This window comes from Manacus vitellinus, unplaced genomic scaffold (genome assembly GCF_001715985.3).
Source record: "Manacus vitellinus isolate BGI_N305 unplaced genomic scaffold, ASM171598v3 scaffold_83_pilon, whole genome shotgun sequence".
Classification (NCBI taxonomy): domain Eukaryota; kingdom Metazoa; phylum Chordata; class Aves; order Passeriformes; family Pipridae; genus Manacus; species Manacus vitellinus.
Window position 1 is genome coordinate 1,183,918 of NW_021940836.1, and position 55,452 is coordinate 1,239,369.

Genomic DNA, 55,452 nt, shown 5'->3' on the forward strand with positions numbered 1-55,452 from the left:
TGTTTTAGCTTATGAAATACCTTACATCACTCATTTCTAGATAGAACAAGGAGTGGAGACTGGAACAAACAGCATTGCCAGTTAGAATATTTTATTACAAAGCACAGTAAAATATGAGATGGGAATATGAAGAAAACATTTCTTTCTAAATAGAGACAAAAACTACATAAAAGTTGTCCTTTGACTAGAATTCTGACATCTGTAAATTTTTCAGTTCAATTGCTGAAAAAGGTGAAGATCAATGTAATTTCTTTAGGATTTTCCTTCTGGATAATGTAAAGACCAAAACAAAATCTACAGAAGCAGCAACAGCTGATTATTCTCTGAGATTGGGATTTCTTAAGAGGATTCTATGGCTAAGAACACACATTTCAGGTGTTTACCTTTACATAAAGCTCCCACTGGAATATATCATGAGTTTCAAAGAAGATGGATGGTCAGGGTTAACAACTGCACAGTATCTCCCTTGTTAGGAAGAACACTTTATCTGCAGTTTTTAATCCACACTGACCCCAAGTTCTTTTTGAAGTGATCTACTGCAATATGGGATTTGTTTATTCCTTATTATTCTACTGCTTTTCATTGCACTCCCAGAAACAACAAAATCTCTTATCCACTTCTTCCTCTGTAAATGCTTGCCTGATACTTTTTGAATCATTACATCTTCTGGCACATATCTGATTTCAGTTGGAAGGCAGGGAGCACGGTGTGTTGTATTCTGAAAGGGCATATTCATCTGGAAAGAAGAAAGGATGAAGACATTTGCATGAGAGTGAGAAATCATTCTAACTGCACTCTATGTACACCTGTGATTAACACATTACGAACCAGAAAATATGATAAATTTTGTGGTAGTCTTCCAGTTGCCAAGGCACCCAGTTGCAGAAGTGCATAGTTAGAGACCAATGCTCTCCTCTGACTGTACAAATCATTGCTGTGACCATGCCAGATGTGGATCAGCTGGCAGAAAATGCACTCCAGGGTCAATTCTCTGATTGCTGCTCCTGCTAATCCACTAGGATGCAGTACTCAAAGGTTGTTCAAAGCTTGAGAAAAGCTTCGGGAAACCTGAGCTACAGCTTTAATAACATAAATTCCACAACTGAGTAATGTCTAATGCAACCATACGTCCTTGAGATCACTTCAAAAGAGGTGGTCAGGCACTGAATTTTCTATTTTTAGTTACTTAAACTCCTTTTTAGTTCAGGGGGACTGTCATTCCTGCTTAAGTATTTAAATTCTTCTAAGGAAAATCTTTTTGATTGCAGCCTACTATGGCAATGTTAAGCAAAAAAAAAATTAGATAATCCAGATCAGAGAAGTTAGCAACATTGCTGTTTTTCAATTATTGATTTTAAGCATCGGGTTCAAACTGTGGAACCACACTTCCTTTTGGTTTGTAAGAAAGCTACTCCTGATGTATCGCTTTCTAATCTGCTTTATGTTGAAAGGAAGCAAGAAAGGAGGGGGAAACTGTCTATGCTCTGCAAACCCTTTGCGGTTTAGCAATCAAAAAGCAGCAGAATTGCTAAGTGGGTTTCCATTTGTCTCTCCTTTGGTTTCAAAGGCCTTTTACTGAGGCCTACTCAGGTCACCTACCTGTTTCATAGTAATCATACATATGTACAGGCACTGGTTTGATATCTGATACAGGCAGGCTTTGCTCCACACTGAAGGAGAAGTTGATTTCTTTCTGGGAAACCTGGAAATGGCAAGACAAGAAAATGCATCAAAACTTATCTTTTCATAACTATCCCTGAGGCCAAGGTTGAACAGATGCATTTCTCTATCAGACTGTGTGACAAAATATGTCATTGTGCAGTTCTCTCCAGTTTGTAAATTTGATGTCAAATCAAGTAATTGTTTAAAAGCTGCTACTAAATGTATTTTGTTGCTGCTAAAATTGTGTGCTCTTTTCTTTCTTTCTCTTCATATTTCCATTGCAAATTAGCTCAACCATTCCCTGTTTTTCAGCACATCAGCATTCATCCTGTAATTGAAAGTTGCTGTTTGTTTCTTTCCTTGCGTTTCCCAACTAAAATCACCTTCAATACCCCTAATACTTTTCTCCATACTTTCCTCTCTTTAATAACTTTGAACTCAATATCTTCATTTTCCTTGTGGTTCTGTTCCTCATTCCACACTCTTGTAGCCAAATGTCCCAAACTTTCCTCCTTGTTCCTCTTTCTCTGCTTTTCAAGCTTTCTCTTGCATGCCTGGGATGGTGTCACTGTTCTCTTCTCCATTTTTCTGTGATTTTATCTTGCTGACCTTTTTAAAGGAATGGAGCAATGGACAGGGGTTCCGGATAACTGTCTCCATCACTGGTGCCCTTCTTGGTAAATTTTTCATATCTCAACATCTCAGCTTTTCTGTGAATACAGAATACTAACTACAGTCTTCCTTAGTAGATCCTTGGAGACCAACTTATAAAAATTGCCATTTGAGACGTCTATATGATTACTATTCCTTTTTGCTTCACCTCTCTTTCCCTTCTTGTATTTTAAGATCCCTTCTGGTTTGAAGTATATTTTTCTCCTTTCTCATTCCTTTTATTAATGTCATTGATGCAGCAAGACTATTATTTTCTCTAGAAGCACTTTACAAGGAGGGCTACAAGCTTTTCAGAAGAGATAGGCTGTGAAGGACAGGCAGGTGTGTTGCCCTCTATATTGAGGAATGGATGGATTGTGAAGAGCTGCCTCTGAGAAACAGCCACAAACGGGCTGAGAGCTTGTGGATAAAAATCAAGAACCAGACCAACAAAGGACACTTGGCTGTTGGGGTCTACCACAGGCCACCTGACTATGAGGAGGCTGTTGACAAGGCCAGGAAGCATCAGCATCGGCTCCAGGAAGCATCATGCTCACAAGCTGTCATCCTACTGGGGGATTTCAGCTTCAGGGACATCTGCTGGGAAAGCAACACAGCTGGCTGTAGGCAATCCAGGAGACTACTGGAATACACTGAGGAACAATTCTGATCCAAGTACTGGACAAACCAACATGAGGAGAAGCATTACTGGACCTGGTGCTTCCCTGTGCAGATGACCTCATTAAGGAGGTTAAGAGCAGAGGAAGCCTGGGCTGTGACAGTTCTCAGGGTGAGTTTATTATCTCAAGGAACTGGTGAGGAGCAAAATTCAGACTCTGAGCTTTGAAAAAGAAAATTTCCAGCTCTTTAAGAAGTTGGTGAATGAGATCCCCTGGAAACTGCTCTTAGGGACAGAGTTTTAGACCAGAGCTGGCAACTCTTTAAGATTGCTTTTCGTAGAGTCCATGTGTAGGAAATCAGACAAGGCAGAGCTGGACTCCAGCATGGCTGAGCAAGGACGTGCTCTTCACACTGAGGGGTAAGAAGGAAATGCACAACCAGTGGAAGCAAGGACAAGTGACTGAGGGAGCGTACAGAGGTATGGTTTGGATGCTTAAGTATGAGATCAGGAAAGCCAAACCACAGATGGATTGTTATTTGGCAAGGGATGCAAAGAATAACAAGAAGGGTTTCTATAAGTACATGGGAAAGAAAAGAAAGGCCAAGGAGAGTGTACCACCTCTATAAAAGAGAAGGGAGAACTGGTGGCGACTGGTATGGAGAAGGCGGAGGTACTCAATGAGTACTTCACCTCAGTCTTCACTGGCAGTCAGGCTTCCCATGTCTCTCGAGTCCCTGAAGCTGCAGGAGGGGTTGAGAGAGCAAAGTTCCTCCAACAGTAAGTGAAGAGCAGGTTTGAGACCATTTGATGAAGATGAATAGGTACAAGTTTATGGGACTGGATGACAGGGTTCTCAGGGTCCTGAGAACTGGCTGATGTTGTTGCCAAGGCACTCTTCATCATATTTGAACAGTTGACAAGGGAAGACCGACCGATGTCATCTACCTAGATTTCTGTAAGGCCTTGAAACGGTCCCACATGACATCCTTGTCTTCCAATTGGAGACACATGGATTTGAAGGAAGACTATTTGGTGGATAATTTCTATAATTCTATGATTCTTTTCATACAGAAACCTCCCTAAAAGGAAGGAAGATGATACTGACTCCTTGTGAAGCACTCCCAGATGAACTGGTAAGAAGCATCACATGGAGGCTGAGGAATATTATGTAGACTAGGAACTTTTGCAATATGGAATGCAACTTAGCTACATTTGTGAAATGCTATTTAACCATACAACATGCTTCACAAAAAAGTAATAAATGTATATCTCTTCACTGTAGACTACAATACTGAGTATATATATATGTATATATATATATAAATATACACATACACACACATACACACACACACACACGCACACAACTATATATATATATTTGATGTTGGACTGAGTGAAGTACGTTTACATCTTTAAGGTAAGTGTAGTGTTAATCTGCTATTAATGAGATTTTTCTTCTGTCTGTGAGTCTGTTTTAAACTTCCAATTTAATAAAACTGAAAGAAAACCTCCCAAACTTACCTTCTGAAGATAGAAGAATATGTGGTTGTTCTTGATGTCTACACGATCCACAACAGAATTCTCATCCTGAAGCTTTAAACAAGGCAAGAGATAGCAATATTAATGCAGAGATTTGCTGAGGAGATTCACAGATTCCACGACAAAATGCATTTAAAGTGGCTGCTACTCTCCTTTTATGCCACCCTGCCATCTAGTCGCCAAAAAAAGAAATGCAAGTTGAATGTGTTCATAACCGATGTGTGCAAGCCAGTCACAGTGGTGAACAGTTTTACTAGGCAGCTTTGATGCTTATGACTTTTATCGGTAACTGAAGACTGCTTTCATTTCAACAAAAATTTACAATTAATTTCTGCGGCCCAACCTGACTCAATAAAAATTATCACAGCATGTTTAGGGGAAGAACCAGAAGGAACAAAGAGAAGGATAAAGTCCAATTGGAATGAAAAAGAGTGGAAAATTATATAAAAGGGGCCAGTTGCACCTGGTCACCACAGTCTCTCCTGCCTTCTTATTTGTCTCTGTTCCTGACTATTTTGCTGGGTGAAGGGCTCTCTGTTCTGTGTGGATGTGTGTGTAGGCAGTGCCCATCACTGAAGAAGGGACCACAGATAACAGAAACTGTGTGTTTGGGGTGCCAGATACCCCAGAGTTCAGGCTTGTTGTATGTGGGTGTGTATGTCGGTGTGTGGTAGCCAGTGAATACCAAACTGGACTAGCTGGTGAGTTAGTAAAGGGACTTGGCAGCCAGCTACTGAAGCAGGTGTAATTCTGTCTCAAATACTGATGACACCAGAGGATCTGAGTTAGCCACCAGAGGGACCAAGATGTCCAAACCTATTTCTGGAGACACCATACGGTCTTGGAGGGAGACACTGATCAGGTTATTGGGCTGAACCACCTACCGAAGAGTCGTTTGTATGTGTCTGTGTGAGGCCACTAGGAGACCAGGGGACCCCATCCCATCTGCTGCATGTCTAAGACTGCTTATAGAGGCATTCACCATGGATATATGTGGTGATGGAACCCTCAGTTCCAGGTGCTGAATTGGGGCTGAGGTCTTGAGGAGGCATATGCCCAGGGGCCAGCAACTGTACAGAACAAGGATCCCGGGGCAGCTACTGAGCAGACTGAGTGTCCTAGGTCAGTTATCTGAAGGAGCCACATTGTGTATTTGTATTTGCTTGTGTGTCCATGTGTATATTTATTTATTTATCTTTTCCACAATGAGCTTTTAGTCTGATCAGCCAGAAAAGGGAACAGGATAAGGCCATTTGTGTTATCTGTTTTGTGGAAGTGCTGTCTTTACTGATCTGTGTGACCATCATGTATTTATGTATATATGTATATATGTATATATGTATATATGTATATATGTATATATGTATATATGTATATATGTATGTATATATGTATATATGTGTATATGTATATATGTATATATGTATATATGTATATATCATGTATAGTATACATGCCTGCCTATTGTGAATATACACTGAACATTGCCGTTGGTTGGATTTGAATGCGGATATGAAGCTGCAGCAGTCTCACCTCTTTTGGGCTACTGGATTTGGCAACTCCTAGCAGATTTGTCTCCAACAGATGAACAGCTACAAGTCTGAGACACAGAGTATGTGACAGAAGGCCTTTCCCAGGGACTTTACAATACTCCCACGGGGCTCCAATTTGCTAATCAGAGACTATTTTTATCAACTTCTTATGTTTTCAGGGTTTATAATTTACACTGGTTCCATTTTTTACCTTTTTCAGGGATGATTCTACAGGAACAAAACCTGAGAGCATCTTCACATCAACAATAGCCATATTGGAGACTTTACGCTTTCCTGTGTAACTAAAATGAGAAAAGGTCTGTTAGTCTGGTCCGCAAATGGAAAGGAGATCAGTGAATAACATTTTCAGCTTCCAACAATCCTGTTTTTCTTCCTATAGCTGCACAGCAGCAAATTACTTGTATTTAAATCCTTTCTTGCATGCTTTACAAAACTGTGAATGCAAGAGGGTAGATCAATGAAAGAAAGTTACCTGGCAAAGAGGACAAGGTCAAACTTTGGTGGGTAGTTGCTTGTGCAAGATACATTCGCTGTCCTTATGGAGAGAGAAAATCCTGCAACTTTTTTTGGCAAATGGATGTTGTATCTCAGAGTGGTCTAAAAGAGATGGAAAGTGTGAGATGGTAATGGACTTAAAGGGTTTTGTGTCTTTGGCATGACATATGCAGAGGAAAAAAGTATGGAGAACCCCACGCTTATATCTTAGAGAGGTTGTGCTGATTTTCCAGCTTGCTTACCTGCAGATAAACACAGCCAGTGCCATTCACTTCCACACTGTAATTCCCCGGAATAGTAGGCAAGGAAGCCTGCTGCAGTAAGAAGCGGTTCTTGTCATTCACCTGGAAAATCCTACTGGGGGACTCCATAGAGTGGACTTTGACCGTGTTAAGATTTGTTTTTGAGAAAGTGAGGTATCCGTACTGGGCTAAAGCTTGGAGAGCAACAACAGTGTCCTGAAAAGAGAACAATCCCTAATTAGATACCCAAGTGTAAGATGGTACGTGAGATTAGCACAGCTCCTATTTCCTTGATGCTTTATCAGTGCTTATAAATGGAGAGGGGCTTTGCAAGGAGCTAAGGAGACAAGATACAAGTTCCTTGTAGAACTTGTCCTGGTGGACAAAAAGCTGACCTTAAGTCAGCAGTGTGCCCTGATGACCAAGAAGGCCACCTGGGGCACATTAGGAAGAGCTTCTCAGCTCTAGTGAGGCACATTGGGACTGCTGTGTCCAGTTCTGGGCTTCTCAATAAAGAGAGACATGCAGCTCCTGCAGCAGGTCCAAAGGAGGGTGACAAAGATTATTAAAGGAATAAAGCATCTCATAAAGAAAGGCTGAAGGAGCTGGGCCTGTTCAGCCTCAAAAAGAGGTGAATGAGAGGAGACCTCATCAATGTCTATAAGTATCTGAAGGGAGGGTGTCAAGAAGATGCAAAGAGGCTCTTCTCAGTGCTGCCAAGCAATAGCACATGAGGCAATGGGTAGAAAGTGATGCACAGGAAGTTCCACCTGAACACTTCTTTACTGTGCAGGTGACTGTGCACTGGAACAGGCTGCCTAGAGAGGTTGTGAAGTCTCCCTTACTGGAGATATTAAAGAACCATCTGCATGCAATCATGTGCAGTGTGCTCTAGGATAACCCTGCTTGAGCAGTGAGGTTGCACCAGATGACCCACTGTAGTCCCTTCCAATCTGACCCATTCTGTGATTCTGGGGCAACAGATTTCAATTAACCCAAAAGACCTGGTATAATGCTGTGGCAACAGTGACTGCTGTCTACTTCTAACTTGGAACTCAGGTAAATTGTCATTACCTAAAACTAAATTATGTATGAAGCTGCCTACAAAGAGCATGATGTGTCCTGACAAGATAACCTGTGTGAGCACCAATTATCAAATATTATTCAAATCAATATGCAGTCAGGAAGCATTGTCTCAGTATTGAGATTCAGCTTGCAGACTGGACTGCTCCCAGAAGTTTTCTTTTTACCACACCCAGTTGTTACCTGGCTGGAGGAAAAACCACCATATGGGTTCTGTTGCTTGATAAGCCAGAACACAATGCGGGAAATATGGGACAAGTCTTCTGGAGCAAATTTTGTTCTGTTGAGCAAAGCCAGGAGCACATAGCTGGTAACTTCAATCTCAGCAGAAGGGGCACGGGAATAGAAGTCAGGGAAATGTTCTGCTGGTGGCTTATTTTCTCTCTGCCAATAAACTGAACCACCTGAAAACAGAAAAGTGGGGTGTAAAAAGTATGGAAAAATTACTTGCTGTTTTATTCATTGCAGTATCATTGCAGGAAATAGATATACAATTCTGTCTCTCCCTCTATTCAGGAAATTTTTTAAGCTGTGGGTGTCCTGAACTGGGTAAGTTTTATTGATTTATGGAAAAGAAAACAGAAAGTGATGGAAAGAGAATTAATAAAAGGAGGCTGTATAAGTTAGAGAGAGACTGAAGTGAAGGCAGGGCAGCAGAAGGATGCTAAGGCAGTCACAGACAGAAGCACATATAGTGAAGGGAACTGGGTTTGTTCAGCATGTAGAAGAGGAACCTAATCATGAAATTAGATACAATCTTCCAGTACCTTGGACTGAGACTTGTGGAGGACTCTCTCTCCACCTAAATTGTCTCATAATTCTTGGAAGATCAGGCCACAGCTCAAACTTTTGTGAAGCCCAACCAGACAGACAGAAAAACTCCTAGAGATAAATTCAGTAGCATAGCAGGCATGAAATGGGAAGGGAACAGCATGCATGTGGAAACTGTGCATCAGAATAGCTTACATCACACAACATGCCATTCTGTCAGCTGTATTGTTTGTACCATGTCCATACTGCCCTTACCATCTCTGACAGCTGTCTTGTCCAGCTTCTCCAGGAAGAACTGGTGTCTTTTCTCTTTGCCAGCTAAGCCATAAGCATAGGCAAAGAGGGCCTGGTTATACAGGTTGTGGACCCCATTGGCAAATGCAGTCTCCAAACAGTTCATGCCGCTCTGAATGACAGGATGCTGATAATGCAAAACACAGTAGGCTTGTCAGGTGCTTGGGTTTGTGTCTCTGCTTCTCTTTAAATACTTCCGTCACTGTTTAAGCTGCAATCACTGATCCTTCATGCTAGAAATATACATTATCCATGGCATGTTTAAGGGCCTACAGTGTGTATCAAACCTTTCAGCCTTACAGACTATCTCTGCGAGATCTACTTCACCTCAGACATTACCAGCACACTACTTACCATGTCTTATCTACGCAGCTTCACTTAAACATATGGTACCAGGTTCTTGCAAAGATACTGGAAACTAAATTAATGTTGCTGAAGAACTATTTGATTCTGCACAATGTTTTCATCCTGGTCTCAGATACTTAAATGATGGCCCATACCAAAGGAACTGAGAAATGTGCAAAAAATCAGCACATCTAGAACATATTTGTCAGCTTGGGAGTAATTCTCCTCTTCCCCATTATAAAAGAACAAAGTCAGCATAAAAACAGGGTGACAAGGAAATGCAGGAAGTATACTATGCAGAACAGAACTTGGATGTCATTGCCCTATGTCTAGTATTCCCACCAGCAACTCATCATTTCCTCCCATTACTAACAATTCCACAGAGAAATGGAAACACAGCTTGGATCCAAATGTACAGGGTGATTTTGCAGGACTGAAGGTTTGAATAGCCTGAACTTTGGACTGGGCAAATTCAGAGAAAATTCCAAAGTGGACTCTGAATGGGGTGGGCAAATTCAGTCTGGATTTTGCACCTACTTAGACTACTATTACTTAAAACTGGATTCCATAGAGGTTTTTTAAGTTAATCCATAGTTACTAGATACATAACTGATTTGTTACACTCATCAAACACTTATGGCTACTTCAGGGTTCTGGAAACTACTGTCTACAGACTGCTACTGTCCTACAATCATTATTCAAGTTCCACATTGTTAAATAATACAGATGTGAGGACTATGACTTGTGCACTCTTTGACAAATGGCTGACTGTACTAACAGAGCACCAAATACCTACTGCAGCAGAGTGTCCAGCCTCCAGCAATGCTGCCACCACATAGGCTGTGAGTGAATATTCAACCTCTTCTCCACCCTGATGAAAAACAAGCAAAGAATTGGTTAGTACAAATATCCTAGAAAGAAACAACATAATTAATTCATAGCTCATATATCAGTTAGATTTGAGATCTGAAGTAATTTCTGTCTCCCTGTGTGCACAGGAACAAGAAAGATCAAGTTCACTTAATATAAAGTTAAAATTATTTAATGCATTTTCTTGACTTTTGCATATACATGATAAAGCACATTATAACCTATGGCTAAGCACATAATACAGTAATGGAAAATAAAGCCTGAGATTTGTAACTCGGAAAGTTCGAATTGTTTTTATTTCATCATCAATTGCAGACATAAGAATCATGCTCTGCTTGTATATGAGAGACACAAGAGAACAGTACTAGGGAGAGTAAGGGTGTGGTGGCAAGCTTGTGTCTGTCAGAAATTGTCCAAATCAATCCTAACAGCGGGACTGGAAATTTGGGACTATACTCAGTTACCTTCAAAGCATTGTTGAAATGCGACCCAGCATTTTCAAAGCAGCCATCTGACTTCTGCTTGCTTGCCAGCCAGATCAAAGTTTGAGACTGGACATTGTCATCAATGTAGATGTAGCGTTTGGCTTGTGCAAATGACTTATACACAAAGGCAGTGAGCCTGCAGGTGGTCCAGAAACAGAAAGCAGGTATGGTGTGAACAAGACCAAGAAGATTTACCAGTGCATAGGATGTGCATAGAAAATGACATAAAATGAACTTCATAATGTTTGAGGTTAAAGCAGCGTTTTCTAAGTTTTAAATAAATAACTTAGATAAAATGCTGATATTAAATACAGACTTGATATTTCTACTAAAAAACATGTCCTGAAATCATTTTTCAGAGTAGGGGTAAAGTATAGACACAGTTCAATGATTGATGTCAGTAATTTCTAAGCTTAGTTAATAGAATTATGAAACAAACTAGGTCAGAAGTTCAAAGTTCTGTCAGGTTGCTCAGTCTTTTCTCCAATCATATGAAAGTTACTAGGAATAGAGATATCCCCATCTTCTCTGGGCATTTGTCTCAGTGCTGCAGCCTTCTCCTGGGCAAGATTTTTTTTTCCTTCTACCCAGTTAGAGTTGGTTTTGTTGCCATTTGAGTAAGGACATACTCTTGTCCTTACTCTGTGCAGCCCTGACAATAGTCTGACCCTGTGTTTTCCACAGTCCCCATCTAGGTAGCAGAAAGCTTCACCTAGATTTCCCATTAGCTTTCTTTTCTACAGGCTGAACAAACTCAGATTCTTCAGTTTCCCCTTGAACATTATGTACTCCAGCTCCCAGTCATCATACCGTCCTTTTGTTGCACTCTTTCCAGTTTATTAATCTCTCCTTTACTAGGGGATTCAAATTAATTGAGCTATATCCATTTAGACTATTAAAAATAAGAATCACTGAATACTTTGATCATTTTTCAAAGCCTAAAGATCCTGTGTTAGGGAAATAGAAGTTATCATCACTTACCATACACTCCCTTCCCTATCTCGTCTCCCAAAGGAGCTGTAGGATCCATCCTGGTGTTTGTATGACAGCTGTTTTTGATAACCTGAAAACATAATAAAGAAGACACATTTTCTAATCACAGAAAAGGACTAGCTCTGCTGTTTGTTCAACTGAAGCAGTAAGACTTTTGGATTTAATATCAAGTAATGTATGTCTGGTGAATATAGCCAATCACTATGAATTCTAGCTGCTTTTACTCCTGGAAGAATGACATGTTGTTTTGGGGTGCTTTCATTGCCTGATCTTACGCAATAAATGTGGTGCTAGAATTCAGAGATTGGTGCTCACCACGTAGAGCTTAAGAACTCAGTACACACAATCACAGCATTAAATCACTCAGAATATTCTGAGTTGAAAGGGACCCACAAGGGTCATCGAGTCCAACTCCTGGTCCTGCACAGGACTTTCCCAAGAATCACACCATGTGCCTGAGACTGTTGTCCAAACACTTCTTAAACTCTGTCAGGCTTGATGCTGTGACCACTTTCCTGGGGAATAAGATGGAAGAATTTGAAAACCTCTCACCTGTGGATAAATATCCAGTACCCCTGACTCTAATCTCTTCAGTCAGCTGCTCAGTCTTATTCAGATAATCCAGGGCATAGATGTTGGGTGTAAACAAGGCCATGTTCTGTTCTCCACAGCCATAAGGCATATGGAGAAGGTTATCTAAGTTCCTCAAGGCTGTACCCAAAATGTCTCCTGAAGAATGAAAGATATAAGAAGTCAACTCAAACTTGCTTTTATTACATTCATTGCTTTATATTACTATGAATCCAAGAGCAACGACTAATATAGAGTAATCACAGTAACCAAAGACACAACATAGAAGAAAAGCATTATAATGCCCCATTTTTAATGTCTTGTCTGAATGCTGGACACCTGGAAGAAACTGAGAATTTGAGAGAAAAAGAATGAGCATGAATACTGGCTGGCATGGCTTCTGAGAAACAGCTATGAATCACTAAAAGGGTTAGATTTCCCTGCCCTTTACAACCTGCCTCCTGTGTTTTCATGTACATGTGAGAATGCTGTGTGGGTAAGATGCTGATGGGCTACAGAGGCTATATTGCACAGTATCAGCAAGTCTCACACAGACACAGATATGAAAAACAATTGTAAATTGTATTTAGAAAACAATCTGAATTCAGAACCTCAGAAAAAATTCACTGAAGAGAACTCTCAAGTCTTAATAAAGACTTTCAGATAAGTAGATTTGATTGGGACCTGAAACTTTTATTTTATGGGAGCTTATTGACTTACAAATGTTTTTCATTATGCAAAATGATAAATTTGAAATTATGTAGTCAGCAAAGTTCTGAAGCCTTCTTTCCAAGAAATCAAGATAATTTTTTTGAAGAAGTCTGCCTTATGTTGCTTTTCAGCTGAATTAGCTGTTTTACTCTACAGAACAGGATATGCTAAAGCAGTATAGTCTGAAATGCAATATAAGTTGAAAAAATTGGACTATTTTGTCTTCTCTTGATATGAGAGAACTTTGAGGAACTTTTGCCTCTCATTTCCATTTTGCAAAGAAGAAAACTTATACTGTGAAATCAAGATTAATTACTTCCTCAACTTTACATTAAGTTTGCATGTGTATACATGATAGCACTTGGTACAGCACAAGAGGAGTGCCATTCACTTTTATTCTTAGTACTAAACTTACCAATGACGGAAAAATAAGCTCTGGCTGATCCCTGCACTAGGTTTCTTGGCAAGCTGAGAGGCACTGGTTCAGAAATCTTTATGCCTGATGAGAAAAGGTAACAACAAGAATTGTTAAACCCATGTTTTTTTTCCAGAAGTCTTCACTTTCTAAGCATGACTACAATGACTTTTAGAATCTGCAGTCTTGGTAAAGAAAATGCCACAGAGACTTGCCCGAAGAGTCAGAGGTATCTCTGAAAACCCTAAATTTTAGACTAGCACCATGACCCTGAGAACCTCTTTCCTCTCCTGGAAGGGTCTCTGGTTTTGTGAGACAAGATCTACAAGACAGTGAAGTAGTTCCACTGACTCCCTGGAATGAATGAATGAATAAATAACTGAACGAATGAATGAACTTGCCTTACCTTTTGCACAGATGAGGGAGCTCTGAGTCAACTCCTTTTTAACACCTTCAGGCTGTTTGATTGCAGGGAAGTGGTCAGGAAGAGGAAGGAAAGTGTAGAAAATTACCATGAAACCACAACAATTCAAGGATGTGAATCAATATGTGAATGTGACTATCCAAACAGTGCACCTCTTGTACCCAGTCCTACCCTATCTCCACTACACTATCTCTTGGTCCATGACTCTCTCTCTCTTATCCAACATCCTGTCTAGAGCACCTTCCTTCTTGAAAAGCAGTTATAAAATAGGCATTTCCAGCCTCTGAGAGAGACTCTGTCCAACTAATCCTATGTAGCTGTTGCTTTATGATGCTCAAGATAGATCCTTTTCCTTTTATGTCTTCCCTCCAACTCCCTCCCTAGTTTGCAAGTCACAGGCTAAAGGTACTTAAAAGCAGGTATGGAATCTCCTCCCTTCTGGCAATATCTCTACTGACATCCATGGTTTGTCAGGGTATGTGTGCTCATGTTCCCAAGAAGGAGACAGTGGAAGGAGAACAGTGGATGACACTTACCACTGTGATTTTTCAGTCTCATTTTCATAAGGAGAACCCTACTGTACACAGCTCTATCTGCATCAGATGCCTTGCCTCCTTACACTAACTGACTGCTTCTAGTCCACAGCTATAGATAACAGTTTCCACAAGGCAGAAAGCACATGCAGATCTCCTACCATACCTCAACAAGTAGGGTTTGAATCAAGGTGTCCCTGTAAATTGTTTCCTCTTCTGAAGATGTGCTGTTTTCAGTACCTCTGGTATTCAGTTTGGCCTCAGCCGTAATCACGAATTTCACTTCACCTGGAAAGCCACGCACCAGCGCAAGAAAAGGAAGTTATCTCCAAATGTCCACAGTTACTCCTGGTTTTCACTGCCTTTTCTAGGCTGATGAACCGCTGAGAAATGTATTTTCTTTAAAGACAGTTCAGCATAAACAAATTGCATGAAGGCTCTGCATCTGTCCACTAGTGGCAAGGAGAACTTGCCTGGGCCATAGTATGAGTTAAAAAATAGGGGTGATCCTGGCCAAAAAATGGACAGTTCTCACTACCAGTTTCCACCCCTTCTTAGCCTTTTGCTGAGCTTTTTCTGGCCTAGAGTAGTGTTGCAATAATTTGGCTATAGCTCTGTTATGCTTTAGTTGTGCCTCTTTCCTTCAGATGGAATTTATTAACTGAGGCACAACACTGAGGAGCAGCCTCAGTGCTGCAGCAGCACTGAGAACCAACCCTGAAGTTGCAGAGTTGCTCTCGCACCCCTGCTGTCATTGCATACTGGAAATCCAAAGGAGCTTTTTACTTGGAGCAAAATGTGTTATTATCAGAGTTATCAGGGTGAGACAGCAGCCTTCTTTTTTTCAGCTCTGCAGTACTATTATGCATATCCAGTTTTCATCTCACTATAACTTCACAACTTTCTCAGCGAGTTTGAAATAATTGAGTCATACAGGTTTTAGAAACAATCTTTTCAAGAAAAGGTCCATCTGTGGTTCATTTTGACAAAACCTCTGCTAATTAAAAGTTTATTTGTATTTCAACTTTTGGAGCACTTATACATGCAAGTCATTGTAACTGCTTTTTAAAAAAAGGCAGTGTTGACTTTAAGGCAGTGTGAACTAACACAGCTGTAGAATTGGATAAGAGCAATTTCCTCTTTGCCCATTGAGAATCCAGTCCAAAATTATTAGCAGATTATATTCTTACTGAATACATTTGGTTACATACAAAACTGTTAGGTGAAAGATCATATGCACATGAAAAACTGACAGTGTTTCATACATCTGGCAAGTGAAGAGTTTGTCCCGAAATGGGCAGGAAATGGATTAACCAAAAATCAGAAAAGAGAAAATGCCAGAAAAATTCATTGCTCATTCAGTGCATCCAAGGAAGCTTTAGCAGAAGTACAGTACTAAATTTGCAGAGGAGTTGCCCATAAAAGCCTGCTTGTGGATTATTGATGCTCCATTAAAGGGTGGAAGTAGAAAGATCAAACAGGGACAAGTCAAGGTGATGAAAAGACAATCTTACCGAGTTTGCGGGGGCTAATAGCCCAAATATAGGTTTTTCTTTCATTGGCACACACCCTTGCTGTGTTACCCTCTGGTGAAAGGATTTTTGCCTTGTAGTCACTTGACTTTGCTAGTATGGCACTGATCTGAGACAAAGAAAGAAGGAGCAAGATTACAAATGAAATCGACTGCCCTTAAAGTTAGGCTGCAGAGCAAGGGAAACTTGCTGAAGAAGTTATTTGTCATCTGCAGGATTGTACCAGAACAGAGGGATGAGACATTTATCTGAGGAAGTGGCAAATCCATCTCTTTACTGCCCACTGTCAGTGTCTGTTTTTGACAGAAGTACAATAAGGTGTCTGTGCTCATCAGCTGAGTTGCCTTATTGAGAGACTGTTGCATAACTCAGTATTTATTGTGTTTTGCAAGTACATGTCCGTACCCCCGCTCAAGTTCCTCCTTCAAGAGCAAAAAGAAGAGCTAAGTTATGTAGGGATAAAGAGCAAGTTCTTATCATCCATGGACCAGCCACAGAGGGAATGGACCGGGCAGAGGATACAGTGGAAGTTAAACACTTTGCATTTTTGGTGTATTTTGCAGGGGAATTCTGGGATCTCTGGGAAACAGGCAAAACATATAGGAAGTAAAAAGGAACTTGATATACCTGGACACACTTGTTGAGGTAGTTGAAGACGTTGGCTATTAAATTAAATTTTTCCCCTCGAATGACAGAGTATGGCAAGGTGAGATCCACAAAGAATGGTTGGAATGCTGTCAGTGAAACAGGTGAGGTGATGCCGAATCCAACGTCATCCTGCACACAGAAAGCACTGGCTTTCCATTCTGTGATGGTGTCAGGAATGGTGTAAATGGCATTGACCTCTCCTCTAGAACTGAAGAGAATAAAAAGAATGGAATAGGCAATGATCTTAGGAATTTTTCAAGACAAATTATAGAATAGACTTTCTGCTGGAGTCAGTACTTCCATTTTCATCTCACTTTCTGCAAGATACTTCTCCATATTTTTTAAAAAAAATATAATTCTTGAACTAAGGATCAAGGTGCTGGTGAATTGCATGTTAAAAAGCACTCAAATACTCAACTTTTTAAATTTAGAAATATTGTTTTTTGAAAAAACAGAATGCCCAAAACACATAGATTTAATGTTCTAGACAAGTGCCTATAGGCAGTTAAGATGGAGATATTCTCATTCCAGGTGCTGGATTGCCTGAAAGAAAAACAAAATAACCCAAGTTTGCTGCTGCTGAATTAAAAATTGGTTGAAAAAAACAAGGTTCTCTCCTGCTCTCTCCTTAACAAACACTTTTATGTTACTCTTAGGCCTTATTTCTCCCTGACAGAAAGACGGGGGACAGAGCACAGAATATTTGTCATTCACAGTTCAAGTAGGTTTGTCACTGTGTACAAGGTTGGGAGTTCAGTGGTCATTGATCAACATGGGAAAAGTAGACGCACATCTACAAAGCAAACATATGTTCCATGGTTTCTTCACAGAATCCATTTTAGCTACCTGAATCAACTCAAAAATTCACACAGGAGGAAAGCAGTGAAGATGAACATACTCACTCAGTGTGAACCAGATCCCAAATCCAGGTCTCAGGGAAGAATTTCCGAACAGTGCTAACACCACCCCCAATAATCCTTGACTCATCCAGAAGTGGGTCTATGGTTAAAGTATAATATTAGAGAGGTCAAAACACAAGAATCTAAACTTTGGTCAGACATGCTTGACACCATAAAAATGAACACCAAGTATTCTGTTTGAGCTTTTTTTCATTCTTTTTCCCACCAAAAAAAGGAAAATTCTAACAGATCAAGGGTACGGGAAGCAACAGTTTCTTATCTATTCTCTTTCCCATGGGAAAAAACTAGAAAAATTAGCTATTTCACAAGACATTTCACTTCATTTTGTACTGAAAGGTCTCATCATCTAGTTAGAAAGGCATCCTCTACCAGTAGCTCTCTGATTTGCAAATGGGCAACAGTGGCCAATATTGCAACCAAAGCTTATAATGCTTTAAAAACCTTCCTGAAAACTTATTAATTTTTACCCCATTCAGTAGTTAAAACAGGAGCTACTTTTGTTCTTATAATCATACTACAGGTCTGATTTTAGGAACAAAGATCATCTCTCCAGTTTTCTATGGACTCACTTGTGATGCCTGAAAACTAATTTAGTATGGAGGTACCTCAGTTTTCATAGCTGTATCATGGAAATAACAATACTTTCTCATTCTGCTGGACCTAGAATCACAGAACCACAGACTCATTGAAGGAAATCTAGGTTGGGAACAATCCCTGTAGTTTTCTAGTCCAATCTTCTTGAAGCAGGACTAGCTTCAAAGTCAGATCAGGTTGCTTAAGGGTCTTGTCCAGCTCAGTTTTTAAGATTAGCAGTGATGGAGACTCCAGAACCTCCTGGACAACACCTTCTAGTGAACCACAGTGCTCATGAGGAAGAACTTTTTCCTAGCATTGAGTAATACTTTCCCCTGTAGCAACCTATTTTGCTACTTTTGCTCTTTTGCTGAGCAATCTAACTTGAAGAAAGATAATCATAATTCTTGCTGTCCTATAAAGGCTTTGGAGGTTATGTGCTAAGTGTGCTAAGTGCTGTGTGAAGTCTTGACATTGGGAATTGCCGTTATGTTTCTGAATTGACATTTTGTTTTAAATACATAATTGAATTATGATTTGATGAAAGGTTCTGACCTGAAAAACCCTGGAAAACTAATATCAGTTTATGAAAGAAGCAGCATCCCAGTACTCCATGTCTGTTCTACGTGCACTGTGCACCTAAGCGAGAGAGAATTGACTCTACTGCAAGGACTGTCAGAAAGAGATTACTAGATGCAAACTGGAACACATAGACTTTTTCACCCCAAAAAACCCCAGCATACTGGCTGTTATTTTATACAAGCAACAGTTTGAAGACCAAGTAGGCTGAGACTGAAGATACAGAATTAACTTTCTTTTACCTGAGACCTTGGCATTGGCGTGGGCACCATAAAGGTGAGGGTAATCTTCCACATCTAATTTTTCTTCACTGCACAGAACTGGCTTCCGTAGCGCAGAGTTGGTGAAGACTTTCAGACCCATACTCTAAATGTGAAAGAATCTGTCAAGTCACTCAGAGTACACACTAACTACCAGTGCATTTCACTGGTTACCTTACCTCATCTCTCTCCTTCCTCATCCCATCCCATCCCATCCCATCCCATCCCATCCCATCCCATCCCATCCCATCCCATCCCATCCCATTCTTTCAGCCCTGAATGTCATAACTCTACCTCCCCAACCTTCTGTGCATTTTTTATGGAGCAATGACACCTTGTGTTCTGTAAAGAGCAGTAATAATTGGTCTGATGTTAGCCTTATGTCCTAGGCCATGGGACCAGTGGGAGGTGGAATCAAGCATATCAGGAACCAAGTGGCCTGAATCAGGGACAAAAATCTTTACAAGGAATGCCTGAAGTCATGAACCAAGGCCATGGTCCTGCTTAGGAAATGTCTACTAAGACATGTCTACTAAGCAGCATAGGCAGGATCCCAGTGAATGTATCTAGTAGTGATTTTCAGTCCTCCTGAGTAAATGATGGGGATAAGAAAGCAGAAACTGGGTGATTGGAGACCTTAGGCAGTTTCAGGCATCAGCTGCCTTCTCTTAGCAGTGAGAATCTGAGAAAGTTGAATGCTAGTGTACACGAATTCTTCTGGAACACCTCCCACTTAAAGAGCCACAGAGACCACATACCTTGAAAATGCTGTAGACATCGCCATCACGACTGACATTCACAGGTTCAAAGTACAAGCCATCAAAAAAGATGGTTTTGGTTGGGGTACACTCCTCTGGCTTGACATCTTCAAGGTTGAGCCCATTGTAGTAATAGCCATATAAATCTCTCACACGAAGTTGGTAGTACACCTAGGAGGTGAGAATGATGAGTGTAAACACAAGGAGGGTCTCAGGCAGGTGTAAAATCACATATATTCTAAGCCTGTGGTGTTCCCTGAGCAATCCTGTTGATGTTGGTGTGCTTGCCTACTGATGCCTACCTACAGAGGAATAAGCAATTTGGCTGGTGATACACAAGAAGGACTGGACTGTACTCTCCTTCTTCTGAATTGAAATGGCTTTGTGGAGTGAACTTGAGCCAAAAAGCATGGAGATACACTCTTGAGCTAAGCCAAGAGGAAACTGGAGTTTTACATGATACTGGATGACATCTACCACTTTCACTCTTGGCCCAAGGCCTATTTGAGCCATAAAAATTCAATTTTGACATAATCACAGTGAGGAAATATGCTGTCAAGGATTTACATTAGGCATATTCTTGGGATATGTGTTACACTGTTATGATTTCCAAAGGCAGTGTGCTGCTATCAATTTTTGTCTTTGATATGTACAACTGCCTTAGATATTTCTTTAATCATGGATATTTTGTTTGCAAAAATAAATAAAAATACAGTCAGCAGCAGAGAGATCAAAGGTGGGAACTCTGGATGTTATTCTGGATGTTCCTAGCTCAAAAGAACACAGGACTGTGGATGTGGCTTACACTCTCAGCAGAAAACTCTTGCCCAGACTGATGAAGGACACTCTGAATTGCTCGCAGGGCACAATAAGAGTTGGCAGCGGCTTCAAGGTGGAGTCCAACTTTAGAGCCTGGAAGACTCTTCTTCTCAGAGAACTTGAGCTGGACCTGGAAATTAATAAATCCAAGACAATTACATGGAAAGCAGGAGAATCAGATTGGCATATAGATCTAAATCTCACTTTTCAACAGCACTCATTCTATTCCCCGTGGAGCAAAGCTCCCACCGCTAGATGGCCCTTCGGAATCCCTGTTTGTAAAAATTCCCCACCTCTGTAATCCCCTAGCCACCTCCCTCTCCCCACTCTATTGTCTGAGTCTGACCATATGCGTCAATTCCAGGGACAGCTTCTCACGATTCCAGCCCCATCTGCACCTTTTCCATTCCTAAAGGCCATCCCTTGTGCAGGGCTCCTCATGAAGTAATTTCCTAACTGCTCTCTCAGCAAAGAGGCAGCTTATATATGTATATATCTCCCTTAATAAGAAAGTAAAGGTTTTCACCTTGTTTTTGAAGCATACATCAGTGTGTATCCAAGAGCTGTCAGCCACTATCTCTCCATGGGGATGCACTGTATAGAGCAGCAGTCTGGCTCTGGGGGCAAGCTTCTCAGTGACAGTCAGTGTGATGGAGAATATACCTCTGGAAGCTGTGGAAGGAAGATGGATCAGAGGAAGACAAGCCAGCAAAAGAGATTATGCAAACCTCAGCTTTGGTGGAAGGACCACATATTTCTTTATGACCTACTAGCACCCATAAAACCCAGGGAAATTGGATATCGGAAGATTCATCTCTCAGTGGCTGAGGAACAGCTTCCATCAGCAAGACAACAGATACAGGAGATTCTGAGACCAAGGTGCTTTGCAGAGAGGGGTCTAAACTGAAAAGAAATTGAACATGGAAATCTATGCATGATTGTTATGAGAAGAGCACAATATTACCTTTCAGTCTCAAACCTGGAACTTCCTACGCCAGAGAAAATAGACCAGTCTCCTAATTTAAAGGACAGTTCTCTTAATGCTAAGAAAGATGAAGTTCTTATCTACATGGATGAAAACTAGTAGTGCATGGACAGGAAGTTAAGCTTAAGACCAAAGATGGTAAATATGTGGGTATTTTGAGACTTCTGAAAGTGCAATGAATTTTGAGAGTTAACTGCTAAATATCCCTTTAAAAAGTTTTATTATTCTGATTGGTGAAGAGTAGGATGTCACAGAATAACTATGAAACAGTAAACACTCCTTGGTAAGAAATAAAACATTCCATATGTTTGATCACAACAAAATTTTCATGTTTCAATTAACAAGATAAATTTGATTATGAAATAGGGGATTGGCTAGATACTGCAGCAAAAGCAAATGATACTGTGTGTGGTAACAGGTTATGGGATTTAGGAACTAGTACCTGATTTAGCTACAGTTCTTTGCTTTCATCACTTCTTACAAAATTTACTTTGTTCTGGTATTCAGAATGGTGCTCTGAAGTATGAGTAGTAATATGGTCTAGAACTTACCACCAGAAATGCTGACTTGCTTCTGGCCACTGAGAGTAATTTTTCCTTTTGTCATCACCTGGGCATTAAAAAAAAAAATCTCATGAAACTGGATCAAAAGCACCTTCTCCTTTCCACAATGAAATAATTGTTTTTGAGTGGTATTCTGAAAAGCCTCAAAGGCCTTGAGGTCGATCCATGATCTGTAACCACTGTCTGGTTGGGAGATTTCTGCCTTACATGGTGTTCAAGAGAAGGTGAAAGAAAAGAGATGTTTTGGGAGTCACATTAGCACTCACTACATAGTAGAAGTTTGTGTGCGTGGTATTGCTGTAGCCCTCTCTGTTCAGGACGTAGTGAACGTTGATTGTTCGCTGCTGGCCACAGCTGAGCTTCTCTGGCACTGGCTCAATTTTCAAAAAGCTGTTGGTCCGTGAGTAGAAACGCCGGACAAAGAATGAGGCTTGGGGCTCATTATGACTCCCCCAGGTAAAGTCTGCACAGTCATCTGGTGCCTGTCTGACCTGTGAAATAGAAGAATCATACATGGAAAATCGACAGTGTGGAAAATAAAAAAAATGCGAGGCAGGTGAGAGGCAAAGACACCTTTCCTCTAAAATACTCTGTCGGGAAGCTGATTTTATGGGGCTGTTTAAGCCAAGAGCAAGAGCTGGTGTGAAAAATTTGTGCTTCACCAGTGCAGAGCAGCCTATTGCAGTAGGGAGGTTATTTCAGATTCTTTCAGGCTTGGGACCAGCTGAGTGAACTGCTAGGATTTGCTGTGAATTAGAATGGCACTGTTCTCAAACAATTTGCTTTTTCTTAGCTCTTCCCATCATACCAGAGCAAAGGCATGACAACACAAGAAGACCATGTGATGGCAACAGGCATTACTTTCTTAGAGCAGAAATGCAGGGAAGCAGGCAGCAGCTGTAAAAAGATGTTGGCATGCATCCAGGCTGAATGGAGAAGGCAGTGCAGTCTCTGAGGAAGGTTCTCTAGCACAGAGAATGAAGAGAAGGAAGATGAAGGCAGAAGGAGCTTCCGGTGGGAGAGAAAAGCAGGGAGGTGCTGAAGATCACTACAACCGAAAAACATGGCTGGGATACAGACAGCCTCTTCTCAGACACTGGAGTTTCTGGTGTTTTCTCATATTAGTTTCACATAGGTTGCAGGTTTTGCTTCTAATCCCTCTCTCCAACAAAGTATTTTCATAATGAATTAGACTGTAGCTTGTATTTACTTACTGTCAGCCTAAAACGGGGATCAAAGAGGTTGGACGTGTCAATAGAAAAAGCAGCAGTGCCATTTTTGTTAGTGGTATAGTTGGCCAGATATTCTTCATTGAGCTCCAGCAGGACAGTCTTGTTGGCAGCAGGCTCACCATTCACATTTGTCACAGTGATCTGAACAAAAAAACAACAAATAAGGGATTCAGAAAAAAATCCAAACCTAACAACAACAACAAAGAAATACTCTGCTTACTAGAGGATGCTCACTCAAGCACTGAGGACAATTGCAGGGAGTAGAAATCAAGAGTGAAATGTACTGAAGAGGCAAACACTCCTCAATATTTTGAGGGACCAGTTCCGTGACAGGCAAAGACAGGCAATTCCCATCAGTGTAGAACAAAATATATGCTACAGAGGGAGGAGGAATATTCTTTGGAGAACAATGTTTAACAAACAAAGTAACCAGATGATTTCATGGCCACAGGTAACCTGTGGAAAACAGCAGCATCTTTCAGCTCCTATGCATCTGTGCATACCCACTGTCTCCATTGCATGTCTGGATGATGCTGTACAGGTCATCTCCCTTTTTGTGCTTGAGTTTATCCTTCATGTGTAGGTCACTAACAAGTCAGAATGTGCTCCAATACCTCTACTGCTTTAAGTAAACATCCCTGGGATTGCGTGATGCAACACAGGGTAAATTCTACCTTCAGTTTAGGCATAACTATTGCTGAAGCATTTTCTTGAAGACTCCTCTTCCCCACTCATATGACCTTTCACTTAGTTGCCTTTTAGGCATCCTTTGACTATGGCAGAAGTGAGACCCTAACACTCCAGGTATGATATAATTTTATTTGTTTCTCAAGGAGTATTTAATGTAACAAGGGAACTATGAAGTCCCTGTTATCTGGAATTATCATGGGAAGCTGACAGCACAGAGTTAGGGGACAGCCATAAATGGGGCAACATGAAGATCATCATGCTGGACCTCAGAGAGTTTTGGTCTAAATGTATCCTCTTATGCACTCACTTCACCATAGTAAGGAATTCCCCTCTTGTAATAGGAATCCATATTCTTGAACAGCACTTGGTCATTTTCATTGTTGACTGCAACATAGTCATGGTCCTTCATCTGGATACCTGTGAGGCACACCCAGTATAAAGAAGAGGAAACAGAAATCAGTCATGGGAAGAAAGCTATTCCCTTTGATAAGCTGTATGAAGGGGTAATGCTCAGGAGGGAAACCTACACAAAGAAAATGATGATTGTTCATTATTTGCCACACAGATTGTGATCCAGGGGATTCCTCTCAGGAATTTCCATTTATTAGCTTTAATCAGCCACCCACAATATGCACTTGGTGTTACCTGTCCCATTTTCAGTGACGATGCTTTCTATGTTGAGGCTGGCATACATCCTGGCATAGCTGCGGTAAAGCTGGAATTTTTTGATGGAGATGACAGCGTTGAGGCAGCCATCCTTCCCCAGCTGAAAAAGCAGCAAAAGGGAAAACACCATTTTTCTCAAGGTTTGGAAAATTGCTCCTAAATCTGTATTAGTGGGACTCTGAAGAACTCCCCTCCTGCCTTACATTTTGCACTCCCCAGCTCCCTTCTCAGATCACTGTTTCAGTACCATTTACTCCAGCACATGGAAACTTCTCTCCGTATCCCCCCTAGTCTTCTCTATGGTCATGCTCCTTCTTAAACCCATCTTGCATGATGCCTGCGTTCTATGACCACAGCACTTTGCATCCGAACTAGTGGAGAAATTAATAATTTGTTTGAGTGCCCTCAAAGACTCCCAGTAGAGGTCTCCTGATTAGATTTGGTAAGAACACAGCTCTGATATTTTAGGAATGATCACAAATTTACAGTTTCATGTTGCCCTCCTTCCTACTGACTCTTTCTGAGGGGAAAATCAAAGTCTTCTGATGAAGTCATTTGTAAAAGATACATTCATGGTCTTTCAGCATTCCCTGTGAGATGGTGAGAAAAAACACACCTCTGAGATTGTCTCTCTGGTGTTCCCTTGGAAATGAATGAGGCCATCAAATACTGTGCTACATGTTAGGTAGGAAAGCTGACTGGAAAGAATGGACTTATCATGTATCATACCAGTCCAGTGACAGCTTCACAGGTTTTCTTCTGGTTTTGTTCACATCGTGGACCATAAAAGTGTTGCTGACACACATTGATTTGGGCTTTCCCTTGTACTGGTTGGCCATAAGTGTACCTAGGAGAAGAAGAGACACAAGAATTCAATCATGTGGATTTAGCATGAAACCTGCAAAAATTGCACAGCAGTGCAAATTCTAAACCCCTCGGGATTGCCCAGACCACAGACAGAAGATCAGCTGGGAATTACGACCTGCTAGCCCTAGCAGAAGGCCCTTCTACTATTTTTAGGCTGGTTTTGACATTTTGTTAAAAAAAGCCTGCTTTGCTGTTGTCTTTGCATAGTCATTCTTCAAGGTCTGAAGCTGGAAAGTGGTGCTGCACTCAGGGTTGGGATGTCATTCCCTGCTGCTTGCTGTTTCTCACTAATGCCTTGCACACAGCAGGTCATATTGCAGAAAGATCCCTATTCACCCTGTTAGCTCATAGCACCCTGCACTTTGGCAGTGTCACAGCCAGCAATTTTAATGGTAGACTCTCCTTTTCTGTATTAATAAAAACCAACAGCTAACAAGGATGTAATGTTTGATTTAGACACAGACAAACCCTTTCAGTTTTTATTCTGCTATGTAGCAGGAGAAGAGTTATCATATTTTACATCACAGAAGTCATAGCTAAAGGAATTGCTCTAATCCATGCTCTGAATTGGCAGCAGAATCTCTGTTTGCCAGCACAGCACACTATCCTCTATCCCAAGTTTGTTGTGCACAAACGTGTTGTTTTCAGATACTTACGAAGCACAAACGTTCACACCGATGTCTTCATCAAAGAAAGAAATCCTCTTTGGCCCAGCTGTTGTCACTTTAAATTTTGGCAGCACTGAGAATGCAATATGAATATGACTAATCAGCAATTGCATGCCACAGGCAGGTGTGTGTAAGACAGCAAAAAAACTGTTGCCAAAGACATTTTCACCAACAAGGATGAGGAAATGGTTCAAAGAAGAGTTTAAGTAGGAACTGTAGGATATTACAGTAGAAAATGTAGTAGAAAAAATAACCTTCAGTGGTAAGAGGAATAACTTCTTTAAAATTAAATAATAATCATATTAATAATTATAACAGACACAGTAAAAACTGTGATAAATCACTTTAATCTCTTTTCTTAAAGAAAAGGGTGGGAGTAATGCTGATGTCTCAAACTACCTAAGCCCTGGAGAACAAAAGTTATTATGCAATCCAGCCCCAGTGAAGGAGAAATGCAACAGATTGAGTGGAGTATTAAAGATCACTGACGCTGCCTCTCTTCAGCTTATTTTTTATCCCAGGTCACCAGCAATACTGACAACATATCTGGAAAAGGCCCTTTTCTTGTGCACCCGTACACAGGAGACTGGAAGGTGTGAAAGCACTCTAGAGGGTAAACAGGAAAGCTGCTTTAACACCCTTACAAAAAACCCACACAACTGGGAGTTGTCCAAGCTTTCTCTGGGGACTACTAAGGAAAACCAGCCACTGTAAGATGAGAAAACTTGTAAGATCAAAGTGATTTTAGCAACTCCCTGATACAGTTGATTCCAGGATCACTATAAGGGCTTTAGCACCCACACTACCCATTGCTTTCTATCTTGCACTTCCACTGGTTATCCACCCTCCCCCAGTAACAAACTGGTACCTGTCCTGTAAACTGTTTTATAGGTATCTTCAGATTTCTACTGCATAGTGCTTTTCATATAGTGACGGCATCCACAAAGGAGGACAGGCCTGATTTTCATTTTGCCTCTGAACGGATGGGGAGTGTAAGGCTTGAGTGATAGGATGTGGATCCCAGAGTCACACAGTAACTTTGTGCCAAGCCCAGAGAGGAATTAGACTTCTAATTTAATCACTGAGAAATACTGCTTTTCTCAGATTTCTTTTGAAAATGAAATGCCCTTCTGCCTTCATTTTGTCCACCCAGTTCTCTCCATGTCTTTCTTTTCCAGACATGAGGTGGAGAATTCAAAGGACTTAAACTCTGCACTAGTAGATCTTGTCTGATTTAGGTAGAATCAGCCTTATTGCTAGCACAGGGTAGTTTGTAGGCCTTTGCTTACCATATTCCTCCACTCTGAAGGAGTGATACTCTTTTTCACCTGACTTTGTCTCCACAGTGATGTCGTAGGACCCCAGAATAGGCTCTGGGATTAGTGGAAAGGAGAGCTGGACAATTCCATGCTTAGATGTTACCTCCAACCACTGGAAGATCTTGTTTTGCTCTGGATCCTGGAGAGGAGAAGAAAGAGATGTAGCCAAGCCTTTATCATCCTGTTTCTTGTCTTCTCGCCTTCTTTCACGTGTTGTCTCCTGATATATTGGCTAAGTGCATCACAGGTTGAATGTGATTCAGGGCTGGTGACATGTGCTCTGACTTCCCATTAATTTTCCATCTCCGCTTCTGGATTAAACAACCCTAAGTCTAACTGTGAATCACCTAAACTGACAGATGATCTCAGATCATTCAGAAATACTCCCTGACTGGGACTCAGGTTGCTTATTCGTAACTCTTCCAGCATAAATCTTGCTGACTCAACTCCTTCTGTGAAACAGGAATATTATGCTGGCCACCTTCAGAAAGCACTTTGAGATCTAGTGATGTGAAAAGTGGCAGCAGATTGATTCATTGTTAGCCTGTTCCTAGCAGAACATGGCAGAAAGTTATTATTCTTATGCCTGTATGAGAATGAGGCTATTTCACCACCCCATTTATTGTAGTCCTACCAAAGACTGGACTGAACACTCTTGTTTGAATTCTAATGACAGACACAGCAACAGTCTCGTGCTGTTTCTGACTAACAGCTCCAGTTGCACTGACTTTTTCTCCTCTAAGGCTTGATAATGGATACTGCCACTGTTCAAGTCCACCAGCTTTTAAAAGAGTGCTCTGGATGAGCCTCCCTCAGCTATTGACTGTATGGGGAATGATGAAGCATTCTCTCTAAAGCAATTTGTGGCATCTCTTACCTCAATGATGATTCTTGGATACTGGAGGAGGAAAAAAAGAAGAGAAAAAAAAATCAAAACATCAAGAAGTTCACTGTGGAGATTGAGAAATGCTAAAACATAAAGAAGGCTCTGAATGGCTTTCTCTGGATAGAGAAAACTGGGCAAAGCAAATAATTTGGAACTCATGTCTGTAATTTTAAAAGGATAACCGTTTTGGAATTTATCTTTTCTACAAAAACATCAATTTTTTTTCTACATACCTGGGCCAGGTAAAGTGACTACAAAACCTGTGTACTGTGAGAGATTTCCAGAAGTACTTTCAGACCCTTTGCCCTCTCTAAAGGTAGGGAAAGGATGGAGTGTGAAGCTAAGCAGTTAAAACAGTTCTCAAAAAATATCAGGAGGCCTATCCCATGCCCTTCTTATTCAATTTTTAAGTGATAGAGTCTCAGTGAACAGGTACCTTAAGAAGGTGCTTGAAAAGTCTTGACTATCAATCATACTTACTGTCTCCTGAACAGGTCTGAGCTGGGTGTCCAAAGCGACTACACGGAACAACACTGAAAAAGACATAGAACAAAAAGGCATCAGAATCAGCAAGGTTAGAAGAGACTTCAAAGGTTGTCTCGTCCAACCATGAACCTAGCACCACCATAGTCACCCCTAAACCATATCCCCAACTGCCACATCCAGATGCTTCTGTCATTTGCTTTATTGGTAGTGACAAATCACTTTGAATATACAACTAAAACAAAGTTTACCCAGGCTTTTTGGGAGAACTAAGGAGTCCCCAGACAACTAGAAAGGATTTGATTATCTTAGCCAGTGAAAAAAGAAAACCAAAGTAAATGTCATCTGAAATATCTTTAATTATGACCCACTGGGACTAGAGTAACCTCTATAGTAAACACAATTACTCTATTCTGCCTTCAGTCCTTCTTGAAGGACTCTATTCTTTGGAGCGTTTCCTAAAAAACTGTGTTACAAACCAGTTCAATATAAAACTCACAGATAGAGAAGGAAGAGTTTTTCTTTATTCTAAGTGTAAACTCTCTGCAGCACTGAAGTATACTTATACTAGACAGAACAGCTCACTACACTACAGCTAGTACTGTCATTTAAAAACTGTGACGGAATCAGCACTTTGTAATAGATCAGCAGTTAAGTAGAAAGAGCTGTTGACAGGAAACAAGGTGCTTACTTCATTTTTATGTTAATTTTATTAGTTTCAAACTTGACCTATTATTTTCTGTATTTTTAAGGATACTTTTTATATGACTGGCCTCAAGTAAACCCGACAGAACTCAAGGTCCTGTAAATGAAACTAACTCAGTAAAAATACATGAACTCTACTAATTTGTGGAAATTTTGTAAATTGGTCCTATTTTTCACTAACTTTTGGTGATCTCAGTATCAGATGAGGTCTTTTATTCCACAAGAGGAAGTTTTTGTTGCTCTAGACCTGCCCTTGCACTCAATTTCTCACTGCTATAGCTGACTCAAACTCATCATCCACCTGTTTGCCCTGGTTTGTAGATGGGTTTGTCCGTCTGGATGAAGACAGCGTTATCCACATTCTGAATCGCCACTGATCTTCTCTCAGCTAAGTCAACTGTGGTGCCTTTGGCAGAGAAGGAAATGAATGCCACAGGATCAGAAGTAGCTGGTGGGACCTGGAGAGGAACAAAACCCCAGAGGAAAAGTGATAAATGAGATATGTTGATGTTCCCTGATGCCCAGGGTTATTGAGTAAGATACTGACAGTCAATTGAGTCAAAAATACTTTATACAAAGTCATGAGAAGCCCCATCATGGCAGTGACATAATTTCTGCTGTGGAAGTCCCATAACCTGTCACCAGGTACTAAGATTTGTAGCTATTCTCTGTCTTGTGCATTTCCTAAGCTCATGTAGCTACCTGCTTGCATGCAGGTTGCTGCAGCCATATACCTCAGTTCTGAAGTGTTTTCTCCTGCTGCATTCTGGAAGACCTAACCTTGGGACTTTTTTGTCTTATCTGTACAGATCTTGCAGAGTCACAGGAAAGGGAATGAGCATCACCCATCTGGGTTCTCCAGCTTGACCCTTAGACAGTCCCAAATGGAGCATGCACCTGTGATGACAATCTAAAGCTTTTTTCTATTCACTCTGTGAATGGAAATGGAAAGTCTTTTTCTGCCTTGCTCCTACAGTCCATATGTCTTTCTTTTCCCTATTTTATAAGTCTTTCCAGCAGTTTATCTTTTTTTAATGCACTTCATATTCTTTCTCTCATTGACAAGGAGAGTCACGATCAGAAGTATTTCCAGCTTCTACACCCTCTTCAGTAGTTTCAAAATAGAAAATACCTTGAATTCACCACACTTGAAGAAATCATTCTTTATCACGGATTCCTCAAAGAGAGTCTTTCGGATACTGCCATATTCCAGGACAATGTTCACGGAGAGAGGCTCAGTGAGGTTGTGGAACTGCACACAAGCAGCCTGTGGAGAGTCGCTCTGCACAACTGATGGGACCAGCAGCACATACTGTCTGTAAGAAGGTAAGACCAAATCAGAGAGTTCAGTTATGGAGGAAAGTCAGAGAAAACAGGAGAGGAAAACACCACCAAAAGGTGTGAAGGAAGACATGGTCCGAAGCTTGCTCAAATCAGTGGATGGATCTCTGTTTCTTTTGATGAATTTTAAATAATATGCTAAAGTAGTACAAATGCCAGCTTTTTAACCCCTCACAGTTCTTTCTAAGCTGAGAGACTGGCATCATTCTATGGAGTGTCTTATCCAGCATGATACTGCATCTTTCCATTCCATGTATTTATGCATCTCCGATTACTAAACACCTGACAAGCATATCTGCATTTATCCTCCCTCTGTAACATCCTATAAGGGGGAGTGATATTTAGCTTCTTCTTGCGATCAATGACAAAAATAATGGTTACTTGCTGCAACAATTTTTAAATTTCTTTTTCTCTGGGTATCTCTCAGATGAGAACTGACGTAAGTCAACTCACATAATGCACATGAAATGATCTCGCTTTTCCATTTCACAGAATATTTCAGAGAATGCTCAATCTAATCTTTATGCTCTATTGTGTTTCCATGCCTCTGTTTCCATACTTCTCCCTGGGTTCTTTCCTTTGTTTTTTTTCTTCTATTGAACTGTTTAATTTATACTGCTCCCTATATTTAAGGCAACCTTCCATCCCCAAATTCTTCCTCTGAAAAGCATTTCTTCGTATTTGCTATATTTGTCCAAAGTTCTGCTGCTGTCCATCAGTTTGCTACCCAAACTGGTCTTTCCAAATAATGTATGACTGAATTAACTTCTGTAGCACAACATGAATCACACAATCTTTTCATTCTAATCTGATCCTTTTCCTTTTTTTTTCCCACAGCTAGCTCATATTGCCTTTATTGTTATTTTCATTTGCTTAGTTCAGGCTGCATGAAATTCAAAGACCAAAAATAAAATTAATAAAATTAACAGTGTATCTGAGAAAGCTAAACTCTCTTTCACTGTGTTTTCATTTAGAACTTTTGAGAATGGGATTTAAGCTCTAATGTTGGTGCATTTTTGAAAATTGCAGCTGAAATCTTCTGTTTGTATAAAGACAAGGACATTGACAGTGCTAATACAAATACTGATACTAATAATGCTAGGATTGCCATTCAGCATAGTCCCTACCACCAGGCATTACCTGGCCTGTGGCACCTCCTCGTACACCATGCTCCCTCTGTGCTGCTGATTATATCAATCCTGATCATTAGTATTACTTGCTAGTCTAGTCTTGAATCTCCTTCCCACTTTACCCATACATGTCAGACTCTGTATACTTCAGTTTCAGGTTTTTGTCATTCAAATTAAATTTCATAGCTCTCTCCCTCATAGAATGATGGAGAGCATCATTCCAAACTGTCCTTCACTGTCATCTGCTTCCATTTCAGACACATTTAAGGAACTAGTTCTCAACATCCTGTTTATTATATAGCAATGCCCCAGAAGAAATAAACTGGTGGGAAATATAATAAAATATGTTATCATAAAAACACAGAATGTATGATCACTTACGTTTCAGAAGACACTATGGCAAACCAGTTCAAAGATAGAATACTCAGAAGAATCCTTGACCACATCTCTACCTGTGAAGAAAGGAGAGAGACTGATCTCAAGTTGACAGCTTGTCTCTGGCTTTTAAATTGGCCTGAAACAGTGCTCCACCTCCATGGCTTCAATCACACTCTCACAAAAGACATCTACATAAAATTTGCATATGTTCATTTTCCTCCCTACTGCCTGTTCTCACACTCCTTGAACTCTCAAACAATAGCTTTGGAAAGCTCTCGTATTTCACATAGCTCTGTGAGGTATTGCAAGCCAAACCGGTTCCTGCCCATATGATTGTTTCATTGAAGCTTACCTCTTTGATTGTCATGTCATTGGCTGAGGGTTCCTTAATGTTTCAACTTGTCAGTATTTGCCATTGCCTAAGTATTTCCTTATTCTGCAGCAATCTCCTGCAGATAGATGTCACATAACAGAAATAACCATAGCCCAGTGCTATTGTGTGTCTATATGGGGTCCTCAACAGTTAAAAATACAGCATCAATTAGAATACAACTATATCTGCATTCAGAATGGCACTAAAGGAAACTCCTAATCGTAATCTGGATTTCTTACTGCAGGCACTAACATTAAGCAAGGAATGGTGTTGGCTAGTTGTCTGTCATTTTCACCAGTTGTCAGGACAAGAATATCTCTAAGGAAAGGAATCTGTTAACATTATTTCATTTGTTCACTCATCCCTCTGTCTGTCTGCTTTCCCCCCTGATCCCTGCTCCCCCCATTAAACAACTTGTAAGTCTGTTGGTGAATTTTTAGTAAATATGAGTAAGAAGAAGTTTCAGAATTATCAAGGTATAGAATCACAAAATAATTTAGACAGAATAGGACCTCCTGACATTATGTGGTCCAATGTCTCCTTCTAAGCAGTCATGTTTTGAATGTCTTCAGGAATGGAGAGTCCACAGTGTCTCTGGACACCTGCTCCCATGCTTAACCATCCATGCTGTGAAGATTTTTTCCCTTATATCAGAATTTCCCATATTATAACTTGTGTCCATTTTCTCTTGCCCTTTCACTGTGCAATCTTGGGAAGAATCTGTCTCTTTTTTCTCTATAATCCCACTTTACATTGTGGAAGACTAAAATTTTGTCCCCACAAACCTTTGTTTCTCTAGGCTGAATTAAATGAGACTGTCTTTTTCTGTAGGTTTGTTACAGTCTCTGAACATCCCAGTGACCTTCCACTGGACTCCCTCTGGTCCATCAACGCCTTTCTTGCACTGGGGAGCTAAATCTGGATGCAGAACTTCATCTGCTAAATAGAGGGGAAGAATCAATTTCCTTGATGTGTTGGCTAAAATATTGGTAATACTACCAAGGAAACTAAATAATCTATGGTAATTGGGCACTGCATTCACACTCTTAATAAGGAAATGGAAAAAAAAAAGCCAACCTGAAACAAAATAAGGTAGCCAATCAACAGCAATGTGTAACTGCAGCCTCAGGGATGTAACAGGCAATTTCACTTCCCATTTGTCTTCCTCAGCTAAACAGATGATGAATGGAAAGAGGAAGCTGAGTATAATGCAGGAATAATTAGGAACATGAAAGAGTGCTAGGGGTACTGAAAAAGATACTGGGCAATGCAGAGTGGGCCCAAAGTTATTTCAGCAGTAAGGGGTACGAGATGGAAATGAGGGATATATGGTAACATGGTGTACAAATAGATGTGTGCCTGTTGAAAGCCAGATTCTATCCATTTCACTTTTCATGATATAATACATTCCTGCAACTGTGTAGCTAATGATTCAGTCATATGGGAATTTTTTCCATCAGCATGGAGGCACTAAACTACTCATTCTTAACCAGCTTACGTACCCATCTTTCCCAAAAGCTTTCTGATGACCAAATTGGGACAGAAACAAAACTGCCCTGGATGCTGCTGGAGTGACAGTCTTTTCCAACTGCATTGGTAGTGAGAAATATTGCATAAAGCTTCCTGGAATGACCTGAGTTTATAGTGCCAATGCTTGAGTGGCAGGTGGTTGTTGTGCAAACAGGGCGGTCACATATCAAAGGAAGCTGCTTGCATTAGTTGTAATGATGTCAGAAGACAGTTAAGAATACATCATGGACCTGTTTGTATTTGCAGCTTTGAAGTGCCTCGACCCCATCTCTTGCTATAAACAGGTAGGAAGTTACAGTCAAAAAGAAAGTAAAGAGGGAGAAGGAAACAGCAAGCAATTCCAGGGTCCTGGTACAAATTGCTCAGGAAGCTCACTTTTTATTTAAGTGCAGTGTGCTTTTAGCATGAACATAAGAGGGCTTTGTTGTTTGATAATGGAACAGAAAAAGATAAACAGACACAGAAAAGAAAAAGACAAAGCATTTGAAAAACTGAAATCTTAGAAGACATTATGTTCAGATCAATTGAAAAGTACACATTTCTCTGGGAAAAAAATCTATTGAACTCATTACTTTAGTGAAAATACTGATTTCAGGGGATCTCTTGGTATTGTAGCAATTTTTTGATAAAAACACATCACTACCGTGTCTGGGATAGCTCTTAAGATCCCAGTACAAGGGGAAAATTATTCCAGTTATCTTTTGTAGGAGGGAAAAAGAAGAAGCTTTCAATTGTATGATTAAGAAGCTAGGAGCTAGAGGGGATTAATCATCTAGAAGCACGAAGATTGGCATTTAACGTGGAGAGACAATGAACCTCACACTGAGCAGTGCTTACAAGAAAGACACACCAAAGGTACCTTAATCCTGGAAGTCATAAACAACTCATCTGTGGACCTTAAGGTGTTTCTGCTTTGTACTGGCATAAGGAGAGATGTGTCTGAATATCACAGTTTAGCTAAAAATTTAATGAAATGAGGAACAGTTAATTTTCTTTCAAATAAAGTTGAATTTGCCAATCCATTTTATCATATTAGATGCACCTGCCCTCTTCTTCTCTTTCCTTTGGGCACACACACTCGGCAAGGCAATGTGAAGTTTTTCAGCCAAAACTTATCCCACTCACTTTCTGTGAGCATTTCAGTGTTTATCACGTACACTGCTCTAACAACAGAGCTTTCCATGAGGTTGTGACTAATCCACATCCAATATCCCAATTAGGTTGTGTAGATCATCTCAAATATCCCTACACAATCCCAAAATGCCTAGTATAGCTGTATGTGCAGAATCTAGACACTTATTTTAGTCACAAATTAGAAAATAAAACCATCAAAGAATATCCATTTGAGGTGTAGAATTCTGCATAGCCTGAATGTGGAGTTGAGACGTTCAAATTCTTGGTCAATACTGATCTGAGTCATGCCTGTTTCCCTTTTTGTCAAAAGGAAGTTCAGTACAAATAGGAGCAGTTTTTAGCAGAGAAGCCTTGGACTTTCCAGATGAGTGAGTAACATATAATTACTTGTTTCTGTTCTATGGCTCCACTTCATATTTGCATAACACTGCATTGCAAGGACTGTGAGTACTTTCTAAGGCATGACTTCACCTGAGATGACGTGCAAACAATCCACCACACCCCACACACCACAATCCGTGTTCCATTGCCTGATGTCTTTATCTAACACAGGTAGATGTTTGAGCAGAGCCCCAGCTCTCGTTTCACTTAGGCAAACACCCTTAGCAACAGTTCCAGCCTAATTACTACCTGTGATTTTCTCAGAAATCGATATCTGAGATATGTTCCTGAAACACATTTATCAAATGCACTGTGAGAAAACATTTTGTTTTAAAAAGCCAACATATCTCTGAATAGTGTTGTGTATGTCTTGGAGTTTACATGTTTTGGATGAATTTGCCCACACAGACTTCTACTCTTCCAACGCATATCCTTATCTGCAAGGTTTGCAAGTGAAAGTATTTCTTAGAATGTTTGGTGGCAACAGCAAGCTCATGGTGTGTTTGGTAGAGCATGCTATATCATTTCATGTTGAATGGATGGAATATTTTTCTGATATTACTCATTTTCTGTAATACTAAAGATCGGGTAATATTAAACATTGTAACACTGTTATATTGAGAACAGCAAGCCACACACTAATCAGTCCCTGAAAGGTCTTTGTTACAGATGGACTGACAGTAAATTGACTAGTATGCTGTCAACATCAACTTTAGTGAACATATTTTAGCCCATGATAAATTAAGAATTGCAACCTCATATGTCATGAAACACTTGAAATATCAACCATTTTTCTTTATCTATAAAGTGTAATATATACAGACATCCTTGAAAAAAAACTGCTGTGTCTGAATGATGAATATACGAGGGTGTAGACATAGCAAGGCAGGGCAAGGGAAAAAAAAGTTTAAAAAAGATTAGTAAAGATAATCAAAACTATCATCAGTCTTTCTTCAGAAACAACAGAAATAGGAAGTCTGCCAGAGAATCCACAGAGCCACGTAACAAGAAGAATAGAAGATGAGGTCAAGAAGAGTGCGGGAGCAGTGCAAACAATCAGTATTGTTACTTATTGTTTTAGTTAATCTAAGCAGTATTAAATATTACTGTATTTAAATTAACCACTTGATATAAAAATTTCATTTATCATAAAATAAAATGCCCAACAATCTATGGACAAGGCATTTTTTATGTAGCAATTATGTTGCTGACATTTTGAATTAGCTCAAAATCCTGAAAAAAATGCCATATTGATTCCACTCTGAGATTTGGTTGTTACAGACCTTTGCCATAAGAAACCATGAACATTTACTTCACCTTATCAAAAAGGACAAAAATATGTGTCAGTTAGCCATTTAAAGGGTAAAAATAATTTTTCCTTCAGCAGAAAAATTTTCTTGTTGTCACTATTTTTCTTGTTCCTTTATTCTTATTGTTCTGCTACTTTAGGGAGACATAGGCTGACTGACACCCTGGGCTTTAAAACAGTCAGAAAGTAACTGAGTTAAAATAAAGAAACATACTTGAGAACTTCCTTTTTGAAATGTTATCATCTCAAATTTTGAATTTTATTACAAAGAAAATAGAATCAGTTCACTTCAGATTCAGATTCTGAATAACCTCCCAGTCCCTGTGGCTAAAAGAGTTCATTTGGGTTTCATATCTTTTTGTTTTCTGAAGACAGCAATACTCAAGCCTCCACACTAGCTCATTTAAAAACCTCCCATTTTACCCTTTTGTAAACATCCACACTCTGACAGTCAAAGCATTAGTTTGCAATCATAGGAAAGTGAGATTGATATCCCCAAAATATTGCTGCTTTTCCTTCTCTAAAACAATCCAGTTTGGGGTCCCTCACTTCTAGAAAGTCATTGAGGTGCTGGAGAATGTCCAGAGAAGGACAACAAAGCTGGTGAAGGATCTAGAGGGTAAGATCTATGAGGAAGGGCTGAAAGAGCTGAGTTGTTTAGCCTGGAGAAAAGGAGGCTGAGGGGAGACCTTCTCACTCTCTACAGTTGCCTGAAAGGAGGTTATAGGAAGGTGGAAGTTGGCCTCTTGCAGGCAACAAGTGACATAACAAGAGGAAATGGCCTCAAGTTGTGCCACAGAAAATTCAGATTGGACATCAGGAGGAATTTCTTCATGGAAAGGGTTGTTAAACATTGGAATGAACTGCCCATGGAGGTGATGGAGTCACCATCCCTGGAGGTGTTCAAGAACTGACTTAACATGTCAGTTAGTGCCATGGTCTAGTTGACAAAGTGGTAATCAGTCAAAAGTTGGACTCGATAATCTCAGAGGTCTTTTCTAACCTTAATGATTGTATCATCCTTGTCAATAGACATTTCACAAGATCAGCTCAGGTTGAAGCTGTAATTGGTCCATGAGACAGGAAAAAGTCCTACTGCTCACTCTATAGCATCAGCTAGAATTGAGTTGGAACAAGCACCTATGAGCAACTATTCCCCAGCTGCATGGTCCAATGAAACAGAAAGACAAGGGGACTCCTACATGCAGGTAGCCAGGCATCTTGACCATGAAACTTCAAACCATAAACACTACAAAGACCAGATGATTTCATGGATAACCTGAGAACTAATTAACATGGTCTTATGTTCTGCCAGTTAGTTGTTCAGGAGAATTGGTAGTTCAAAGACAGAAGAGATCTTGTATGGGGTGATGTGATCCCTCTTTGTATGTTAAGACCTCATTCTCTCTGCCTTTTGAACAATGCATGAGTAATAGCTCCAAGACAGGCCTCACAACTCCAAGATTTCTATGTAGTTCAAAACATTTTTCAGGTGTGTTATTTCATCTGACAAAAGCTTATAGGCTTTCTTCCTGGTGATAGGAAACAACTGCCACATGCAGCTTCAGGCCATGCACCTGCTGTGCTACCTACTGTAATTTTGCAAGGGGCAGCACTCAATGAACTAATCTGTAAGCAACAGGATTCTGGAGAAGCCTTTAAGAGTGACTCAGTCAGCATAAACAAGCCTTTTGTATTCCTCCCCATTTTGTCTGAAGAGCCAGTTATTCTTCCAGTGACCAGGGTTCAAAGTCTCTGCAGATCAAATCACTTTGTGTGGTCATCTCTGTTTCCCACCAGTAAGATCACACGGCAGGTCATTCCTTTAAGGAATTTGCATTTTCTAAGAGAACCATTTTAGATGCTACAAAGCCCTGACAGTTGTTGATGTCATTTGGGATCATGGGAGTGCTCTGCATGTCTGTGTAGATCTATGTGGTGTGTATGTCTATCTGTGGGATGACTGCGCATGTGCCTACTGGGAATAACATGGTCAGTCTTGCTGCTGGTTGCATATAGGAACAAGGAGCTGCAGCATTTTCACCTCTATTGGGCTGACAAATTCAGCCCTCCCTAAGAATCTTTTGCACTCTGTCCTTTATAAGACACATTTAAGGACTCAAGCACAAGCAGAGGGCTCTATCTGCTATCTGATTAGGGAAGACATTTCAGTAGAAATCATGTTGAAGACATGAACAGAGCTTAAAAGCATGTTACATTATTTGAGAACTACTTCTTGGCAAACTCGTTATTCAGGTCTTTTCCCAAGATGAAAAAAAAAAAATGAGCAGAAGCACCAGTGTCCCAGTCTCTCTCTATTCACAGTGAAAATCTTGGAAATTTATTAGCACTCCTAACTGCTGAGTTCCTAAAAATAAGGCCATAATGCAAAAAAAGTCTGATAAATTAGCAAATAAATGCTTTGAAATATAGTTTGTGTTTAGCGTTCCTAGAGATCCTCACACGTAATGCATGACTGAACATAGGGAGTCCTTACACTGAAAACCATGTATGTCTCTGGAAGCAGCATATTGCAAAGTAGGGGCTTTACATTTTTGTAGCTGAGAAACACCTCAGATCTGTTGCAGCAACAGCTAGAATAAGAGAATAAGTCTAGATGTGGCCCAAACCTACATTTTATTGTATGTATCTTTACTTTTAGCATATTTAATCTTATAAACAAGACCCAAACCCTTCACCTAGGTTAGTAATTGCTCTAATTTTCTGTGTGTCTGAATCTGACAGGAACAAATTATCTTTCTCTCAAAGCAGTGAATACAGTTTGATCAATGCTAAAAGCAAATGCTTTCTGGCAAAAATTTTAGCAAATTTGAATATCCTGAAAACTGGGCTATGTCACCTTCCAGTCTCCAGCCAGTCTTCTTTGGCACTGGTGCTACAGTACAAGGACTGTGTTTCTACATGCTCCTGTCAATGCCAGATGTATTTTCACTGTAATGCTGGATTACACTGCTGTGTTGCAGCCTTCTGACCCTTGTTCAGGCTCTGTAGGAGGTAATAAAAATGGCAGTTCCTGAGGGAACACAAGAACAAGTCCAGTCACATAGCTCAGGACTCTTCTGCACAGAAGGGAAGGAGGCCCTCCAACCACAGTCCAAAGCAGAGCTGGTTTGGAGATGATGCTGCAGCCATGAAATCTTCACCTGGCTCTCTCAGACCAGGCTGAACCATACTTAAAAGGTGTGCAGGACTAGTATTATTATGATCTGGGAATGATTACCCAGTAATTAATCAGCAATCATGCACAGCTCTTTAAAGGATGTCCCCAGCCATCCTGGGACTGTCAGGAATTGGGAGTGGTGGCCATGGGTGTGGTGCAAGATGCAAAGACAGGCTTAGCTTCCCTTGGCAGGCCATTTCACTGTGCCACCAAAACTAGGGCTCTGTCACTTAATCATCATCAACAAGAAAACAGACAACCTCTAGTTAGGGTCCCAACACAGAAGTGCCTACAGCTGAGATTTGTTGCTGGTCCTCACCTCCATTTGCAGCCCCTTCACAGCCCCACCAAACCGAGACAGACTTTTCTCTAATGCTTAACTATCACCATTGCCAGAGCCCAGCACAAAAATGGAGAGCACACAGCTAGGTTTATCACACACTATAGGCAAGGGCCAAAAAGTATTGCTGCCAGTCACCTTCATTTAGCAGACCGTATCAAAGCCCCACTAACACTGAGACTCTCATTATGCACCACTGGCTAGCCCTGGCTGGCACTAGTGCACAGTAACAAAATATAAACCCAGCAGATGTGCCTTTCACAGAGAAGTGACCTGCACTGAAAGGTGTTGCTGGCCAGGAACTTACATTGGCAGCCTATTTCCCAGTCCCACCCAAACCAGAGCTCTGTCTTTAACATCTAATCATCATAATCACCTGAGCCTGTTGAAAGGCTACAAAGGGAAGGTGAAGTACCTAATCGTAACATGATACTCTCTAACTCACCCCAAGTGCAGATCCAAAACTGGAAATATCTGGTAAGTGCTCTGACACAAAATGTGACAGGACAAAAAGCTGTTGCTAGCCTTATCCTTCCCCATGTAGCCTTTTCACAGCGTATCCAGAAGGATATATGAACTTGCTCAGCCAGCTAAATGTACCATCATACTCTCTTACTCTATCAGAGATAGACCTCCAACAACGAAAACACTCATCAAGTGCTCCCACACAAAAGGTGACAGGACAGAAAACTTTCACAGACAGCTTTCTGCTGTAGGCTTTTAACAGCACCATCAGTATTGGGGCTATATGCTTGCCTTTCATGAAAGTTACCATGATATTCTCTCACAATAGCAAGATCTCAGTTCCAAAATTGAAAATGTCCAGTATCTATTCTGATGCAAAAGGAAATGGGACAAAAAACTGTTGCTGGTGTTCACTTTCCCCATAATCTTTCAATAAGTCCACCAGCAATGGGACTATGCATATGTCCAGCCAAGTAAATATACCATGACAAACTAATACCAAGCACAGCTCTGAAATTGAAAAGGTGCAGCAACTGTTTTCACACAAAAGGCAACAGAGAGCTGTTGCTTGACTCTATGTTCCCCCTGTTGCACATTTGCCTAGTCAACTAAATGTACCATCACACACTCTATCTACATCAAATATACTCAAAAATTGAAAATATTCAGTGACCGCTGCAAAACAATATGTGACAGATCAGAAATTTGCTGGCCTTTACCTTACTACTGTAACCTTTCTTTCCCTGTGCAGCCTGAAAACTGCAGCACCAGTACTGGGGCTATGTGCTTGCCTTCACAACTGAAGTGTACGATCACATTTTTTCGCTGTTTCACACAGCTGCAGGCTGAGATCACCTGAGATCTTAGTCTGTGTTGGTAGTGCAGTTTACCAAGATGCACACCCACAGCGCTGGTAGTGCAGTTTACAGGCTGCAATAAGAAAATGAAAGCCAGCAACAGCTTTCTTACCTGGAACCTTTTGTGTAGGAGCAATCGATGAATTTTTTCAGTTTGAAAGTTTGGTTGCTGGCTATTAAAAAAATAGGGTTTTAAGTGAGAAAGAAAAGTCATAGCCCCAGCGTTGCTGGTGTAGTTTATAGCCTGCATGAGGAAAGAAAGAGCAAGCAACAGCTTTCTAGCCTGGCACTTTTTGTGTGGGAGTAGGCACTGGACGTTTTCAATTTGAGAGTTGGAATCTGGCACGAGTAAATAATGTGATGGTACATTTATATGGAAAGGAAAGCACATAGCTCTAGTGTGCAATTGATTGGCTGCAAGGGAAATGTGAATGCCAGCAACAGCTTTCAATCCTGGCATCCTTTTGGTGGAAGCAGTTGATGGACATTTTCAGTTTTTAGCGGGGTTCCGTAGAAAGAATGTGATTGTAATGTTAGATGGGAAGGAAAATGCATAGCCTGGGTATTGGTGGGACAGTTTATAGGCTCCAATGAGAAAGTGAAGGGCAGCAACAACTTTGTGTCTTGGCACCTTTTGTGCAGGAGCAATGCCTGACACTTTCACTTTTTAAACTGAGCTCTGACTAGAGTAAAAGAATATGATAGTACATTTAAGGGGGAAGGAAGGAGCCCAGCCCCAGTGTTGGTGGATCAGTTTATAGGTGGTACAGGGAAAGAAAATGTGAGCAACAGCTTTCTGTACTGGCATCTTTTGTGCTGGAGCAGTCCCTAGATGTTTTCAATTTTTGAGCTGGAATGTGCTGAGAGTAAATAACACGATGGTACATTTAGGTGGGAAGGAAAGCACATAGTCCTAGTGTTGGTAGAGCAGTTTATAGGCTGCAATGGAAAAGTGAAGGTCAGAACTGCTTTCTGTCTGGATATTTTCTGTGGGAGCAGTGTCAGATGTTTTCAGTTTTGAAGCTGCCCACGTGGTCGGAGAACATCAGGGTACATGTAGTTTGTTAGGCAAGTGCCTTGCCCCATCTAGTGGTTATGTTGAATGGCGACAAGGGTACGGTAAACCCCAGCAAGAACTTTCGGTCATGAAAGTCTCGTGGGAGTAGTCGCTGTACGTTTTGGAAGCTGCCGTAAGTAAAAAATGTGATGGCACATCTAGGTGGGAAGCAAACCACATATCGTCAGTGTTTGTGTTGCAAAGGCTTCAAGGGGAAAGTGAACACCAGCGACAGCTTTCAGGCTGGCTCGTTTTGTGTAGTTGCATTTTTTGAACATAATAGCAACAAAGGCAGTAGTGACACCAAGAACACCTGAGAAAGCCAGGGTTTCCATTTGTACCCCAGCAGCTACTATGCCAGCTAGGACATGACAGTCAGCTGCACAAGAAAGATGCCTGCTTCTGCGCTGTCATCTACTGAGTGTCCTAGGATGTCACCAAAGCTGCAGATCGCTGATTTCTGCTCCTTCACAATAGCAACAGAGACATCAGTGACACCAAGATCACCCGCCAAAGCCAGGAGTTCCATTCCTATTCAAGCAGCTACCATGCTAGCTAGGACATCACAGGCAGCTGTAACAAGTAGGATGCTTGTTATGACAGGATTCTGCCCTCTCATTTATTCAGTTCCTATGACATCACCAAAACTGCACATCTCTGCTTCCTGCTCCCATATAACAGCTACAGAGATGCCAGTTAAATCAGAAACATCTGCCAAATCTGGGATTTCCATTCATACCCAAGCAGCTACTACGCCAACTAAGACATAGGAGGCAGCTGTACAAGACTGTGGCCTGCTTCTGCCCTGCCATCTACCAAATCAACTATGACATCACCAAAACAGCAGATCCCTGTTTCCTGCTCCTGCATAATAGAAACAGAGCCACCAGTTAGACCACTAACACCTGCCAAAGCTGGGATTTTCGATCATACCCAAGTGGCTACACTTCCGTCTGAACATCACTATTGGCGATGGTCATGTGCAGGTTTAGGGGTTGAACTCGATGATCTGGGTCCCTTCCAGCCCAGCATATTCTGTGATCCTGGGATTCTGTGAATCTGTCATCACTAGCAGCTGTACAAGCCAATGGCCAGGTTCTGCCCTGTCTTCAGCCACCTATGACATTACCAAATCATCAGTCACCAGTCAGATGGTGAGGCAAGCAGCGTCAGCAGTGACATCAGTGGTGCCTACAGTAATTTCTGGGATTTGAGCACTAGACTGAGCCGAGCAGGAGGTTTTCAGAGTCAGGGAAACCTGAGTAAGAGCCAAGAGACCTGCTAGGAACCAGCAGCTCTTGTGAATGAGGCTGACGTGGGGAAGGCATTGCCAAAGGCTACTGCAGGAAATATAAATGGCTTCAGGGAGTGGGACTGACCAGGAGCATTGCAAATGGGTTGGGTAAACAGGACTTGATGCGTCAGCAGGGCATGGTGTGCCACTTTGCATGACAGTTTGCGAGAAAGGGTGTATAGGGATAGTCACCCTACTGATCCAGAGCACATTTGGTGTTCATTGCCCTCTCAGGAGGAGCCCAGGTATGGGGCTTGACAGGAAGATGTGTCCTCAGCACTCACCAGAAAAGATGCGATGACACAGACAGAGGTCATGCAAAAACATGCAGCCATCCAGTTCTCAGGCTGTAGGGAGTGCCAGAGCCTGGCAGTGGTATAGGATGGCAGTAGAGGTGACAACTGTGTTAGGTGTGACCAAGTGAGTTCAGAATCCTTGGGGTAATGAGGAGGGTGAGAAGCAAGCTCCCTTCCCTGGACTTCAGAGGAGCAAAGTTTGGTTTCTTCAAGCCAACCATGTCCTGGGCTGCATCAAAATCAGCATGGCCAGCAGATTTATGGAAGTGATTCTTCTCTTCTACTCCACTCTTGTGAGACCCCACCTGGAGTGTTGTGTCCAGCTCCAGGGCCCCCAACACAAGAAAGGCATTGACCTGCTGGAGAAAGTCCACAGGAGGCAACTAAGATGATCACAGGGCTTGAACTCCTCCCCTACAAAGATAAGCTGAGAGAGTTGGGGCTGTTCATCCTGGAGAAGAGAAGGCACCAGGGAGACCTTATAGCACCTTCCAGTATGTAAAAAGAAGGCTGAAAAGGGACTTTTCACAAGGGCAAATACTGATAGGAAAAGGGTGAATGATCTTAAGCTGAAGGTGGGTAGGTTGAGGTCAGATTACCTTCACCACCTGCCCTAAACCTTCCCACTGAAGCTATTTGGCAAATTATGCCAAAATTTGGGATAAGTTCAGAGATGAACAAAATAATTTGTCTGGTGCTTAAAATTATGGATAATATTAGTTTCCCCACTTCAGTTCTCCAGTGTTGCTGCTTCTTGAAAGAGATAGTGTTGAGATAGAAGAAAGATTTACCTTTTAAGGGTTTACAGGACCTTTCCTCAAACCTACACAAAGATTAGTGCAGCTAAAATGGAAATACACTCCTCATCCTCTGTACAAGCCCTCCTATCACTGGCAACAATGTCCTGTGAAAAGTGGGTTTGAAGAAAGATGGTTCAGAGATTTGACAGCACATCTCTGCTGACCTTTACCAAAATGCTGCTTGCTGTTGAGCTGCCACCACTGTGCCTGTTCCTGCCCTCAGTCTACCTTGGCTGCACCATGAAATGGTTGTGTCAAAGTGGGCCTGTGCTCTTGCAAAGTAAGATGTGCACAAGCCAAGTACCAGAACTAAGCTGAGTACCTGCAACTTCTTAAGCACCCACCTGATTATATATAACTGTTTGCCTAAGGGCTTTCTTTTACTTTTTGACCCCCATGCTGATAATATTTGTACACATATTTATGTATACAAATGTCTGATGTCAATTAGCCCAGTCTGATAAATGAAGCATAGAACATACGTAAATGTTTGCAGGAAGGAAGTTTTGATCCTGTTTATATCTTCCATATCTTTAAAGGAAAATAATCTGTTGTCTGTAAATCCAGTCTTTATGAAAATCCCTTCTTGTCAAGTAATTTTGCTATTGTCACATCATTGCTGCTGCTGCTGTGGCTCATGAGGACTGCTGGAGGACACTGTCTGAGGGCTTGAGCCAGCCAGTCCTAGGTAGAATTCATTCCACAACCTTTAAAGGTGGGTCAAAAATGTCCAGAGTGAGGAAGAAGAGTCTAGAGTTCTAACATTGGGGAAAACTTTTGTGACATTTGAATCAAAAGTCTTGCCCCTACAGACAGCAGAATGCTACCACTGGCATTTGGCTTTGAGCTTGTTAGATAAATATATATCAAGTTGCCAACTTGTAGGATAAAGTTAATATGTCATCAAATGTAGCAATGAGGTGGAATAGGAGTTATATTTCTTTGAAACTATGTCAAAGTGTAGAATGTTGTTCCTAGAAATGGTTGGCATTTGTAATTCAAAAGGTACCAGGTGCCTGAAACTGTGCAAGTGGTCACCCATTTTCGGATGAGACTGATCTATCCCATCCCTGCTCCTGTTGGAGAGGCCCATTTAGCATAATACTGTGAAGGACAAAGGCAGAAGTATGCTGTATTAACTCCTAATTTGGCATTTTGATGAATGGGTGGTCAGGGTTTTAACTCCTTTTTCATGCACACAGGAAGAAATCTTTGCCTTCTTTGAAGACTAATTCTATGAATTGCTTTGACTATTAGGTATTGCACTCATTTATCCTTTCAAATTCATTGTAACAATGTGGTAGAAGGTGATCTCCAGTTGTTTTTTAAATTCATGCTACCTTGAAATTTGAATATATTTGCTTTCATCCCACTAGTTTTTAACTATTGCTTGTCAAAGCCAGACCATAATCATTCTTACTTCTACAAATTTTCATTTTCGTGGAGGGCATACATGAAATTTATCTTCTGATGCAGTTTGAAGAAGCCCACTCTGATTTATAATCACATAAGATTCTGGACAATGTGCAATTTTCAATTCTATATTATCATCCTCAAACCTTCTGCCTACTCAGTGCTAATCATATGCTTGCTTAAACATCTGGTGTCTAGACAACCAGAAAGTGTACTGAAATATAAACTGTGATGTTGCTTTTCAGCTTCTCACTTGTTATCACTCAATAGCAGATATCAGAGAAGTTTTACTTCTAATAAACATTGTATGCATTGCAATGGTTTCAGAGATGTATCTCCTTTGCTAGAAAGTAGGAGATACCCAGTTATACCATCAACTCTGCAAATACTTGAGACTAAATTGCACACTAGATTGCATTCTATTTGAACCATATTGGTGGGATTTGCCAGAATAAATAGAGACATTGTGTTAATGTTTGTGTCTGAGCTCACTTTTTTGCCATTGGACAGAAAAAGGCACTTTTAGAGACTGATTGCAGAGGGCTGTGATCCAGCAATGGGTCTTTATGCCATATAATATTAAAGAGATACAGGTTGAGAATCACACAGAATCACAGAATATGAGTTGGACCTACAAGGATCATCGAGTCCAACCCTTAGGCCTGCATAGGATCATCCCAGGAGTCACACCATGCGTTCAAGGGTATCGTCCAAACACTTCTTGAACTCTGTGAGGCTTGGTACTGTGACCACTTCCCTGGGGAGTCTGTTTTGGCACCCAACCACCCTCTGGGTGAAGAACCCTTTTCTAATATCCAACCTAAACCTCCCCTGATGCAACTTCAGGCCATTCCCTTGGGTTCTGTCACTGGTCACCCCAGAGAAGAGATCAGTGTCTGTCCCTCTTCTTCCCCCCACAATGAAGTTTTAACTACGATGAGATCTCCCCTCAGTCTCCTCTTCTCCAGGCTGAACAGACCAAGTAACTTCAGCCACTCCTCATACTGCTTCCCCTCAATGCCCTTCACCATCTCCATTGCCCTCCTTTGGATGCTCTCTAATAGCTTAATATCTTTCTTATGTTGTGGTGCCCAAAACTGCACACAATATTCAAGGTGAGGCCGCTTCAGTGCAGAGCAGAGCGGGACAATCCTCTCTCTCCGTTGGCTGGGGATACTTTGCCTGATGCCCCCCAAGGACACGGTTGGCCCTCCTCGCTGCCAGGGCACTGCGGACTCATGTTCAACTTGCTGTTGACCAGGACCCTCAGGTGACTTCTCACGGCACTGCTTTCCAGCTCCTCGTTCCTCAGTCTGTACGAACTCCAGGGTTGACCCAACCCAGGTGCAGAATCCAACACTTCTCCTTGTTGTACTTCACATGGTTGGTGATTGCCCAGTCCTCTAATTTGTCAAGGTTTCTCTGCAGGGCCTCCCTACCTTCAAGGGAGCTAACAGCTCCTCCCAGGGTCTGGAAGAAGTCATCTGAGTCCCCATTCAGTCTCCTAGGTTGGATCAGGCGCTCCTGGAACTTCCACTGGAAGATTTTGTCTGAGCTGCTACTAATAAAAGGGAAAGACCAGATGCTGTGTTGACTTCAGTAGAAAGGACACACAGTGATGGCTTAATCCCACACTAACTGTTGATTGGTTGGATCTGACACTTTATTTCACTTTCTGGAAAGTTATGTACCTGATTTAAACTGCTCTTCTACTATTGGCCATGGAGAGGGAAAAGAATCTGAAGAACACCCTTTCTGCCTGAAAATATGGAATATCATTTCTTGATGATGTGACTCTGCTGGAGGTGCCCCTGTCTCTCTCTCTTGGTTGTAGATCAACACCTCAAATTAGCTGCCCAGCTTTAAGCATGGTGGAGTGAGATGGGATTAATCTGACCATCATTAGACCAGGACTCAGAGCTCAGATCTGAAAAAAGATTTTAATAAGGTGTCCCTGAAGATCTTCAGATTACAGACCTAACTGCTGCAAGGTTGTTTTTCTTTTGTTGTGTTTTTTTTTTTGTTTTGTTTTGGTTTTGTTTTTTTGTTATTGTTTTTGTTGGTTTTTTTTGGTTTTGTTTTGTTTTTTTTTTTTTTTTTAAGTAGCCTCTACCAAAATAATGACTTCAAACACATTTCTGAAAAATGTGAGCCCATACAGCTTAGATGGAAGAGATTAGCTCTATATAAGAAAAATACCTGCCAGTGACAATCTGCGATCAGAGCTCCTTAATGATTATTTTGATTCAAAAGTGACATAAAAATTCCTGCATGGTGAAACCAAATGGGAAGAGCTAAATGATAGAATGTCATTAGTCTTCTCTCTTACCTGCTATTATTATTTTTCAATCAGGGTCTGATGGACAAAAAGCATGTCAAAAATTCAGCACTCCACTGCGATGACAATAGGAAGAGCTTTTCTGTCATTTGCAGTGGACATTAGGATATTTTCTCAACTCTCAGGATTATAGGTGCTGCTACTGTCATATCACAACTTTAATGGGCACTTAAAGGGACTACTTGGGTAAGCTGAATTAGAAAATCCTTTTGAATTTTGGTTACATCACTACCTATGCAAAGGGCATAAGAAAGTAAATATTGTGGAAAGGAATAAGAAGACAACCATTACGTAAATAAGGAAATTACTCAAGTGTCTAAAACAGGATTTCAGATGACCATTTGTTAAACATTACATTATTGCACAATTTTTATATATCATTAACAGTCTCTCTTTGTAATCTGCATATTTTTATAATATAAGATTCCTTTGCTGATAGTCCATTTTATTGTGCTTGGTGATATTTCTAATTACTAGTGTCAGTGCATCATTACTTTTGCTGGTATTGCACTCATTAATAATCTATGAAGTTTTTTCCTTTTTCATGTTTTGCCCAGCTCAACACATCATGAAACAGGCAACACTTTGCTGTAATGGGAAGTATAATTTTGACAACCAAAATAATTTTCCCAAAAACTGTTTTCTAATACTTTCACATTTTCTGCTGAAGCCCAAACATATGTTTGTAATATGTAATATGTTTGTCTCTCTTGGTATCAGAACACTGTCTATATGTTCCAGAAACTCTGAGACTGAATATATTCTCCAGTATTAATGGTGCAATGATCTATACTGTATCCTTTTAAGACTAACTGTTAGCACTTTACATGTCCTCAATTAGTTGTATTTAAGCTTGTATGAGTCTGAGATCTCCTTCATATCTCAGGTAATGCTTTAGAAGTAAATGAGATATTTCAGGCGTAAAATGTCACATCTTGAGAATGGAACACCGGAACTAGAATGCAATAAATCTGAATTCATTCAGGAAAATGTCAAAGACATATCTACTAGGAGTCAAAGCAGAACAAACATTTCCAAGTACAGATAATAAGTCAAAGAGAAATTATTATAAGGAACAATCAGTAAGGTTTTTGCATTGTTTATAAGAAAACAAATCCAAATACAATGTTTTGGGTATCTCCTATATAAAAGAATCACAAACCAATTTTGGAAGCACAGTTCAGTCTTTGAAATATGGATCAAAGTAGTCTGCACCAAGGAGGTGTTTCTCTGTTTATGTTACTTGAAGGCATCTGCTTTATACTTCATCGAGACTACTGCAAAATTGTTTTCAGCTATAAATTTAGAGTGACCTTTTTTTTTCCTCTCTCAGAAAATGGAAGATGTAAGTGTCATCTTGCTAGCAAACAAATAATTCCTTGGTCTGGCTAAGACTGTGTGTGCTACTCTGAAGGGTGACTGTCTCTCTCTAGAATAGAACTGGTGGAACTATGGTTGGTGAAAATTAATCCTATCATACACATTGCTGGTTCAATTGCCAAACTGGAAATTAAACAGGTAAGTTACATCAAATTGAAATGAAATTTTAAAGCCATTTTCTCTTGGGGTGTTTAAATAAAACAGTTGGGTTGAGCTGCAAAATTTGACATATTTAGATCAAAAATCAACAGAAACAAAGGCAAGGATTGTGTGTCATTCATGAAACACAAGATTAGGAACAACTCTATGTCAATCCCAGGGAAAAAGAATATCCCTGGAATAGAGAACAATGATTCAAATTCCTTCAAGCCACTTTTAGTGAAGGGATCCCCATTCCGAAGTTTTGGGTGTGTACTCAGTGCTAAGCGCCATTCACTGTGCTGAGTTGGATGGAGGACCCAGGCAGCATCCCAACCTCTTCCCCGTCGGATAATCATGGTTAGGAGGTTCATGCATTTCATACCTCTGGAATGTAACTACAGCTCCAAGTTTTGCTTTATTTATTTGGTTTCTCCTTCAAAAACCTCCTTCAAAAAACTTTCCTTCAGGAGTCTTCTCCTTCTCCTGCTGTGCATAGTAGTCTGGGTTTATGCTTGGAGATGAGACATGAGCATTGAGATGCTGTGTCTGCTTTCCTGTGCCATTCTTTGGCACGGGATCTGAATCCCTGGACCAGGCAGCCCCATGACAGCACCTCCATCAGTAGCATCAGGGAAACTGTCACATGTGTCATCTACAGTCATCAGTGATATCAGCAGCTTTATGCTGGTTCCCTATGGCTATTCATGCAAATTTTCATGTTGAGATTTGGTAGGACATACAGCCCAGGTGCAGTCATGATTTTGGGTCAGCCTGATGTGTGTTTTTAGAGAAAAAGGAAATAAGATCTCCTCAGCCTTGTTAGAGCTGACTGTCTGTACACTGAGGTTCCTCAAGTTTGCAATGGTGTGTGATCAAAGCTCCATTCCACTTCCTCTTGTCCCAGCTGAGAAGAATAATGCACAATGACCTTTCCCTTGATTTTGTTGAATGACACATATGTGAAGCAACATAAGTGGTTCTGGGATCATGCTGACATGTAGGGTTGAGGTAAGTCAGTAGAGCTGATGACTGAGGCTGTTATTTCTCCTCATTTCCATGGTAACCTCTCACAAACTGATGATATTTTACCCATATGCAAATGGTCAACAAAGGCCATATGCAACACAATTGTATATGATGTCATGTTCAAAAACCTCCTATACAATACCACAATTGTCCCACTAAAAACTACCTTCTGCAGTTTGAGTTCAGGATGATAAGCTTTTGAAGTCTTTTGAAACTGTATTTTTCTATCTCACACGGAATGGGAGGTATCTACCTGTTTTCTCTGGTCCCCATAACAGCTTGTCAACACACTGGAAGGAGGGGATATCATCTAAAGGGACTGGACAGACTCACTGTGTGAGCCTCATGAAGTTCAACAGGGCCACATACGAGGTCTTGCACCTGGATTGGGCAATCCTAAGCACAAATACAGGCTGGATGGAGAATGGATTGAGAGCAGCCCTGAGGAGAAGGACTTGGCTGCACTGATGAACAAGAAGCTTGATATGACCCAGCAGTGTGTGCTGGCAGCCCAGAAATCCAACTATGTCCTGAGCTACATCAAAAGCAGTGTGGCCAGAAGGTCGAGAGAGGGGATTCTGTCCCTCTACTCTGCTCTTGTGAAACCCTACCTGGAGTGCTGCATCCAGCTCTGGGGCCCCTAACATAAGAATGTCAACCTGCTGGAGCAATCCAGAGGATGGCATTAAAATGCTCAGAGTGCTGGAGCATCTCTGCTATGGAAACAGGCTGAGAGAGCTGGAAGAAGGAAAGGCTTTGGGGAGACCTTAGAGCCCCTTCCAGTACCTAAAGGGGCTACAAGAGAGCTGGAGAGGAATTTTGGACAAGGGCACAGAGTGATAGGACAAGGGGCTTCAAACTGACAGAGGGCAGGTTTAGACTAGATATTAGGAAGAAATTCTTCTCTATGAAGGTGGAGAGGTGCTGGCACAGGTTGCCCAGAGAAGCTGTGGCTTCTCCATCCCTGGAAGTGTTCAAGTTGAGGTTGGATGGCGCTTTGAGCAACCTGGTATAGTGGAAGGTGTTGAAACTAGATGATCTTTAAGGTTCCTTTCAACCCAAACCATTCTATGATATATTTTCATGCCATATCAGCATGAATGGTTTAGGAGATCATAAGTACTGTGTGTATGCAAGCACTGTTCTTCCCCTTTCTGCATGAACAGTGTCCTATTGTCTGGTTTTAATTTGTAGTTCCCTTTGTGCTCCTTTAGCTTCCTCAATGGGTTCTCAAATTTCCTGTCTAACTTGGCAGTGGTGCCCTGGCTGGACTCTTGCCACCCTCTGTTTGGATACACAACCAGAACCCCCAGTGGCCCTTTTATGGTTATCCCTTTAATTAACCTTATTGTGAAGAGCAGCTCTCCAACAAACAGAACCTTTTATACTGAGGATGTAAGGTAATTGTTAGTTATATGTATTGGTTAGTCTTTAGGGTATTTATTTCTCTAATGTTAATTCTAGATTTGTTTATTTCTACTAGGCTGGATAAAGCTGCCAGTTTTCAGAAATTGAAGCTCTGAAAAAAGTACAAGCAATGCAAACCATACAGGGATACAAGCAAGCAGCTGTGAGTCACAGCTTCTACATTCAGTTTCCACCTACACTGCTACACTCAATTAACTCCTCCAAGGCTCGTTTTCAATACTTTACAAGAGCCCACTAATTGTATAGGAGCATGGTGGTTTGGGCAACCTTAGAAGAAAGGGGTTTAGCTATTCAATCAGAGACCGTTAATTTAAGTACTGTAAATCAGTGAATATTGGTAACTAGTTGGCTGTGATTTCCATTCTTACTTGGCTATGACAGCTACTTTTTCTCCTTCAGACCTCTGCCCTCCCATCAATACAACTTAAGTGAACTGTGATTCAAGCCAGAATTTATGAGAAAAATTAATAACACAGATCCTGCTCTTCAGTGAGAGCCACCCACCTGAACAGGGAGTGAGGACACAGCCAGAGGGAAGCTATGCCAGAAGGAAGGCTGTTTGTTTTACCTTGCAATCACTGCCAACGATTGGGTAGAGAAAAAATGGTGACAACAGAAAAGAAGTGAAAAAACTGTCCTGCCCTCTGTGTCCACATGCACCCCAATCTGCTCAGACTGTCTCTGCACTAGCTGGTGCTTTAGAAGTAGAGGATGAAAACCTAAAAGTACCCCAGGAAAAGGGGATCTACTACCTTGCATGACCTCTGCCTGCACCCTGGCTGTTTTTCTTACGCCCATTTGGGTATTTTCCAAGCCACCTCAATAGGGACAATTCTCCCATTATGAGAAAAATGTAATATTTGCCTTGTTAAATTGACTATCAGTTCTGCAGCTGATAATCAGGGAATGGCTTATCTGTTAATCATTCCAGTCAGGAGTGGGCAGCCAGAGACTCTGCATGAGTAACATTGATGGATCAGCCAAAAAAACCCTCCCATGGGCTCCTGTATGGCCCCTCTACACCTCTCCCAGCCTATCTCCCCTCTCCAGGACACAGTGAGCAAAGGGCTGTGATCTGCTCCCAGAGAGGGCTTAAGTCTGTCCCATCTACCTCTTTGGTTCACTGGAGTGTAACCATAATATTGCAGAGACAATGCAAAGCCTGGCGAGGTCTGGGCCACTCTTCCTCACTGGGAAGAAATGGACTGCACCCACTGCAGTCCTTAGGCTGCAAAACTAGCTCCATCCTTACTTGCTACTTCACAGGCGCTAAACGCAGTTCTTTGGGGCATTTCTATGCTGCAAGTGCCACAGCTTTCTCCAGGACCCTAAAGGGAAATGAGCTGCTTGTGTTAACTAATCATGCATGATATATAGCAAGTACTCATACCCCACATCCTAGCTGCCCATTGGTCCAGCTACCCTGGGTTTGTGATGTTAGCAACAGTCTTTGGACCATTCCCCAAATCAGATGTTGTGAGACATGCTAGTACATTGTGCTGCCCTTTCATGGATAGCTTTCATTGGGTAAGAGCAGCACTAAGCATCAGAGCAACCTATCCGACTGCTGAGTCATTGTTGCCAGCCCAACTGGACCAAGGGATTGGATAGCAGCAGTTTTATTATCAGTCTTCATAATTTAATAAAGTGGAATAACTGTAGGACAGCTACCTCACCTCCTGGATCTTCAGCCTTTGGTTTCACTTTGGGATTGTCAATGTAGAGAGACATGGTAGGGCGTGAACCAACCTATCTGGGGCTGTCCCCGTGAAAGCTCCTTGGTGGAAGCTGTGAGCTCAAGCACATGAATCTGTGGAGATGCCAAGCAGAGCTGGAATGAGGCAAACCAGCTGAGTGCTAGGGTGGAGGAAATATACGGCTGCCTGCACCCATCCATGTTGATGTACCCTTGTGGAGGTCAAGGATGGAGCTGCTGGTAAGGGCTGTCCAGTGCCTTTCCCCAGAGCATTTTCCCTGTCACAGGACTTGTCTAGAGCAACTCTCCTCAAGGGTCTGTGTTCTTAATGGAGGAATGTACTCACAGCCTGATATAATGTTGAGTTATAAAGACATGATTTATGATACTTGTTACTGCAAGAAAGGAAAACAGTAGCACCAGGTAGCACTGGTCTGGGGAGAGCTTGATTTATTCCCTACCACTGTATCCAAAAGCAGTGCTGCCCTAGAAAGGCAGCAAGTCTGCTGCTGAGATCCCTGGACTCTCCTTCCCTGTCTTGCCATGAGAAGCTGCTCTTCAATGTTACCTAAGTGTTGCTAAATAACAGAAAGGTGATCCCTCTCACAACATCCTAGGGTCCAGATCCCTCTTGGGAGCCACACATGGGTTTTCCCGATCCAAGGGAAGGAGGAAGGCAGCAATCTGGATTGAAGAACAATACAGGGAAGTCTCATTCAATGGAGCTTTGGCCAAGTAGCAGATTGTTGG

At 41.1% G+C, this 55,452-nt stretch overlaps 1 protein-coding gene across 1 annotated transcript; it reads right to left on the minus strand.

Moving 5' to 3' along the window:
- Positions 1-595: 595 nt before the first annotated feature.
- Positions 596-32,331, minus strand: LOC103758654 (ovostatin). The gene is made up of 35 exons (XM_018085579.1): positions 32,267-32,331; positions 30,547-30,730; positions 29,716-29,872; positions 28,707-28,759; positions 28,218-28,238; positions 27,311-27,479; positions 26,010-26,094; positions 25,216-25,333; positions 24,466-24,586; positions 24,128-24,237; positions 23,113-23,271; positions 22,165-22,389; positions 21,887-21,944; positions 20,877-21,022; positions 20,337-20,480; positions 19,532-19,702; positions 18,746-18,879; positions 17,344-17,418; positions 16,421-16,649; positions 15,776-15,902; positions 14,428-14,549; positions 13,711-13,762; positions 13,305-13,388; positions 12,161-12,337; positions 11,597-11,678; positions 10,595-10,751; positions 10,057-10,131; positions 8,877-9,042; positions 8,034-8,254; positions 6,768-6,983; positions 6,503-6,627; positions 6,221-6,311; positions 4,460-4,531; positions 1,600-1,702; positions 596-736 (listed from the first exon to the last, which is right to left on the minus strand). The coding sequence occupies exons 1-35, from the start codon at positions 32,329-32,331 to the stop codon at positions 684-686; spliced, it is 4,347 nt and encodes a 1,448-aa protein (XP_017941068.1). The 3' UTR covers positions 596-683.
- Between the last annotated feature and the right edge of the window lie 23,121 nt (positions 32,332-55,452).

What these genes read in the sequence shown, in the direction of transcription:
- LOC103758654 (XM_018085579.1), bottom strand. Translation starts at nt 32,331, where the DNA reads ATGTGGTCAAGGATTCTTCTGAGTATTCTATCTTTGAACTGGTTTGCC. An exon ending in CGTCACTGAAAATGGGACAG is followed by an intron (nt 24,238 to 24,465) that starts GTAACACCAAGT and finishes TGTGCCTCACAG; the next exon opens with GTATCCAGATGAAGGACCAT. An exon ending in TAGAATCATCCCTGAAAAAG is followed by an intron (nt 4,532 to 6,220) that starts GTAAAAAATGGA and finishes CCTTGTTTAAAG; the next exon opens with CTTCAGGATGAGAATTCTGT.